The following is a 72,089-nucleotide window of genomic DNA, read 5'->3' on the forward strand; positions in this document are numbered from 1 at the left end:
CAGACTCCGCACTATCAGTGTAGAGCCCAATGCAGGGCTTGAACTCACAAACTGTGAGATCATGACCTGAGCTGAAGTCATGTTTAACTGATAGAGCCACTCAGGCGCCCCTGCTTCTACCCTTCTAACATTAATCTGGGGCAAAGAAGCTGCTTTATGTTGCTGGGAGACAGGGGTGGAGTGGGGCGGTAAAGTGATACACAGGACTCAGTTTTCAAGCCAGCACTTGGTAAAGTGGTAAGACATCAGTAAAATGCTTTGACTAGGAAACAAATCAGAAGCAAAATAATCACAGAAATAATAACAACATAAAATAAAATCGCCACAAATCACAGGACTGAAAGAGATAGGACTCATTTGAGAAGCAAGGACACCTCTTCAAGTGACTAACAGCTTCTGGAGCCTTCCCTTACGCCATATTCTGCTGAGCCCTTTCACCTGGAATGGGCCCACAGAGTGGCCTGCTGGGACAGGAGGCGCTTTGGCTCTCATCCAGAACCACAGCCGTGTCCCAAACCATCCCTCTGGAACAGATGCTGAGGGAGACTAGACACGGTGAGGAATGATCAGGATATTCCTCCTGCGATACCTTCTACCTGGAGAGAAAGGGATTTCAACCAGCAGGATACGCAAGGTGACGTACATCTGACGACAGTAACGAAGATACACTGACCTATAAAAAGTCATTTAATGTACATTCCAGGATGGCCAACACAGGCTGGTTAGGTCATTAGCCCTTGAAGAGTTCTGTTACAGACATATAAAAATGTTTTGCCGTGTTAAAAAAAGAAATCTAGTCTAACAAAAACATATCCACCAACGGGCTCGCGTTGTTTTTTTTTTTGTTTTTTTTTTTTCGCCACGTTCAGGTTTGCAAGAGAATTAAAAATACATACATACGCATCTCTGAGCACAGCACTGTCCATTAGCTAATGAGTTTGGGCAATACACTGCACAGAGGTATACCACCGTTGGATTCTGACATCAAGTTAGCTTTAAGCTTATTGGCTATTCCGACAACTGGAGGCAGCTTGGAACCCAGTCCCTGGAAAGCATTTGCAGGATTTACCACCCGTTTACCCGACACTTTTTCAATGGTCAGAGGTCTGGGCACAGACTTACTAATCCAAGGATGTCTCAATGCTTGAGCCGGGGTCAAACGGGCAGAGGGGTCCCAGTGGAGACACCTTTTCAAAAACTCTATAAACAAGCAGTCATCACACCCCTTCAGTGCTGTCACCCAGTCCTTGCTGCCTGGCGGACCCCGCTTTTTACCCCTACGTGAGCGACCCCCCACAAGCACGACTCTCCCGTCTGCCTGAGTAGTCATAGAACAGTAGCGAGGTAGGCCCTTGGAGTTAATAAAGTACTTGGCACGTTTGGACTGCTCCAGAAGTTTTGGTGGTGGCATCCCTAGCAGCTCCATCATACAGGCCAGCTGGTCCCCCTCATCCTCTCCCGGGAAGAGAGGCTGTCCTGTTAAAAGTTCTGCGAGGATGCAGCCAAAACTCCATATGTCTATAGGCGTGCTGTAGCGGCTTCCTAAGATGATCTCCGGAGCTCTGTAGAACCGAGACTGGATATAGGTGTAAAGCTTCTGGTATTCGAAGCAGCTGGACCCAAAGTCAATGACCTTGGTCGCACTGCGCCCGTGGTGTTTCAGGAGAATGTTTTCTGGCTTCAGGTCACAGTGAATGATCTTATTTTTGTGGAGAGCATCCAAGGATTGCAAGATGGATTGAGCAAACTTGCGAACTAACTGGACGCTAAACCCCTGAAACTTGTTTTTTTTAATTAGCTCATAAAGGTCTATGCTCAGCAATTCGAAGGCCATACAGACATGATTCCGGAATGTGAAACTTTCCAGCATGTGGATGACGTTCATGCTCCCAGTCTTGTCCTGCTTTTTGAGATGCTCCAAAATCCGGATCTCCTCGGCTGCCTGCCGATGGAAGCGCTTTTCGTTGCGCACCATCTTCAGGGCCACGTACTGTCGGAGCTTGTGATCGTAGACCCGGGCGACTTGCCCAAAACTCCCCTTGCCGATAATTTTCAGCACCTCGTATCGATAAGCTAGATGGTCACGAGGTACGTGAATATAGGCCCCATCTGCATCATCGTACCCCCCGTTATTGGGCCCACCAATCACTCCATGTCTCTTTTTGGCATTTGGCCCCACGAAGTAAATTTCTGGATAGTTGATGATTTCCAGCTTCTCATAAGCAGTGAGGTGGTGTTTATACTGCTTCAGCGCTTGCTCTGGAGTCAGTGGCACCACTTTGGATGCTTTGGCTGAACTGCTGGGTTTTACCGCATTCGAGCTATCTGAACTCTTACCCTGAGAAACGGTAGGAGAGCATTTCTCAGAGTCGCTGATGCCATCCGACTGGAGAGTATCGGATCTTCGGTTGCCAAATTCCTGAAACAGCTGTTCCACCTTCACCTCACCTCCATTCAGAAAGCGCTGAGTGTGGTCCCTTGTTACCTGCTCGGCAGTGGTCTATGGAAAAGAAAAATGAATGTAATAGAAAAGTCACTGAAAACAGTGGAAGGATGAAAGAATCCTCCCCCGACTGAACAACAACAAAACTGTCCAGTCACATACGTTACAAAGACCCAAAAGTGAGGTAAGACAAGCAGGAGTCTCTAGAGACTTGGGTTATATTGATCTCGGACTCCCGGAATACTATCACCACCTCAACCCCCTACACATGCCTTGTTTTGTTAGGGAGAGATGGTCTTCTTACCAAGCCCTACACATGCTAGGTTCCTTCTGGTAGGTATGTCTTTCTACTGAGAATCTTCTCACCCCATCCACTCATCCACACTCTTTCAAGGCCCAATTCAAGCCCTCTCTCTTCTATCTAGAACTACTCCAAGCCCATACTAACGAATCGTGACTGTAGCTTTTCCAACCCATACCACATAATCTGGCACTTGATTACATACACACTGTCTCATATTGTTTACTAATTGTTTCAAATATCTTCCCAGATCTTAATGGCATATATAGAATCAAAATATGCACGTTATAGTGTTCTATTAAACAAAACAAAACAAAAAGGCGTTCTATAAATAAAACACCACTGAAGGACAGAGGCAGGATTTGAGCCCAGGTCTTCTGTCAGTCCAGCACCCTTCTCATGAACACAACTTGGTACCAGCTTCTCCCAGTGCCTGCAGTCCTCTCCAACTAGGGCTGAACGAGGACTGTGGCTTGGAATCAAGCAAGGCCTCGTTATTTACTGCCAGGTTCCCCCCAAAATGATTGAATCCTTCTAGCTCAGTGCACTGAATCACAAGAGTTCTAAGCCAAAGAGGGCTCCTGAGATCATCTGGGCCAGTTCTTTAAGTATCTGATGAGTAACGGTGAGAATCCAAGGTCCTGGGGGTAAGGTGGGGGAGGTTCTTGTAAAGCTCTCTCAAAGAGATCAAGAGTCTCTCTCTCTCACTTACACCTACACCCACTCTTCCTCAGCAAGAGCCTAAGTGATAATGGCATACTACTTTTTTTTACTTGCATTTGCTTAACATTCTCCTTCAAGGAACAGTAACTCAGAAGACAGCTTTACTTACTCCTTCAAGAGGAAACACAATTTCTTTGAAATTAGATGGAGGAAAGGAAAAGCAAGAAAGATAAATACTTTAAACAATCACGCGCGCGCGCGCGCACACACACACACGCACACGCACACACAAAGAAAAATTAAGAGGGTGCTAGAAGGAAAGAAGAGATGGAAAGATAATGATCCAAAGTGGCCAAATCTTTAAAAACAAGAATTTTAATCTAGCTCAAGAAAACAGCACATGGCCTATTACCTAAACAACAATATAAAAGATATAAATAGCGGCAAAAAACAAAAGATGAAAACATTTGAGTGTTGGCAAACTTCATATACAGCTATAGTTATGCAAGCAGGACATTAGTTCCTGCCTGCTCCTTTCAGGTCATTTAATCAATTTAAACATTTGTGAAGTCCCACAGTTACAAAAACAGGATATTACATGATTACACACAAAGTGAAGTTGGCAATACAACTGTAGCCACACTTTGGCATGTGGGGTTTCAGTAAAGAGACGACCTATGGACCCAGAAAAATCTCTCTGATACCAAAATGGAGAACTATCGCTGGTCAAGAAAATAAAACAGGCCTGCAGACAGAACCCAAACACCTTGCTAAGATGGAAATATACTACAATGTTTTTCTTAGCAGTAATTAAGTCAAATAACTATTCCTCATTTTAGGTGGTTTTTCTTTTAATGTTTATTTACTTGTGAGAGAGAGGGAGAGGGAGAGAGAGAGGGAGGAGGGGCAGAGAGAGAGGGAGACAGAATCCGAAGCAGGTTCCAGGCTCCGAGCTGTCAGCACAGAGCCTGATGCGGGGTTCAAACTCAGGAACCGCGAGATCCGTGACCTGAGCTGAAGTCGGATGCTTACCTGACTGAGCCACCCATGTGCCCCACTATTGGTGATTTTAAGGATAAAAAAAACAGAAGAGGGTCCCCTTTATCCATCCATCCATGTGACATTCACAGGAACCCTTACTGTTCACTATTACATGTGCAGAAAGAAACAGGTGTTCTCAAGGAACTCCAATCTGTGAGGAGATAGACTGGCCGGACTAGGGAGTTACAATTGTTTGGTTTTAGGTAGATTTGCGTAACAAAAATCAATCTTTGTGTGCATCTCAGCTAGTTTTCCTTAAAATTTTTAATACCTAACTTCAATGCATCTAAAGATTTACCACTAGTGCTTTGGGGACACATGCTGAAGAAAAGCGATGTCAAAAGGCTTGGGTTAGAGTCCTGGCTCTACTGCTTAAAAGCTGTAGGTCCCTAAGCAAGTTGTTAAACTTTAGCTCAGTTTCTTAGCCTCGGTTTCTTTATTTATAAAATGTGGGTCATAATACCTACTTGCAGGATGCAAAGTGTAAATCAAACTATAATGAATAATATATGTGAAAGACCCTTACAAGCTATAAAACATTTTACAAACACTGGTAATAGTAGACAAAATTCTCAACATATTAAGGTTTAAACTCTTATACGCCCTCCCTTTTTCCCCTTTCAGTTTATCTCTTCTCTCTCTGGTACCTCCTTCCACATCTCCAGTCTCCCTCCACAGACATCTGGCACTAAATATCTCTCCTGCAGCATGGTGGCACCCACATTAGGCCTTCTTTTAGGAGGTGTGGAAACAACTCACCCATTTTCTCCCTGATACAAAACATGCTTTTGACTTGCCATACAATTTAAGGTAATTTAATTTACCTCTCCAAGATATCTGAACTTTAACAGCAGATCAATGCCTTAACCCAAAGGAATGACTCTCTAGGAACCGTAGTCATCAGTAACAAGCTGATAGGAAAGGTATTTGGGGTCCGGGGTCCAGGGTCCATCCCTGGGTATTTCACCTACCCTGCCTACATGTAAGGCTGTGTGGGTTCCGGGGTCTTCATTTCTGTCTGTGATAAAGAGGGGGTCTCGGGCACAGAACATGAATTTGAATGGATATGTTACAGAAATTTCATTGCCACAGAGCTATTACAGTAAGATTAAGGATGCCATGGTTTTTCCTTAAAGTGAGCCTAAATCTCTCTCCCTGAAAACTACATCTTATTTTGCCCTCTGGAAGGACACAGAAATGTCCAGATTTCATGTAAAAGTCCTTCAGATACTAAAAAGGGGCTGTCCTGCCCCCCCCCCCCCCCCCCACTTTTCCCTGGGCCCATCATGTCCATTATATCTTCTGCCTCATGCTTACTGCCTTATTCACATTCTCAGCATGGGCTGTTCTCTTAGAGTGTGGCTCCCAGAACAGAACAAGGTACCTCAGGTACAGTCCACTATGGGTTATCAAGGTTTGAATCTCCAGTGAATCTGAAGAATTCCAGGAAGGAATTTTTCCACACAAGGACGGGGTATCTTCTCAGGTCTCTTTCCTTTCCTGTAAATAACTCAAATACTGGCCTGAATCAATTATGTATCAAGACTGTTGTGCTATAAATAAAATCTTCCTTCCATTGTTCTAGCAGAGTCTAGAGTTTGCACACATGTTAAAGTAGAATAGTTATAAACAAAATACTATATGTTTCTAGTCCGTAGTTGTAATCACAGTAACTCAACAATATGTATGATCAATTCTACCAATTATTTTCTTAATTATGTGATTACATCCAGAGAGACCGATTAATTATGTTTTATTTAACAATGCTTCACATACACTGCTAATTTGGAGGACTCTTGACATTTCAAATAGAAGCTGACATTCTCAATTGTGTGAGTCAAGTCTCGAAGATCTTGCTGAGAAATTCCGAAAAGGAATATCCTTCTCATCCAGATATGAAACACTACTCTTTCCCTAGCTCTTGACCCTAAATCTGCAACACAAAGCTTAAGCCAATAAATGCCAAGCAGACGATTTATAGTTTAGAGTGAGAGCGCAAGAACATCTTGGATAAACAAAGCTTAAAGGCTTTGTGACAAAAAGCAATAGGGTCTAGGGACGGAATCTTAATGAATGTCTTAATGAACTATTATAAATGTCAGCAAGAGGTCAAAGAGCACTGCTTTCAGCCAAGTTTGCAAAGACACCGGTTAGGTTAGAATCTAAAACCCCATGTTTCTCAAAAACTGTTACTCTGTATGCTATACAGTAAGAAATTCATTTTAATCTTGAAACATATAGTTTAACTGACCTACTGGGAGGTGATTAGCACTGGCTAACTCTAAACTGAAGTTAAAATGAACTTTAAATCATATGTTAATGCACCAGCCCAACTGCAAAAAGTTTCCTACAGAGATGTGCTAATTGGCAGCCAGTAACCAAAAAGCCCGTGGTCAACCAGAGGAGTATATGGTTCTGGAACTCTGAGAGGTTTTCACATATTAAAGAAATAACCTTGTTGAAAATGGAAAGGAAACTTATTGTACTCCAGGGAACAGGTTAAAAATAGGGAGACCAGCCTTCCAAATATATTTAGCCAATACTTTCTAATATTATTAGCCTTGGAACTAGTGAAAAGATTGATTTTAATAGCAAAAGCTAACAGAAAGTTGGAAAGGGCTATGAAAAATTCAAGTAATTTTTTTTTTAGACTATAGAAACTGGGGCGTCTGGGTAGCTCAGTCAGTTAATTGGGACCTTGATTTCGTCTCAGGTCATGATCTCACAGTTCGTGGTACTGAGCCCTGCCATGGGCTCTGCGCTGACAGAACGGAACTTGCTTGGGATCCTCTCTGTCTCTATCTGTGTCTTTCTCTCTCTCTCTATCTGTGTCTCACTCTCTCTCTATGACCCTCCCCAGCTACAGTGCATGTGTACTCTCTCTCTCAAAATAAATAAATAGACATTAAAAAATATACTAGAATACAGAAACAATTTTAGGTCTTAAATGCAGAAATCTGAAGGAGAAATATTACAAATAAGTCTATTCAGTTATTCAATTTGGTCATCAGGGGACATATGCAGCAAATTTTAAAGTCACAGAATGGCTTCTCCCTGTCATGGAGTTCCTCCAAACCCCGTTCTCCCTACTATCCTGTGCATGCTGATGGAATATGAATTAATTTTTTTATTACCTTAAGTAAAACAGTGTCAAAAGCTAAATGTCTACAAGCTCCAGAATGATTAAATGCATCAGAAACCAAACTGTACTGTTCAAGTTTTATTTATGATCTATAAAGTGATTCTCTTTAGCATACTAATAAGCTAGGACTGCATTTCTATCTTGCAGGGGAAAAAAAAAACTTGCAGATCTATGAATTCAGGGGTATTATCTGTTCCTCATTTTTGTTAAAATGAACCTTTATAATACACTATGCCATCCCATAAAAACAACAACAACAACAAAACATTCCCTAGATAAAAGTAGCATTATTTTTTTCCTAGTGCCATATAATTTATCCCAGTGATTGAAAGGAATACATGGGGCTCCAAATCAAAATCATCTGTAAAGCTAAACTTGGACCACAGAAATTGTTATTCCAAAGTCAAGAGACAGCAAAAGGAAACAAAAGAGTCTGAGTTGCCAGTGAGATGTAATTGTACCTTGGGCATTAAGTAGCGCTTCCTTCTTTCCCAGACATCTAGACAGCAAAGAACAATTTCATTTACTTACATTTAGTCTTCTGGGTAGAGGTGGTTCGGAAGGATTGCAGAGTACATTCGAACAGGGTGGGCATTTGGTTTCATCTATCATCATGAAGGTATCATAGACACCATCCCCCAATCTAGTTGAAAGGATTACAGATAAAATCTGTCAGTAACTGAGGTATATAAACTTGTATTTCCAAAACATTTTGTGTCTTTACTCCTTCACATCTGCCACAAATAACTAATACAAAAAAATGTCTACACTGCATTTTGGCATCGAATACAAACAACTGGGGTATTTGGCAAAAGAAGAGAGAAAACCCAACTTTTCTTCTTTTTCTTTTTTAAAAAAAGGATAGCATTTTAGGTTTGTATTTTGACAGAGTTAAGACAACTCTTACTGTGTAAATGTTGTTAACAATAGGGACTATCGGGGTGCCTGGCTGGCTGATCAGGAGAACATGCAACTCTTGATCTTGGGGTTGTGAGTTCAAGCCCCACATTGGATGTAGAGATTACTTAAAAATAAAATCTTTAAAAAAAAATTTAAAAAATAAGAATAGGGACTATGAGAAGGATCTCACTTAACTTACTACATGAAAATAAAGGCTCGTTTAAATCTGAAGCCTAAAAAGTAACTGGAGCAGGAAAAGAGAGGAAAAAAAAAAAAGGCAGAGGTAACTGTATTTTAAAAGTCAGAGCCTTGGATTCTAGTCTCTGCTTTACCACTGGCTGTACTACCTTCTTTTCTGAGCCTGTTTTCCATGTTATAATGGGAAGAATAGTTCCAGTCTGCACACTTCTCTGTCTTACAGGCAAGAAATAAAAAGCCTTCTTAGAATGTCTTCTTTTTATGATTTATTCACTTACCTACTTAACATCTACCCAACTTGTAGAAATGTCCAGTGAATACTACAACAAATACTAAAGAGATTCTCTAAATTATACAAGGTACTGAATTTCACTTCTTTATCCACTCCATTTTCTAGTGGATGGTGGAAGCTAAATGCTAAATGATTAAGGACCATTTCTCTGTTCCTTCACGCTGTGCCTCTGCCACAAAAGAGGGGGAGGATTTATTTAAACCACAAGATGGTCCTAGATAATGCATTTCATCTGCCACCACGAACATGAATTTCCCAGTCATACACATCAGCCTTTCATCGTATCATTTTTACATAATATACTACAGATACAATGATGATCACGAGGTTGCAGGGGAAGAATTTTTAAAAATCTTTTAAAATATGCTGAAATATTTGTTTTCTTAATTGCAATATTTAAAGTTGCCTTTCAAAACTTTTATAAAATTAGTTCTAGAGTTTTCTTAATTGGTGTGTTATAGAAATACAAAGATAATTAAAAACACAACTACAAATATTTTTGAAAGATTCTTTATAAACACAAGCTCACATTCTGATAGAATTTTATGTATCTTTAATGAACACTGCTTCTCTGACAGCCAAAAATTCTGGATGTGACTGACTCTTTGCCAACAGCATGAATATAATAAAATGGGACAGGCGTCCACAACTACAGAGAAAAAGACAGACCCTGAAGACCTGCAAGTATTCTTATAAACAGGCAGAGGAAATTACCCAAAGGAAGTCTGCATGCAAATGAGCGGGTGTCCCTAGTCTCCCTTTAGGTGTAAAATACAATGCAAGGTGGAGATCTCTCAAAATAGGATCCCCACAAAGCCCTACTCAGCGCAACCCTTCACCTGCATATCCCAAGTCAGACCGCACCCCTCACGGCAAACCCCAAGAGTTCAGCCCTGGGTTATTTGCTCTGAGCAACAGGGCTTCTTGGAAAGGTATTTGCTCTCTGCCTCCCCCAGTTTGTTAAAAAGCCCCACAAAAAGTCCCAGTTTCTTAGAGTTCTTTACATATCCCCGATCTACGGCTTCTTCTCCTAGCTCCGCTCCAGCTTCTCCTCCTCCGCTCACGGGGGGCCGGGGGGGGGGGCGGGGAGGGGAGTTGATGCAGACTAGGAGGGTGGGCCGGTCCCCGGGAGGAGATCAGAAAGAACCCTTCCCTCGTCCCTGCTACCGGGGGTTCACTCCATCAGGCCTTCCCCGCCCCCCACTTCCCCCCACCCCCCACTTCCCCCCACCCCCGGCCTCGCCAGCCTGCGCCAGCCACCCACTCGGGGGCCCCCAGCCCGTTACCCTGCGCCGCCGTTACCTCCGCTGCTGGGGCGGGAGTCCGGCTCCCGGCGGCCCCGCATCCTTCCGCCCGGGCCCGCGAGCTGTGCCTCCCATCCGCTAGCTCGGGAGCCCCCGGGGGAGGGGCGACGGTTGGAGGGTCCGACGCGCAGGGTCCACCTGCGCTGGGGCGGCTGCCTCCGGGACCGCGACGCTTCCCGGGGGACTCTCGTCCAGACACTGCAGCTCCGCGCGCCCTTGCTTGCGACTGGCCGGGCAGGGAGTGGGGAGAGGAGCGCCAGGGGCGGGAGGAGCGCCAGGGGCGGGAGGGGGAGCGGTGTGGTCGCCTAGCAACAGAGGCACGCCCCGGGAGACGCCTCTGCGAGGTTACGCGATGACGCCAGGGGCGGGGCCCGAGGCCTCTCCCCACCGTGCGGCGCTGGCCTCCGCCACTGGCGCCGGCTCCGGGAGGCTCGGGGCGGGGCGTCCATCGCTTGCGCTGCCTGTGCTCTCTGGCAGCGAGTGAGGCTTGGGGTCGCTGCCCCCGGAGGGAGAAAGGCCTGGGGGAGGATTTGTGGAAGTAGCAGTTAGCCCCCGATTTCCGCCTCAGAAATACGGGCGCGCCCCTCAACCGTCTGCTGTCCTTCAGCACGTTGTAGCCTGAACTTCTAAAACCTCCCGTGAATATGAATTAGAACAAAAATGAATGAAAAGTCTAATTTCCTAGGCTTTCCCAAGGAGGGGCTTCTCCCTCCCCCCCCCCCCCCACCACCGAGGGGTAATGAAAGCAATAATAAAAACGTAAGAAGCAATAATAAACTCATTTAGTGACACTGCACCAGCGCTCACGAACATTGTTTTATTTAATCTCCGTGATCATACTATGTGGCATCCGCCTTTTACAGATAGAAGTAGGATCCAGAATTTAAGCTGACATTTGCCAGACTGCCCTGTCACGGGATGCTACGGATGGTAGGGCGCAAAGAGCCATTTTACTGATGAGAAAACTGAGGCCAGAGGAACCGTTCTTTCCCAGGATCTTGTAGTTGGAATTCCCAGCCTTCCTCGGGCTGCACCAGGCACCTTGGAAGACGCTTCTTGTTTTTCTCTCCAGGGGATATTTGGGGGCTTTTTAATTCTTTTTCTGAAAAGTGAAGAAACCTCAATAACCCCAATATTAAGTGGATTTCGATCATTGGGACGAAAAGTGAGAGGGAAGGAGATTAAAATAGAAGAACGCCTAGTGTCTCCTTGAGCGTGGTATCTAATCGGATTTCCCTTAAACCTACAAAGCACGAGGCCGACAGACACTCCAGGAGAGAAACAAACATTCCCAAAATGTCGAACAGGGGCGCCCCCTGGTGGGACTTGGGGGCTCATTGTCCCATACCAGCATAGCATAGTCCATAAATCTGAAAATTTCCATCCAAGGCTCATTTCCGTGTGATTAAAAGTCATATTCCCTGTTCTCTTGCCTCCAAGTAAAAATGTCGTTAAGGATCCAAAGGCTTTTCACTTTGTAAATTAAGGATGTGTCAGTTTGGGGAACTTGATTCTTTGCGACCAAAGTTGCTTTAGCTTCTCTCTGATATAAATAAATAAAACTTCTTGCACGATGATTCTTAAAGTTATTCTAATTTTATAAGTAAGCTTTTGTGGGTTTTGCCCCTCCAGGCCACACCCCCAGCAATCCTGCTTTCCTATGAGTTTGTGTTAGGGCTCCTGTGGAAGCTTTTGTTTGAAGAGAGAGGGTTCCACAGCAACAAAAAGTTGGACTAGATTGTTGCTGAGGTCCTTCCAGCTCTAAGATTGCAAAATCCTATTAAATAATCCCTGTTCTTAGTACTTATGTGGACACCCTAGACCACTTCACTGCTCTGAACATCTGACTGGGACTTGCTCCCACCAGTTTTTTTGCTTCATTCTGAATCACTGCTTTGAGAGGACCACATCTCTGGTTTCAGACATACCTCTGTGAGCCACCCTGAAGCCTTCCTGCTCTCCTTCCTGCTCCTGAGGTGGGAAACAGAAGCATCTTTTATCTTTAGCCATTTGTTCTCACGGTCAAGGAGAGGAGGATTCCTTGGAGGTGTTAGAGCTTCACGGATCTCTGAGCTTAGTGGTTTAAATACTTTCCAATATTTCTTCAGAGTCCCCGTTTCATAACAATCTGGCTGGGTGAAACAGTGGGCTGGGTTCAAGTCCAGTGACGGATCTAGCAGGAGTTTCCACACCCCCTCTGAGCTGGTATCTTGTGCCCTCTAGTTCATGAGCAGCTTTCAGACAATTCATGTCCTTTCTTCTCCTTTCAAAGCCCCACTCAAAAGTAGTTCAACATCGCCATTATCTTTCTCCACATAGTTAAAACCAGATTTAAAACGCTAACATGGATTAGCCAAATATAGAAGATGCCTGCCTGACCTTTGAAACCAGTTCTAATAAATCTGCAAAACCAGAAAACTGTAACGAACAGACAAAAAAAGGGAGCTATTCCGGGAACTTCAGAAATCAATGGGAACATTCGGAATGTGATCACAGCAGTTTCAAATGCATAGAGTAAGAAAATTTCCCTGTGGCCGCCTTCACCTTCAATTGTGTGATGAGATAGTTGTCGGTTAAATTTAAAATCGTTTCATTGCTATGAAGTATTCTTTACAGCGTGATATGCCAATACATAATATGACATATGAATCACAAAATTGGAATGCATTCTTAAAAATCTTTTGGAAAGAAATTCTCCCTTTCCTCCTAATTGACCTCAAATTTACCTAAGCTCCAGAAACATGTACCTGCTATTTTTTCAGAAATACAGAAATCTAGGGGCGCCTGCGTGGCTCAGTCGGTTGAGCATTCGACTTTGGCTCAGGTCATGATCTTGCGGTCCGTGAGTCAGAGCCCTGCGTCGGGCTCTGTGCTGACAGCTCAGAGCCTGGAGCCTGCTTCATGGTTCTATGTCTCCCTTTCTCTCTGCCCCTTCCCCACTTAGACTGTCTCTCTCTCAAAAATAAATAAACATTAAAAAAATTTAAAAAAAAAAGAAATACAGAAATCTAGCTCATTGAAACACTAAAACTATGCCTTATTTTTCTGGAACCCCACCAGTCTGCCTAACCAGACCCTGGAAACTCAGTTCAGTTTTTTCCAACTCTGTATTCAGGGTAAATACGTGCATTTGTGGAGGTTAGGGCTTTGAATTAGGCAAATGCCTTGTACCTTTAACTATCTCCTCCCACTACACAGCCTCCCCTGATACCTGCCCTTTAACAGGTTTCTGACTATCCTGTCCTTCAGGGCCTATGCAAGCACAGCACATCTCGTAAACCACACTTGGGTACTAGAGGCCCCACAGGCCTATAGAGAAATGACCCATCCCCAATCAGTGGCATTGCCTTAAGAGTAAGAGAAAGCCCACTCCCAAGGCCTCTCATGGACCTGTTGCTTATTGGGGTCCCCAGCTGCTGCTGAAATCAAGCCTCCCAAGTGTGTGTTATTGGAAGATACTCTGGCCAAGCTGCCCATCCCTGACTTAGCAAGGCAGTCCATATTCCTCCAGCTTTGCCTTGAGCAGGAATATGCATTGTGTAGGTTAAGGCTTGAAATTAGGTAATGTAGGTATTCCCAATAACTTGCTCTTGTGACCCAGCCTTGCCTGACATGGCCCTTTTCCCCATCCCTCACTACCCTGACCTGTGCCACCAGGGCATATGTGGACCACACCCGTTAGCAGTCCTTTAGCTTATGGTGGACTATGGAACACAGGCCAGATGCAAACCACTGAATAGCCTCCAGGATGGAGGGAGGCCACCACTTGAAAATTGTTCTGAGGCAGTAGCTTTAAGCTGGCAACAGTCTGTCCCCTTGTGGACTCACTCTGCTGGAGTCCTGGGCATCTACAGTAATCTGTAATAGGTCAACTTATAAGATATCAGAAAGCTTATTGTATATAAGTTTGCCTTAAACTCACCTTTCATGAATAGTGGAGATAAAAGGCTTATGTAGTTCCCTATTAGGGTTGTCAGTAATTACTAACCGCCCTATCTCACTTCTGTGACCTCGCCTGCTTGCTAAACAGATACCTTAGGATGCAAAACGTTCCCCCACCCCCTCTACCAAGATCTGGCCTAGGCCAGACCAACATGTAAAAAGTCACGTACTCACTGCCCTAAAGCATCTCAGGTGTCTAACTATGATTGGTCATTTTAAACCCTCTTAGGACAAAGACCTTCAAAATTTATAGGTTCCCGCCAAAACTAACGTCTTTGTGTCACAATATAATTGGCTACCATGAAACGCTGTAGATTGTAATTGGTTAACCAAATAATGATGTATTCTGACTTGCTAAAATCCATATAAGCCCACTGCTGCCTTTGTTCGGGGCCATTCTCTGCGCTTTTCTCCTTAACATCAGGAGGTCAGGTTTGGCCCGGCCGTGAATAAAATCTTGCCTCGCTTCTATTCGGTGTCTGGTGGTTTTTTTCGATATCACCCTGTTTCAATCAAAGATCCCATGTGTCCCCATTTGGACTAGCTGCCTGATGTGGTGCCTGCTGACAGGGTGTAAACTAAGCATGTGCAGGCATACAGGGACCTGGCCCAGGGCAAGTGTTGGGAAAAACTGGATGACGGGAGCGAGCTCTAGGGGGTACAGAAAACATCAGCCCAATTCAAGGCGTACCTTCCATTGGGGAATACTCACCCTGTAAGGGTAGGACTAACCTGTAGCTTTAAGAAATAACAGCTTTGTTTTAACACTATAGGTTAAGAGATTAACAGCCTTATCCTATCAACCAAGGGATGGATTAGCGCTTGATTGGATTGGGGCAAGGGCCTGTTTCAACTGTTTCCACCTGGGAGCTATTCCTTTGTTCTGTTCCCAGGTGATAATAAGACAGTGTGGTCGGCTATAAAAACTCTGTATCCCGGGCTGTTGGAGACTGCACTCTGGTCAAGAGTGTCGGTCTCGATCGGTCCGTTTGCCTTACCTCTCATTGCAATAAACTTTGTTGCGACTGTCACTGGTGCCCGTAGCATTCTGTTCAGGAGTCGTGTGGATGCAACAACCCCAAGGCAGAGCTGGAGGTTTTCGACTCCCTTGACAGGGTGGGGACAGGTGGCAGGCAGGACAGGGTATTCTTTATTAGGAGACACCTGGGAGTCATTGTCTCTCGTGAAGTCCAGAACCCTATTAGACACCAGGTCCACATGAGGACTGACTGTTGCCATTAGCAGCTGCCACTTCAGAGCAATTATAGGAAGGCTCCCCCGACATCGCCAGGGGCTATACTACTAGGCTAGTAACTCTGCTGGTAGCTGGGGCCTGGCCAGAGTTCCATAGGCCTGAGGGCCAGGCCTGCTCAATTCCGACTTAGGGATGTGTACCGCACATGTGCAGGCAGCGCAGGTCAAGGTGGAGAAGCACCTGACCAGGGTAAGTGTTTGGAGAGGACTGGTTACTGGAGCAGGCTATTGGGATTACAAGGCATCTGCCTGATTCAAGCCCTAACCTACACAATTGCACATGTCCCTGCTCAAGGCAGAGCTGGGGTATCTGGATGGCCTTTCCAGGACACGATCATGCAGGCCAGTCAGGGTCTTTTCCAAGAAAAGACACCTGGGAGCCCAGTAAGTCTACATGGGGACTGATGGTTGTTCTTTTTAGGGGTTAACTCAGACCAGTTTTAGGGAGGGTGGGCTCCCTCTATCCTTGAGGCTATGCAGATAAAGAGGGGCCCTAGCTCCACAGGCTCTGTAAGCCCCAGCTGCCCAAAGGGATATGAACTGTGTATGCGCAGCTTGAGCAGATAAGGGTAGCCAGGGGCCTGAACAGGGCAAGTGTGGGAGGGGCTGGGTCACAAAAACAGGTTATTGGAAGTACCTGGCTGGCATCTCCCTCGTTCCAAGCCTTAACGTGCATAAAGGCGCATATTCCTGCTGAAGGCCGAGCTGGAGGAATCTGGACTACTTTGCTAGATCGGGCCAATCGCAGACACCTGGGAGCCTTGATTGCTGGAGAAGCCCAGGACTTTGTTAGGCAGCCAGTCCATGGGGACTGTGGCCAGTTTAAAGTGCCACCTTAGAAAGATTTTTTAGGTAGTGAATTCCCTCTGGCCTAGAGAAGATTACCGTGGTTGGCTTCCCCCCCCCCCAGTTTCCAGAGGCCTGGAGGGCCCTGGTAGCCAAAGGACTGTTGCTAGGGCAAGGGCTAGGCATGCACCAGCAGCAATGGTCAGAGTAGTCAGACACCTGGAGCAGGGCAACGTGGGGTGAGGCGGGTCACAGGGGGCAGCGACACGGGGGTGCCTTGCCTCCGCCTAATTCTAAGCCTTGACCTATGCAAATGTTCATATTCCCACTGCAGGCAGAGTTGGGGTAGATGGATGGGGCAGGCTGGCTGGCTGGGGTACCCTCCAATAAGAGACACCTGTGAGCCTTAATTACTGGGAAATCCTGACCCGGTCAGGCAGCCAGTCCAAAAGTGGCAGACTGTCACCAGTATCAAAGCTGCCACCTCAAAAGGATTTTCGAGGTGTGGGGTCCCATTACCCCGAGGCCATTCAGCTTGTTGGGTTCATGCTGGAGTTCTGGAGGCCGGGAGTGCCCCCTGCAGCCCCTGGGGAAGCTGTCTGGGCAAAGACCCGAGTGTGTGTGGCTTGGCACAGGTCAAGATAGCTAGATTCCTGCACCAGGGCAATGTTGGGGGATGCTGGGTCACAGGGAGGAGGCTTTGGGGGTATAAGGTGTCAGCCTAAAGTACCAAGGCTTTATTTTCCCCATTTTTGTGAACCTTTCCCCCAAAGGCAGAGCTAGAGGCTTTTCAACTGCCTTGGCAGATGGGGCCAGCAGTACAGGCTTTCCCCCATTCGGAGACACGTGGGGGTCCTGGTTTCTGGAGAAGGCAGTAAGTTCATAGGGGGACTGGCCCTTGCCCACTTGTGGCTTTCAGCTCAGCTCAGGGTGATTTTTCAGAAGGTGGGCTCCCTCCACAATGTTGGCTATGCAAGTGCCTGGCTGGAGTTTCACCAGACTGGAAGGCTAGGTCTGCCCATGTGGGATGAGTACTGCTCATGTGTGGGCTGCACAGGTCAGGGTGGCCTGGGACCTGGAACCATTGGGTGTACCCAGCATCTGCTTAATTTCAAGCCTTAAACTCTGGGCCTGGCCAGAGTTCCGTGGGCTTGGAGGGCCTGCTGGGTCTTCAGATATGAACTGTGCACACACAGGGCACGTCAGAAGAACCAACGATCTGATCAGGGCAAGTGTTGGGAGAGGTCACTGGACAGGGCTCTGGGGGTTACAGAACGTTTGCAGAATTCCAAGACCTAGTCCACACAAATGCACATATTGCTATAGAAGGCCTAACTGGAGTCATCTGGGCTGCCTTGCTGGGGCTGGATTGTGTGGGGCTAGGGTAGCCTCCGACATGAGCTTTGATGGCTGCAGAAGCCTGGAATCCCAAGAAAGGGTGAGTACCTAGGGGAACTGGCTGTGGCCAGTTAAAAGCTGCCACCTTAGAAAGATTTTCATGGGGGAGGTGCCTGGGTGGTTCAGTTGGTTAAGGGTCCTACTTTGGCTCAGGTCATGATCTCATGGTTCGTGAGTTGGAGCCCCGTCTGCGCTGACAGCACAGAGCCTGCTTCAGACTCTCTGTCTCCCTCTCTCTGCCCTTCTTCCTCCCTACCCCCATGCTCACTCTCTCTCAATAAACATTAAAAAAAAAAAAAAAAAAAAAAAAAAAAAGGAGATTTTCACCGGAAGGAGCTCTACAGGCCTAGAGTGCCCCCTGCAGGCCAAGGCCAGCTGATACAAGGCAGGCTGCGCATGTGCGAACGGCGCAGGTCAGGAGAGCCAGGCACCTGGAGCAGGACAGTATCAGGAGAGGCCTGATGACTGGAGAGGGCTGTTGGGAGTATCTGGTGTCTGCCTAATTTCAAGCCTTAACCTACACAAGTGTGCACGTTCCCCCCCGAAGGCAGAGCTGGAAGAATCTGGACTGATTCAGGGTTGGATTGTGCAAGCTGGCCGGAGTATCCTGCAATAAGAAACACCTGGGAGTTTGAGTGTTGCTGAAGCCTTGGACCCCAGCAAACAGTAAGTGCATGTGGGCACTGGCTGTCACCCATTCGGCATCCCCCTCGGACCCATGTCCGGAGGGTGGGCACCCTCCATTTCGAGGCTACGCAGGTAGTTCAAGATGGGCACTAGCTTTGTAGGGCTCAGGGACCCACTGCCCAGTTGTGACTGATGGGGTTCGAATTGCGCATGCCCATGGGATGCCCATGGCAGGGTTGCCAAGGACCTGAAACAGGGCAAGCGTCTGGAGAGGCTGGGTCACCAGAGCAGTGTTTGGAAGTACCTGGAGTCTGCCAAATTCCAAGCCTTAGCCTGCACAAAGGTGTCAATTCATGCTGAAGGCAGAGCTGGAGGAATCCAGACTGCCTTGCCAGAGTGAGGCAGGCTCAATGCTGGAGTACCTTCCTGTTACAGACACCTGGAGGCCCTGATAGCTGGAGAAGCCCGGGACCCCACCAGGCAGCCAGTCCAAATGGTCTGTCGTCAGGTTATAGCTGCTGCCTCAGGTTGATTATCTGGGGGTGGACTCTCTCCACCCTGCAGTCTAGCAGGTGGGTGGGGAACAGCCCGGGCTCCACAGGCCTGGAGGGCACCATCTGCCGAGGGTCAGCTGAAGGGTGCTTGGACTGCCCGTGCTAGGGCCATGCGGGTCAACATAGCCAGGGATCTGAATAAGGGCCAGCTTCCGGAGAGTCTGAGTCAAACAGCAGGCTGTTGGGGATATGTGACATCTGCCTAATTTCAAGGCTTAACCCACACAAATGTGCATATTTCTACTGAAAGCAATGTTGGAGTAAGATGCAAGGGGCTGGCTCGCGGGGGTATCCTCCAGTAAGAGACGCCTGGGAGCACTAAAGCCTGAAATGCCAGCAGCCTCCGATCAATTTTGGGGGAATGGACTCCTGTACTTGAAGCTGTGCAGGTGATTGGGAATGGGCCCTAGCTCTATAGGGACGGATGGCCCTGTTCACCCACAGGTGGCTTTCGAGGTGTGCACTGTGCATACGTGGGCCGCGCAGGTGAGGGTAGCCAAGACTTTGTACTCGGAAAGACAGAGCGAGTGTGTGGAGAAGCCACATCACAGGTTGGGGCTATTAAGGGTATCTAGCATCTGCCTAATTCCCAGGCTCAACCTACACAAAGATGTATGTTCCTGCTGAGGCCGTTTGGAAAAATCTGGATTGCCCTGCCAGCATGGGGCCAGGTGGGATGGCCAGACTACCCTCAGATAAGAGACACCTGGGGGGGGGGGGGGGGGCTTTGATTCCTGAAGAAGACCAGGACTTCATTAGTAAGCCAGTCTAAATGGGGACTGGCAGTTACCAGGTTAGGCAGAAACCTCAGAAAGATTTTCAGGGGGTGAGCTCTCTCCACATTGGAAGCTAGCCATAGTTCAGGATGGGTTTGAGTTCCAAGGGCTTGTAGGCGGGGTCTGCCTAGGGTTGGCTTATAGGGTGTGAATTACACATGTGTGGGACTCCCAGATCAGGGTAGCCAAGACCCAGAACTGAGCAAGCATCTGGAGAAGCTGGGTCACTGGAGCAGGCTCTTGGGGTTACAAGGTATCTACCTTGTTCCAAGCTCTAATTTATACAAATGAGTATATTCACACGGAAGGCAAAGTTGGAGTATGATGGAAGGGATGGTCTGGCTGAGTGGGGTACCCTCCGGCAAGAGACATTTGGGAGGCTTGATTACTGCTAAAGTCCAAAAGGGTAGCATACGTGGGAACTGACTACTGCCAGTTTAAAGCTGCTGCCTCAAAGATTTTTGAGGTGGGGAGGATGGGCCCCCTCCACACTGAGGCCATTCAGGTGGTTGGGTTCAGGTTGGAGTTCCGCAGGCCTGAGTGCCCCCCTGCAGCCCAGGACGGGCTGACAGGAGCAGTCTGCGCATGCGCAGTGTCTGCAGCTCAGTGTGTCCGGGGACCTGTTAAGCGACATCAGGCAAGGCTGAGCCTCAGGAGGGAGCTATTAATGTTAAAAAGTGATGGCCAGGGTCCCTGGGTGGCTCAGTGGGTTAAGTGTCCGACTCTTGGTTTCGGCTCAGGTCACGATCTCCCGGTTCGTGAGTTGGAGCCCCACATCGGGCTCTGCACTGACAGTTTTCTCTCCAAAGGCAGAGCTGGAGGTTTTCCAACTGCTTTGCCAGGAGGGGCTGGGCCGGCAGGAGTCAGGATATCCTCCGTTAGATACATGGGGGGTCCTGGTTCAGTTCACATGGTGACTAGTTATGGCCCATTTGCAGCTTTCAGCTCAGAGCAGTTTTCAGAAGGTGGGCTCCCTTCCTGCTGGCGGCTGTGCCGGTGATTGGCGTCCGGCCAAAATTTCACAAGCTTGGTGGACTGGCTTAGGGGTGTGAACTGCGCATGCGCAGGCTGCACGGTTCGGGGCAGCTGGGAACCTGGAACGGGACAGGTGACCTGTGAGGCTGGCTCATACGTGGAGGCTATTGAAGGCACCTGGTGTCTGCCTGATTCCAAACCTTAGGCTATGCAAATGTACATATTCCCCGTGAAAGTAGAGCTGGAAAAATCTGGACTGCCCTGCCAGGACAGAGCAGGTGCAATAGCTAAGGTACTCTCCAGTAAGTGACAGCTCAAAGCCGTGATTGCTAGAGACTCCATTAGGCAACCAGTCCAAACAGGGACAGTCTTTTATCGGTTTAAAGTTGACAGGGTGGGTACTAATATACCTGTGTGAGCTGTGCAGCCCCAGGTAGACATGGACAAAGTCGGGTAAGTCTGGGTCACAGGGGGAGGCTTTTGGGTATAACTGGAATATTCCTAATTCCAAGCCCTAACCTACACATAATCCATATTCCGCCTGAAGGCAGAGCTGGAGGAATCTGGAATGCCTGATCAGGGTTGGATGGGGCAGACCGGCTGAGGTAGCTTCCGATAAGAGATCCCTGAGATCCTTGATTGCTGCAGAAATCTAGGACCCCAGCAAACAGTAAGTACACATGAGGACTGTCACCTCTTCCTATGGCTGCCTCAGAACAATTTTGGGGGGTGTTTTCCTTCCACCCTTGAGGCAATGCAGGAAGTTGGGTGTGAGCCCTAGCTCCACGGGCCTGGGGGGACCTGAGTAGCCAAGGGTGGCTGACAGGGGGCAGACTGTTGATGCTTGGAAGCCCAGGTCAGAGTAGCCAGGGACCTAGAACAGGCAGTGTCAGCAAGGCTGGGTCACAGGAACAGCTATTGGGGGCACCTAGCGTCTGTCTAATTCCCATCTTGAATCTACACAAATGCACATATTCCCCATGAAGGCTGTTTTGGGGAGGCAAATAACACTCAGAAACTGATTTGGTCTTTGCCAACAATGTATTTAACAATGGTTCGCTCTATGAATTTCACAAGCCAATAGCATACAAGAGAATGTCTTTTCATTAGATAATACAGAAATAACATACTCCAAACCAGTGTTAGATTAATCACACTATTGTTCCAGGTAAGGAGAGATGAAAGGAGTAAAATCCAAATATGGCTCAGGTGTATCTTTACAGGAATTGGTACCCAGGAGAGACAGCTTAGCGAACTGTAGCTGACATCCAGCTGCCAGTGCTAAAGTAAAAGTTCCATGTTGCTAGGGTACCTTGCCAGGGAATGAGGACTAGGTGTTGGTGGGCAATATGATTTTTGTAGGGACACTATATGGCTTTTACCACTGCCTGTAAAAGAGTCATGTTTATGGAGGCAGGAGCTATGGAGTCAGGAGCTAAGTGCCCCAAGGTCTCCAAGAGTCCATTTAGTTAGTTATTTAGAGAGCATGAGAGAGAGCATGCACATGTGGGAGAGGGGCGGAGAGGGAAAGAGAGAGAGAGAGAGAGAATGTATGAGAGAATCTCAAGCAGGCTCTAAGCCCAGCCCAGCGCAGAGCAGAGCCAGACATGGGGCTCGATCTCACAACCATGACATTATGACCTGAGCTGAAATCAAGAGTTGGACGTTTAACCAACTGAGCCACCCAGGCACCCCTCGAGAGTCCTTTTAGATCAGTGAAGTATTATTGCCTTGCCCAAACCAAACCCTCTCAGATAGTCCTCACGATCCCTCAGCAAATATAGTTTAATGTCCCCTTGTCATAGTTGCTTCTTCATATCTTTTCCATGGTAAGGTCCCTGGGGGCCCCTCAGCGGCTGAGCTACTAAGTTCTCATGAGTACAACTTCATTGTTCTATCAAAGCAACTTCACTTCTAAGCACAACCTTATTTTTGTCTCTGTTGTAAACCAGTGGATTTGAAATCCTTCCAAACCAGTACACAACAGTCTACCCCGTGACTCAAATCACTCACACACTAATACTAAGTGTCTAATGTCCTGTACAAATCTAAATGAACAAAAGTATCAATCCATCCCGTGATTCTACATGACTTACAGTATTAATCACAGTCACAAGTGGAGAGTATTATTCTTTGACACCATAGTTTAATGACCAGTTTAAACAACTGTATTCCTAATATTTTTAACATAAGGATAACAAAGCACTCTTTAATGTGTTACCATATTTAATCTCCAAACAACCCAGAGGTAAGCTTCTTGAACCACTCAGTTTATTGTCCTTGACAAATACGTTTCCAAGTGAAGATCATCTTTATAACGCTGCAGGGGTACAGGCTTGCACAGGACTATCAAGCACGTGTTCCACTGCCATAACCCTAGCAGTTTTTAAAATTTTAACCCTAGATAATAATTTTATTTTAACCCCAGCTGTCATTATTTTAGGGAATGTATGTGTTGGTTTTCTTTTCAATTCCTTCAGTGATTTTGATTTTATTAATCTTCTAAATGGGCCTTTACTTAGGTTTTCTCATGTATGATTTACATTTATTAGATTAATTTGAGGAAATTCGATGTGAAACGTTTTTCTGATTACTTTCATAGCTCTTTATCTTTTATTGACCACGAATAATATTTTTTTTGTTCTCTTGACACATTCATTACCTGTTGTATGTTTATATATCACGTCATGTTGTAGTTTCCCCTTGACCCCATTAGGTTCGGGTGGACTTTGGCTTACAGCACGCTATCCTGGTCCAATTTCCCATGTTAAATATAAGTGGTGGGGGAGGCATCAAAGCCATAGTCATAGGCACCTGTATGGTACTTATGCCATAGATATATCCAGAAGTCCAGCAATAATAAAGGTATTTTGGTTCTATTCCAATAATGTATCCTTAGGAACACATTTTCCTTCTATTATAAGGGGTCCTCCTGTGGCCTTCACTCTCCCTTTTGATATTGAGAAACAGCAAATGTAGGGAACGCAATGTCATGTTTCCTTCTTTAAATGCCAATATTCTAATTTGACAGCTGCCCAAGGAATTAGAGCCATTAGGATGTGTGATATCTACTTTCCTTCTGGTGGGGCTGTTATCTCAGGCAGCCAGTACTGTCTTGAGATTATAATTGTCCGAAGACGACTACATATATCAACCATTCCTAACTATAACACTGACAATTAACAGTTAAAGAAACATGTTCTATGTTGTTTTTTAGTATTATTGTTAGTGTTTTCTCCAGCTGCTCTATGTCAAATTTCCATTGCTTTATTTAGTGTGAAATTTATTTGTCGTATGTTGCAAATGTTTTCATCTACGTACCCAATAACGACAAAGGTGCCATTGCATGCGTGTTAACTTGAGATTGATTACAAAAATTGAAAAAAAATTTTTTTAAATATTTTTTTTCAATGTTTTTTTTAAATTTATTTTTGGGACAGAGAGAGACAGAGCATGAACGGGGGAGGGGCATAGAGAGAGGGAGACACAGAATCGGAAACAGGCTCCAGGCTCCGAGCCATCAGCCCAGAGCCTGACGCGGGGCTCGAACTCACGGACCGTGAGATCGTGACCTGGCTGAAGTCGGACGCTTAACCGACTGCGCCACCCAGGCGCCCCACAGAAATTGAAAATTTAATGTGGTTTGATGGATTTGGAATTGAGAAAAAGTGACTGCCACTGTTGCTTCAGTTAAACCTGCCAGTCCAACAAGGAACTAAATGGGCTTCCTTCCTTTGAGTGAATCTGTTGTTGGCATCCATTGCACATTGAGCATAAATGAAGATGAATAAAATTGAACACAATTAGGGTATCTGTTCCTGGCTAGAAACTCCTACATGTTAAATTTCAAGGTATAGGCTATTATTGTAGGGTGCGACTGGGAGAGGTTTTATTAACATAGATTCCTATATTCTTGGAGTAGAAATCCATAGTGAGAGAAAGAAATCCATAGTGTGATAATATATGTTACATGCTAAGTTTTCTGTTTCTTATATGTCCCTGCTTTTGTTTTTAATGTTTATTTTTGAGAGAGAGAGAAAGAGAGCGCGAGTGGGGGAGGGGCAGAGAGAAAGAGACTGACTGAAGCAGACTCCAGGCTCCCAGCTGTCAGCACAGAGCCAGACACGGGGCTCAAACCCGTGAACTGTGAGATCGTGACCAGAGCTCAAGTCAGATGCTTGACTGACTGAGCCACCCAGGTGCCCCCTTTTTAAAGTCTGGATATAATATCCACAGATCTATTGTTCACATTGTTCATTCATATCTATTGTTTTCTAACAGGTGAATATGGGTTAAAGAGTATAAATTGTGAGTGTAATGATTAATTTTTGGCCTATTTCTATTTAAGGATATAATTACCCATTCTGTGTATTCAGTGGCTGCTCTTCTACAATAAAGTGCTAGCACACAAATCAGGAACTAAATCCAGGTTATTTTCAGACTCTCTGTGATGTGTCCAATGCTGCCTCAATTCAATAAGATAAAAGTAAAAAATTCAGTACCTGGTTGCCTTAGTATGTATGCTGGGTTATATAACCAAAAGCCAGTTAGTAGTTCAGGCCAGTCTTCATCCTCCAAGTCAATGTCTAATAGGTTGTTGTTCAGAATCCTTGATGGTTCTTGTGGAGATTAAAATGGAGGTCGCCACTGCTTCATCAGCTTCCCTAAGTATTTGGTGTCTCTACTGATTGAAGCTTTCCCGGTGAGTAGATAGTGCTGACAGCGAGGGATGGGGTGCAGAGGCTGGGTTGGTTGATGCCGCTGATGTTGATGAGTCCTCGCTGCAATAAGGTGACTAGACTAGTGATCTCTGGAGAATGCGGAGGATGTCATAGGCAGTGGAGTTGTGCCGGACCAGAAAGTGGCATTCCAGTTCAGAACACTGGCACAGCTCCTACTGCTGGAGCCATCAGAGGAGTATCCATAGCTGTAATGACTATGGTATCCAACAGGGAGCGATAGGCAACGGAGTATGGGCAGCAGGCAGCATGCTGCACTGACCCGTTAGTAATCTTGGTAGGGTTAAAGAGGCATCGTGGATTCATGCCTGCAAAATAAAGATAGTTTCCTTGGCACTTTTAATTCCTTCTCGTTGTTCTTGCCACCCAAGGATATCTACCATTATGACGTCCGTTATTGCCTATATTCCCTCTAGCATAGTCGCCCTCCATCTTGCGAGGCTAAATATCAGGCATCTGGTGTCAATACAGTAAAGGTGGTGTTCTTATGCCTGCCATTTTCAGAGTCATCATATTATTTTCTTTAATGTGATGTAATGTAGTTTTTTCTTCAGTCATCCAGTAGGTTGTATTGATGGCAGGTACCATAATTTCTCTAGTACTATATATATACCATTATGTTTTTTTTAAATGTTTTCCTTCTAGTTTAGATTCTGGAGTTTGTTAGTGGTCTCATCTGTAGAGGTGCTTGCAATATTAATGCGATAGGAGTTTTTCCATTCTTTCCATATTTATGGTTTAGAGATCTTGCCACCTCCCAGACTGGTTTCGTCCAAGCTTTTATATCAGGCTTATTAGTCAGCTTCTGCTTGAGTAAGCCATTGCACCTTTCATTTGACCCAGACATGGTTGGGCTTGTAGGTGTAAGTCCTTTGTATCTTACTATGCTTTGTTCTTAGCCCATTCTTGTACTTGCTTTCCTTTGCAGTGGGGCCCCTGATTTAATTGGGATACCATAGCAAGCAATCCTGATTTCTAATGCTCTGATGGTAGATTTCTGATCATTTTTCCTGCAAGGATAGAGTAATCCTATTCCTGACCATGTGTCTACAAAGTGCATGCATAATTTGTTCCCTGGTACAGATAAGGGTCCTATACAATCATTTGTATAATCTGGAAGGGTCTGTCTGCTTCTTTGACCTTACAGAGTATTCATTAGTGACCTTCACACTTTAAACTTTCAGCAATTCCCACATTTCTTAATTTGAAAGTGGAGGTATTTGGTGGGTATATACATGTTTATTTTCCTAATCATGTCCTAGTGCTTTGTGTCCCAGCATGATTTGTTTGGTGATATGTGCCCATGCAATGACCCAATCAATTGGCATATTTGTGTGCTCAGGTTTTATGTTCCATTGTTCTGCTTGTTTATATATGGTTGTGTTTTGAATTGGTTTCCTCCTTAGTCGTGAATCATTGTGTTTTTGTTAAATTTTGGGAATTTGGGCCTCTTAGTTTTCCTAGTGAGTTTGTCTACCTGGTCATTAAGTTTTGGTACTTGAGCCTTGTCTTTCTGATATGCTGAGACATGTGTGATGAACATGAAGACGTCAGCCAGTGCTATTTTCTGCCATATCCTTACTCCATATGTTCATATTTCCTATTTTCCAGTCATTTCCCCACCATGTTCCTGACCAAAGAGCTATTCCAACAGCTATTTCCCATGGGTCTGAGAAAGATATAGGTCATTCTGATTTTCTTTAACAGATTGTTCATCAGTTAGTTTTATGGCCATTAATTCAGCATATTGTGCTGATTTCTCAAGCCTGAATCTGTCAGGGTTAGACCATCATTAGTCCTCAAGGCTACTGGCTGCCAGCATTCTCCAGATGGTGTCATGGAGGCTGATGTGTGTATAAACCAGGCATTACTGGGTGCCAGGGACCAGGGCAGTCCCCATTGCCCAACTGCTGGAGCGTGGATAGGCTTGCCCTCAGGAATTCTGGCAAGTCCACTATTGGCATAGTGGAGATTTTCTCAGTTCACACAAAGCTGACCCTCAATCTATTTGTCCCACTTGGAAATATACCGTTTCCATGTTAGGACTTTATGGTCAGGAGTAGCTTCTCTCTGTCAGGGGTCTGTTTTACCCATTCCAGAATAGGCTGTTGTAGCTTAGGTGTAATTAGTTTACTTTCTGTCAGTGGTTCTGAATTTTGTAGGGCTCATAGAGTACCTGGGTGAGCCCTTAATTGGTTGGTGTCTGTTTTTGGACCACAGGAACTTCTTAGTCCAAAATACAGTTGGGTAATATTTGGGGGTCCTGTGGTGTTTTAGTCCACAGAGATAGTGTTGTAAACCCTTGTGAGTATAGGCACTCTAGTTTATATCCAGAGCCCTCATGAGATGGTATTATAAGTTCTGACAGCATTTTTGAAATAAAGACTGCCTCATGGGTCTCCATCTAAATTCTCTACTCTTCCTATTTATTTCATAAATGTGTTTTAATATTCTCATATGTGATATGTGCTGTTTCCAATATCCAGTCATTATCAGTTTCTGAGTTGCTGCTTTTGTGGTAAGAATGGAATGCAATCTAGCTTGTCTGTGACTGGTTCTGGTATTTTCCAGGGCTCAATCTCACAACTGTGAGATCATGATCTGAGCCAAAATCAAGAGTTGGTTGCTTAACCGACTGAGCCACTCAGGCACCCCTGTTTTTATTTTATTTTTTAATTGAACTATAGTTGAAACACTACATTAGTTTCAGGTGTACAACACAATGATTTGACAACTCTATGTGTCATGTCCTGCTCACCACAACTGTAGCTACCATCTGTCACCATACAATGCTATTACCATACCACTGACTATATTCTCTATGCTGTACCCTTTATCCCCTTTTATCCTCATGACTGATTCATTTCATAACTAGTAGCCTGTACCTCCTACTTCCCTTCATCCGTTTTGTGCATCCCTCCACCTCCTCCCCTCTGGAAACCGTCAGTTTGTTCTCTGTATTTATGAGTCTATTTCTGCTTTTGTTTGTTTTTTAGAGTGGACATATCAGTGAAATCATACAGTATTTTTCTGTCTGACTTCTTTCACTTAGTATAATATTCTCTAGGTCCATTCATGTTGTCAAAAATGGTTAAGATCTTACTCTTCTTTGTGGCTATGTATATTCGTTATCTAGCTATCTATGATATATCTATCTACCTATCTATATATATACCTTTGCTTAATAGGCTCAATACCTACATTTATTCTCCTGGCAAGAATCTTGCCCTTACCTTGTTTACAACAATGCCAGCAGCATGCTGGGTAACATTGTAGACTCTTCCAGTTTTGCCACAGTCACATTTGTGGGGCATTCGTTTTGAATAGTGCCCATTCCCTTTATATCTACAATATCACATTTCTTATAGATTTGCATGTATGTGGCCAAAGGCACAACTCTATGTTTTCTAAAAGGCCTAAAGAACATACAGCGGGTGCCTCTCCTTTTTCCTTTTGTGTTGGTCATTTTGGCAAATTACTGGAAGTTGGCCAAAAGGAAGCCAAATTAGTGTTTTTGTTTTTGTCTTTTGGTAAATACCCAATAGCAGAACTATTGGATCATATGGTATTTCTATTTTTAATGTTCAAGGAACCTTTATACTGTTTTCTCCAGTGGTTGAACCAATTTATATTCCCACCAACAGCGCACAAGGGCTCCTTTTTCTCCATATCCTCTTAAACAGTTTTTTTTTCTTGTCTTTTTGATTTTAGCCATTCTAACAGGTAAGAAGTGATATCTTATTGTGGTTCATTTGTATTTCCCTGATGGTGAGTGGTGTTGAGCATTTTTAGTGTGTGCTGGACATCTATATGTCTTCTTTGGATAAATAGCTATTCATATCTTCTGCCCATTTTTAACTGGATTATTTGACCTTTGGTGTTGAGTTGTATAAATTCTTTATATTTTGGATATAAATCCCTTATCAAATATATTGTTTGCAAATGTCTTCTCCCATTCAGTAGGTTGTCTTTCTATTTTCTTGATGGTTTCTTGGCTGTGCAAAACCTTTTTGGTTTGATGTAGTCCCAATAGTTTATTTTTACTTTTGTGTCCCTTGCCTAAAGAGACACGTCTAGAACAATGTTGCTGTGACTAATGTCAGAAAAATTACTGCCCGTGTTCTTTTCTAGGATTTTTATGGTTTCAGTTTTTATGTTTAGGTGTTTAATCAATTTTGAGTGTATTTTGGCGTATGGTGTAGGAGAGTGGTCCAGTTCATTCTTCTGCATGTAGCTGTCCCATTTTCCCAGCACCATTTATTGAAGAGACTGTCTTTTCCCCTTTGTATATTCTTGCCTCCCTTGTTGTAGATTAATTGACCATATAAATGTGGGTTTATATGTACTATTGATCTGTGTTCTATTTTAGTGCCAGCACCATAACATTTTGATTACTACAGCTTTGTAGTATGTCTTGAAATTGTGACACCTCCAGCTTTGTTCTTCTTTCTCAGGATTCCTTTGGCTATTCGGGGTCTTTTGTGGTTCCCTACATATTTTAGGATTATTTGTTCTATTTTGTGAAAAATGTTGTTGGTATTCTAATAGGAATTGCATCTCCAGAATAAATTCCACTTGATCATGGTGAATGATCTTTACAGTGTGTTGTTGTATGCAGTTTGTTAATATTTTGTTGAGGATTTTTGCATCTGTGTTTATGAGGGATACTGGCCTGTAATTCTCTCTTTTGGTGGTGTCTTTGTCTGGTTTTGGTATCAGGGTAATGCTGGCCTGATAGCATGTATTTGGAAACTTTCCTTCCTTTTCTATTTTTTGCAATGGTTTGAGAATAGGTATTAACTGTTCTTTAAATGTCTGGTGGAACTCCCCTGTGAATCTATCTGGTCCTGGACTTTTTGAGTAGTTTTTTTGATTATCAGTTCAATTTCATTACTTGTAATTGGTCTGTTCAGATTTTCTGTTTCTCCTTGGTTCAGTTTTGGAAGATTGTGTTTCTAGGAATTTATTCTAGCTTGTCTAGTTTGTTGCCATATATATTTTTTGTAGTATTCCCTTATAATCCTTTTGTATTTCTGTGCTGTCAGTTGTTACATCTCCTCTCTCATTTCTGATTCTATTTAAGTTTGCCCTTTCTCTTTTTTCCTTGTTGAGTCTGGCTAAGGGTTTGTCAATTGTGTTTATCTTTTCAAGAACCAGCTCTTGGTTTCATTGATTTCTTTCTCTCTCTCTCTCTTTTTTTTAGTCTCCATGTCATTTATTTCTTCTCTGATACTTATTATTTCCTTTCTTCTACTCACCTTGGGCTTTGTTGTTCTTGTTTTATTTCCTTTAGGTGTAAGGTTAGATTGTTTGAGGTTTTCCTTGTTTCTTGAGGTAGACCCGTATTGCTATATGCTTCCTCTAAGAACTGCTTTTGCTGTGTCCCAGAGATGTTGGACCATTGTGTTTCCATTTTTATTTTTCTCCATGTATTTTTAAATTTCTTCTTTGATTGTTTCATTGACCCATTGGTTGTTTAGTATCATGTTGTTCACATGTTTGTGTTTTTCCAGGTTTTTTTCTTGTGATTTATTTCTATTTTCATACTGTTGTGGTTGTAAAAAGTGTATGATATGTATGATTCCAATCTTCTTCAATTTTTTGAGGCTTGTTTTATGGGCTAATATGTGATCTATTCTGGAGAATGATTTTCATGCACTCCAAAAGAATGTGTATTCTGTTGTGTATATATCTGTTATGTCCATCTGGTCTAATGTGTCATTCAAAGACCTTGCTTCCTCATTGATTATCTGGATGATCTATCCATTAATCTAAGTAGGGGTGTTAAGGTCCCCTACTAGTATTGTATTAACACCAATTTCTCTCTTTATATCCATTAACATTTGCTTTATGTATTTAGGTGCGTTAGTGTTATGTGCATGGATATTTACAATTTTTACATCCTCTTGTTTGGTTTATCCTTTTATCATTATGTAGTACTCTTTTATATCTGTCATTACAGTCTTTGTTTTAAAGACTATTTTTCTGATATAAGTATTGCCACCTGGGTTTTTTTTTTTTTTCTCTTCCATTTGCATGGCGAATGTTTTTCCATCTCTTCATTTTCTGTCTGTATGTGTCCTTAGGTCTGAGGTGAATATCTTTTAGGAAGCATATAGTGGGTTTTTTTTTTTTTAAATCCATTCCACTATCTTGTGTCTTTTAATTGGGGCATTTAGGCCATTTATATTTAAGGTAAATATTGTAGATATGTATTTATTACCATATAAAAATTTTGTTTTCTGATTGTTTTTGCACCTCTTTGTTTCTTCTTGTTCTCTTTGTGATCCATGAGTATCTGAAATGTTTGTTTGGGATTCTTTCACTTTATTTTTCATATATCTGTCATAGGTTCTGGGTTGTGCTTACCATGAGGTTCATATATAAAATCCTAAGTAAATAGGTCTCCATATTAATTTGATGGTCATTTAAGTTCAAACATGTTCTGAAAAAAATAAAACAGAAAAAAATCTTTTTTTCCTCTTTTACTCTTCTCTTTTTATTCCCTTCTCCATGTTTTATGTTTATGTTGTCATATTTTTATACATATTTTTCTAATATCTGTATGACCATTTCTTTTCCACTTAATGAAGTCTCTTTAAGTCCCTTTAATATTTCTTATAAGGCTGGTTTAGTGATGATGAGCTCCTTTATCTTTTCTTTGGGAAACTCTTGATCTATCCTCTTTAAATCTTGAGGATAACCTCACTGGGTAGAGTATTCTTGGTTGTAGGTTTTTTTTTTCCTTACAGCACTTTGAATATATTATGCCATTTCCTTCTGGCTTGCCATGTTTGTGCTAAAAAATCTCTGATAGTCTTAGAGATTTTACCCTGTAGGTAACTTCTTTTTTTCTCTCTCTTGCTGTATTTAAGTTTCTCTCTTTATCTTTAACTTTACATTTTAATTATGTGCTGTGTGTGGTGTGGACATCCTTTGGTTCATCTTGTTTGAGACTCTGATTCTTGAAATTGGATGTCAAGATTTCAGTTATTCTTCAAAAAATGTTTTTAAAGTTTATATTGAGAGAGAGGGAGCACATGCACAAGCAGGGAAGGGGAAAAGAGAGAGGAAGAGAGCGAGAGTGAGAGCTAGAGAGAGCAAGAGAGAGAGAATCCCAAGTGGGCTCCGCACTGTCAGTGCAGAGCGCAAAGTGGGGCTCAAATTAATGAACCATGAGATCATGACCTGGGCTGAAATCAAGAGTCAGATGTTTAGCTATCTGAGCTTCCCAGGGACCACTCTTCAAATTTTCTGCACCTTTCTCTCTCTTCTTCTTCTAGGACCCCTATAATGTGAATGTTTGTTCACTTGATGTTGTCCAAGAGATCTCTTAATCTATCCTTATTGTTTCAAATTCTTTTCCCTCTTTGTTGCTGTCTTTCAGATCACTGATACATTCTTTTAAATCCTCCAATCTACTATCAATTCCCTGAAGTGTGTTTTTGATTTCAGTTATTCTATTCTTTAGCTCTGATTGGTTCTTTTAAATATTTTCTAACTCTTTACTGAAGGTCTCATTGAGTACTTCCATTCTTTTTTTCTTGCAAAGTGCATATCTTTATAATCATTACTTTAAAGTCTTTATCAGCCATATTGCTTATCTCTGTTTTACTTATTTTTCTGAGTTTTTTTTTCCTTTTGGAGCATATTCTTCTGTCTCCCTATTTTGCTTGACTTTATGTGTTTGTTTTGTTTTGTTTTTTCCTGTGTATTAGACAAAACAACAACTCCTAAAGTTGATGGAGTGGTCTTGTATATGGTGAGCCCTGTGCAGATTGTGTGTGCTTGGTGACTTTTGCTGGCTGCCTGGAGCTGTGTCTGTAGTGCAAGTTACTCTTTTAAACCATGGCTTTTTACAGAGATAATAAAGAGGAAAAAATAATTACATAAAAAAGTGAAAAATAGAGAAGAAAAAGAGGAAGAAAAGAAAGAACAAAAAAGAAAAAAAAATACAGAAAAAGACAAATTTTAAAGAGTAAAAAAATAAAATAGTAAAAATTAAACCCAAAACCACAGCTTGGTTTTTTTTGTTTGTTTGTTTGTTTGTTTGTTTGTTTGTTTTTTTTGCCTCACTGTGAGCTGGACCTTGTTCAGGTATGGCTTTTTTTTTTTTTTAAATATGAAATTTATTGTTCAAATTGGTTTCTATACAACACCCAGTGCTCATCCCAAAAGGTGCCCTCCTCAATACCCATCACCCACCCTTCCCTCCCTCTCACCCCCCATCAACCCTCAGTTTGTTCTCAGTTTTTAAGAGTCTCTTATGTTTTGGCTCCCTCCCTCTCTAACTTTTTTTTTCCCCTTCCCCTCCCCCATGGTCTTCTGTTAAGTTTCTCAGGATCCACATAAGAGTGAAAAGATATGGTATCTGTCTTTCTCTGTATGACTTCTTTCACTTAGCATAACACTCTCCACTTCCATCCATGTTGCTACAAAAGGCCAGATTTCATTCTTTCTCATTGCCACGTAGTACTCCATTGTGTATATAAACCACAATTTTTTTATCCATTCATCTGTTGATGGACATTTAGGCTCTTTCCATAATTTGGCTATTGTTGAGAGTGCTGCTACAGACATTGGGGTACACGTGCCCCTATGCATCAGCACTCCTGTATCCCTTGGGTAAATTCCTAGCGGTGCTATTGCTGGGTCATAGGGTAGGTCTATTTTTAATTTTTTGAGGAACCTCCACACTGTTTTCCAGAGCAGCTGCACCAGTTTGCATTCCCACCAAAAGTGCAAGAGGGTTCCCGTTTCTCCACAATCTTGCCAGCATCTATAGTCTCCCGATTTGTTCATTTTAGCCACTCTGACTGGCGTGAGGTGGTATCTGAGTGTCGTTTTGATGTGTATTTCCCTGATGAGGAGCGGCGTTGAGCATCTTTTCATGTGCCTGTTGGCCATCTGGATGTCTTTAGAGAAGTGTCTATTCATGTTTTCTGCCCATTTCTTCACTGGGTTATTTGTTTTTCGAGTGTGGAGTTTGGTGAGCTCTTTATAGATTTTGGATACTAGCCCTTTGTCCAATATGTTATCTGCAAATATCTTTTCCCATTCCATTGGTTGCCTTTTAGTTGTGTTGATTGTTTCCTTTGCTGTGCAGAAGCTTTTTATCTTCATGAGGTCCCAATAGTTCACGTTTGCTTTTAATTCCCTTGCCTTTGGGGATGTGTCAAGTAAGAAATTGCTGCAGCTGAGGTCAGAGAGATTTTTTCCTGCTTTCTCCTCTAGGGTTTTGGTGGTTTCGTGTCTCAATTCGGGTCCTTTATCCATTTTGAGTTTATTTTTGTGAATGGTGTGAGAACGTGGTCTAGTTTCAATCTTCTGCATGTTGCTGTCCAGTTCTTCCAGCACCATTTGTTAAAGAGACTGTCTTTTTTCCATTGGATATTCTTCCCTGCTTTGTCAAAGATTAGTTGGCCATACGTTTGTGTGTCTAGTACTGGGGTTTCTATTCTATTCCATTGGTCTATGTGTCTGTTTTTGTGGCAATACCATGCTGTCTTGATGATTACAGCTTTGTAGTAGAGGCTAAAGTCTGGGATTGTGATGCCTCCTGCTTTCGTCTTCTTCAAAATTACTTTGGCTATTTGGGGTCTTTTGTGGTTCCATACAAATTTTAGGATTGTTTGTTCTAACTTCGAGAAGAATGCTGGTGAAATTTTGATTGGGATTGCATTGAATGTGTGGATTGCTTTGGGTAGCATTGACATTTTAACAATATTTATTCTTCCAATCCATGAGCATGGAATGTTTTTCCATTTCTTTATATCTTCTTCAATTTCTTTCATAAGCTTTCTATTGTTTTCAGCATACAGATCTTTTACATCTTTGGTTAGGTTTATTCCTAGGTATTTTATGGTTCTTGGTGCAATTGTGAATGGGATCAGTTTCTTCATTTGTCTTTCTGTTGCTTCATTATTAGTGTATAAGAATGCGACTGATTTCTGTACATTGATTTTGTATCCTGTGACTTTGCTGAATTCATGTATCAGTTCTAGCAGACTTTTGGTGGAGTCTATCGGGTTTTCCATGTATAATATCATGTCATCTGCAAAAAGTGAAAGCTTGACTTCATCTTTGCCAATTTTGATGCCTTTGATTTCCTTTTGGTGTCTGATTGCTCATGCTAGCACTTCCAACACTATGTTAAACAACAGCGGTGAGAGTGGACATCCCTGTCGTGTTCCTGATCTCAGGGAAAAAGCTCTCAGTTTTTCCCCACTGAGGATGATATCAGCTGTGGGCTTTTCATAAATGGCTTTATGATCTTTAAGTATGTTCCTTCTATCCCGACTTTCTCGAGGGTTTTTATTAAAAAAGGATGCTGAATTTTATCAAATGCTTTTTCTGCATCGATTGACAGGATCTTATGGTTCTTACCTTTTCTTAAATCCCACTTGATCATGGTGAATAATTCTTTTTATATGCTGTTGAATTCGTTTTGCTAGTATCTTACTGAGAATTTTTGCATCCATATTCATCAGGGATATTGGCCTGTAGTTCTCTTTTTTTACTGGGTCTCTGTCTGGTTTAGGAATCAAAGTAATGCTGGCTTCATAGAATGAGCCTGGAAGTTTTCCTTACATTTCTATTTTTTGGAACAGTTTGAGAAGGATAGGTATTATCTCTGCTTTAAATGTCTGGTAGAATTCCCCTGGGAAGCCATCTGGTCCTGACTTACTTGTTGGGAGATTTTTGATAACTGATTCAATTTCTTTGCTGGTTATGGATCTGTTCAAGCTTTCTATTTCTTCCTGATTGAGTTTTGGAAGTGTGTGGGTTCTTAGGAATTTGTCCATTTCTTCCAGGTTGTCCAGTTTGTTGCCATATAATTTTTCATAGTATTCCCTGATAATTGCTTATATTTTGAGGGATTGGTTGTAATAATTCCATTTTCATTCATGATTTTACCTATTTGGGTCATCAACCTTTTCTTTTTGAGAGGCCTGGCTAGAGGTTTATCAATTTTGTTTATTTTTTCAAAAAACCAACTCTTGGTTTCATTGATCTGCTCTACAGTTTTTTTAGATTCTATATTGTTTATTTCTGCTCTGATATTTATTATTTCCCTTCTTTGGCTGGGTTTGGGGTGTCTTTGCTGTTATGCTTCTATTTCCTTTAGGTGTGCTGTTAGATTTTGTATTTGGGATCTTTCTTGTTTTTGGAGATAGGCCTGGATTGCAATGCATTTTCCTCTCAGGACTGACTTCACTGTATCCCAAAGCATTTGGATTGTTGTATTTTCATTTTCATTTGTTTCCACATATTGTTAAATTTCTTCTCTAATTGCCTGGTTGACTCATTCATTCTTTAGTAGGGTGTTTTTTAACCTCCATGCTTTTGAAGGTTTTCCAGACGTTTTCCTGTGGTTGCTTTCAAGCTTCATAGCACTGTGGTCTGAAAGAGTGCATGGTATGATCTCAATTCTTGTATACTTATGAAGGGCTGTTTTGTGACCCAGTATGTGATCTATCTTAGAGAATGTTCCATGTACACTCGAGAAGAAAGTATATTCTGTTGCTTTGGGATGCAGAGTTCTAAATATATCTTTCAAGTCCATCTGTTCCAATGTATCACTCAGGGCCCTTGTTTCTTTATTGACCGTGTGTCTAGATGATCTATCCATGTTTGTAAGTGGAGTATTAAAGTCCCCTGAAATTACCACATTCTTATCAATAAGGTTGCATATGTTTGTGATGAATTGTTTTATATATTTGGGGGCTCCCGTATTCGGCACATAGACATTTATAATTGTTAGCTCTTCTGATGGATAGACCCTGTAATTATTATATAATGCCCTTCTTCATCTCTTGTTGCAGCCTTTAAGTTAAAGTCTAGTTTGTCTGATATAAGAATGGCTATTCCAGGGGCGCCTGGGTGGCTCCGTCGGTTAAGCAGCCAACTTTGGCTCAGGTCATGATCTCGTGGTCCGTGAGTTCGAGCCCCGCGTCGGGCTCTGTGCTGACAGCTCAGAGCCTGGAGCCTGTTTCAGATTCGGTGTCTCCCTCTCTCTGATCCTCCCCCGTTCATGCTCTGTCTCTCTCTGTCTCAAAAATAAATAAACGTTAAAAAAAAAAAAAACTTAAAAAAAAAAAAGAATGGCTACTCCAGATTTCTTTTGAGTTCCAGTAGCATGATAGATAGTTCTCCATCCCCTCACTTTCAATCTGAAGGTGTCCTCAGGTCTAAAATGAGTCTCTTGTAGACAGCAAATAGATGGGTCTTGTTTCTATCCACTCTGATACCCTATGTCTTTTGGTTGGAGCATTTAGTCCATTTACATTCAGTGTTATTATTGAAAGATATGGGTTTAGAGTGATTGCGATGTCTGTAGGTTTCATGCTTGTAGTGATGTCTCTGGTACTTTGTGGTCCCTGCAACATTTCACTCACAGAATCCCCCTTAGGATCTCTTGTAGGGCTGGTTTAGTGGTGATGAATTCCTTCAGTTTTTGTTTGTTTGGGAAGACCTTTATCTCTCCTATTCTGAATGACAGAGTTGCGGGGTAAAGGATTCTCGGCTGCATATTTTTTTCTGTTCATCACATTGAAGATTTCCTGCCATCCCTTTCTGGCCTGCCAAGTTTCAGTAGATAGGTCTGTCCCTAGTCTTATCGGTCTCCCTTTATATGTTAGAGCGTGTTTATCCCTAGGTGCTTTCAGAATTTTCTCTTTATCCTTGTATTTTGCCAGTTTCACTATGATATGTCATGCAGAAGATCGATTCAAGTTATGTCTGAAGGGAGTTCTCTGTGCCTCTTGGATTTCAGTGCCTTTTTCCTTCCCCAGATCAGGGAAGTTCTGAGGACACCTTCAGCCCCTTTCTCTCTCTCTTCCTATTCTGGAATTCCTATTATATGGATATTGTTGCATTTGATTGCATCACTTAGTTCTCTAATTCTCCCCTCATACTCCTGGATTTTTTTATCTCTCTTTTTCTTAGCTTCCTCTTTTTCCATAATTTTATCTTCTATTTCACCTATTCTCTCCTCTGCCTCTTCAATCTGAGCTGTGGTCGCCTCAATTTTATTGTGCACCTCATTGATAGCATTTTTTAGCTCCTCATGACTATTTCTTAGTCCCTTGATCTCTGTAGCAATAGATTCTCTGCCGTCCTCTATTCGTTTTTCAAGCCCAGCAGTTAATTTTAGGACTATTATTCTAAATTCTTGTTCCATTATATTGCTTAAATCAGTTTTGATCAGTTCGTTAGCTGTCTCTACTTCCTGGAGTGTCTTTTGAGGAGAATTCTTCCATTTCGTCATTTTGGGTAGTGCCTGGGGTGGCTCCAAACTGCAGGGCACTTCCCCTGTGCTGTCCGGAGTAACTTGTGTTGGTGGGTGGGGCCACAGTTAGACCTGATGTCTGCCCCCCCAGCCCACCGCTGGGGCCACAGACTGGTGTGTACCTTATCTTCCCCTCCCCCAGGGGCAGGACTCACTGTGGAGTGGTGTGGCCCCTGTCTGGGCTACTTGCACACTGCCAGGTGTGGTGCTGCTTTGATGGGATCTGGCATATTAGCCAGGGTGGATCCGAGAGGTACACAGGGGTGGGAGGGGCAGGCTCAGTTCTCTTTGCCGCAGGTGGTCCCCTGCGGGAGGGGCCCTGCAGCACCGGGAGGGAGGCCGACCCATTGGAGAGATGGATCCACAGAAGCACAGCGTTGGGTGTTTGCGCGGTGCAGCAAGTTAGGTGACCTGGTTCCCTTTGGGGTTTTGGCTGTGGGATGGGAGAGGGAGATGCTCACGAGCGCCTTTGTTCCCTGCCGAGCTGAGCCCTGTCTTCTGGGGCTCGACACCTCTTCCTCCCGATGTCCTCTCACCCTCCCGCTCTCCAAGCAGAGCTGTCAACTTATAACATTCCACATGTTAGGTCCCGCTGGTTGTCAGAACTCACTCCGTCTGGCCCCTCCGCTTTTGCAAGTCAGACTCAGGGGCTCTGCCTTACTGGGCAGGCTGCCCCTCCACCGCCCCGGCTCCCTCCTGCCAGTCCATGTAGCACGCACTGCCTCTCTGACCTTCCTACCGTCTTCCATGGGCCTCTTGTCTATGCTTGGCTCCAGAGAGTCCGTTCTGCTAGTCGTCTGGTGGTTTTCTGGGTTATTTAGGCAGGTGTGGGTGGAATCTAAGTGATCAGCAGGACACGGTGAGCCTCCGTCTTGGATGCCACCATCTTCCAAAGTTCTGTCTCCTTAGCCCTTTTAAACCATAGTTCTCTTTTCAGTGTCCCAGTGCATCTATGGCTCAAGTGAGCTTATGGACCCTGGGCCTCCAAAAGGCTTTTTATTGGCTCAATAGGGTCAATTTTAGTTCCTGAAAGGTGTCTGGTCGTTTCTGAGTCTATGTGTTTTTCTTTCAAATATGACATTCTAGTCAAAGCCTTGGTAATATAACCAATGTTTGCAGTGGTGTCCTGTTACAAGAACAGATTCTTATGAACTTATGCAAATAAATATGTTGCCATGAAAACATAAGAATACTCACTGAGAGTTTCTTAATTCTGGAGGGGTCAGGTAGGGAGAAAAAGATAAATATTTCAATTCTGTTTATATAGGTATTACTTACCAAATTGCTATAAGTCATAGTTAGCTTAGGAGGAAAGGTCTTCTAATATTTGGAAAATAAAATTTAAGGAACCAGCAATATTTCAAACAAAAAGTCATGATAATTATAATCATCTTCATTAGTTTGTTCAGCCCCATGTAATTAATATTTATTGATTTTAGCTTCATAAAGCTGCTTTAAGAAGATATCAGTTTCTCCTTTAGAGATCTGTAAATTCTTACCTAGTTCAGTAGTATGATGTTAAAGGTAATAGAGAACTTTATTCTAGAGTACTTGTCAGAGCCTTTTCCCTGAATCTCCTTGAAGATGAAACACTGTTGCAAAAGCATCAGAGTAAAACAATAACTGTCAATGACAGAAATAAAAATGGCAGTGGCTAAAGATCTAATTAGTTTATTACCATGAAGTTGACAAGGAAATTTGATTATTTCTGTGACCTACTACACTTCAAGATAACAACTGAAATTATAACTGATAACATACCAGGACATAACAGATTTCTAGGAGTTTTGTATAATTTCTAGAACACTTGCCTTAATGTATATTTACACAAATATTATCTAAGAAGGTATAGCAACACTTGTTTGACAATCTTTCTCATGTAATTTAACATAACAAATATGTTTGACATATTTAACATCCCTCTTTTATCAGAAGAAAGTCTTTGAGATTTTCCAGGGACCTTCTAGAAATTTCAAAATTTAGTTTGGGGTCAAAAGATTTCATTTTAAATTCTGTTTTTGGGAAGTTCATAAAAAAAGTGGACATTTGATTAAGTAGCTTTGCAGATCATTAGAAAACAATATTTAGTTATCCATTTAACCAAAGTGGCAATTAAAGACTTTAGAGGCGGGGTTCTTGGGTGGCTCAGTCGGTTTCGCAGCCGACTTTGGCTCAGTTCATGATCTCGCGGTTGTGAGTTCCAGCCCGCTGACAGCTCAGAGCCTGGAGTCCGTTTCAGATTCTGTGTCTCCCTCTCTCTGCCCCTCCCTAGCTCACAAGTGTAGCTGCCATCTGTCACTATACAACACTATTACCATATCTTCCACATTTGTTTCATCTTCTCTATGTTATGCAATTTTATCCCCATGACTTATTTATTTCAATACTGGACACCTGTACAACCCACTCTGCTTCACTCATGCTGCCCATCCTAGGGCTCCTTTGGCAACCATCAGTTTGTTCTTTGTATTTATGGGTCTGTTTCTGCTTTTGTTTGTTCTTTTGTTTTTTTAGATTTCACAGATAAGTGAAATCATATGGCTTTTGTCTTTCTTTGACTTATTTCACTTAGCATAATACCCTCTAGGTTCATCCATGGTTCTGCAATGGCAAGATCTCATTGTTTCTTATGGCTGAGTAATGTTCCATGGTATGTATATATGCCATTCCTTTATTCATTCATCTATCCATAGATAGTAGAGCTGCTTCCAATCTTTGGCTATTGCAAATAATGCTGCAGTAAACATAGGGGTGCATATATATTTTTTTGAATTAGTATTTTTGTATTCCTTGGGTAAATACCCAGGAATTACTAGATCATGATTTTTAATTTTTTGAGGAATCTGCATACTGTTTATCATATTGGCTGCACCAGTTTGCATTCCCATCAACAGTGCACTTTTTCTCCACATCCTCAATACCACTTATTTCTTGTGCTTTTGATTCTAGCCATTTTGACAGGTGGAAGGTGAGAGCTCATTGTGGCTTTGATTTGCATTTCCCTGGTGACTAGAGATGATGAACGTCTTTTCATGTACCTGTTTGTGATCTTTGGGTCTTTGGAAAAACGTCTATTTGGGTCTGCTGCCCATTTTAAAATCAGATTTTTTTTCTTCATTGGCATTATGTAAGTTCTTTATATACTTTAGATGGTAACCCTTATTGGATATATCATTTGCAAACATCTTCTCCCATTCAGTAGGTTGCTTCTTCGTTTTGTTGATGGTTTCTTTTGCTATGCACAAAGCCTTTTATTTTGGTGTAGTCCCAAGGGTTTAATTTTCCTTTTTTTGCCCTTGCTTTAGAAGACTTATCTAAAAAAAAAAAAAAATGTTGCTAAGACCCAAGTCAAGGGGATTAATTCTTAAGTTTTCTTCTAGGAGTTTTGGTTTCAGGTCTCACATTTAGGTCTTTAATCCATTTACATTATTGTGTATAGTGTAAGAAAGCAGTTCAGTTTCATTCTTTTGCATGTAGCTGCCCAGTTTTCCCAGCACCATATATTAAAGAAACTGTCTTTTCTCTATTGTATATTCTTGCCTCTTTTGTTGTAGGTTAATTGACCATATAAATGTGGGTTTATTTCTGGGCTCTCTGTCATCTGTGTCTATATTTGTTTCAGTACTATATTGTTTTGATTACTACAGCTTTGTAGTATATCTTAAAATATGGGATTTTGATACCTCCTGCTTAGTTCTTCTTTCTCAAGATTGCTTTGGCTATTTGGGGTCTTTGTGGTTTCATACACAATTTAGCATTATTTGTTCTAGTCCTGTGAAAAATGTTATTGATATTTTGATAGAGATTACATTGAATCTGTAGATTTCTTTGGGTAATATGGACATTTTGACCATATTGTTTCCTCTAGTCCATGAGTATAGAATATCTTTCCATTTGTCTCATCTTCAATTTCTTTCACCATTGTTGTATAGTTTTCAAAATACAGTTCTTTCACCATCTTTGTTATGTTTATTCCTAGGTATTTTCTTTTTGGTGCATTTGTAAATGGAATTATTTTCTTAATTTCTCCTTCTACTTCTTTCTAAGTGTATAGAAACAACTAATTTCTGTGTATAATTGTGTATCTTTCACCTTTATTGAATTTATTACTTTTAATAGGTTTTGATGGAGTCTTTAGGGTTTTTTATGTGTAATATATATCATCTGCAGGTAGTGACCATATAACATCTTTCTTCCCAATTTGGATGCTTTTTATTTCTTTTCTGATTACTGTGGCTCAGACAGTACTATGTTTAATAAAATTGGTGAGCTTGACCTCCTTATCTTTTCCTGATCTTAGATGACAATTTGTTTATCACCATTGAGCATGATGTTGGCTGTGGTGTTCTCATATATGGCCTTTATTCATATTCAGGTATATTCCCTTTAAACCCACTTTAACAGTTTTTTATCATGAAATGATGTTGAATTTTGTCAAATGATTTTTCTGCATCTGTTGATATGATCCTATGTGTTTTATTCTTTTTTTTTTTGTCAAGTGGTGTATCACATCAATTGCATTTGTGAATATTGAACCATCCCTGAAAGAAATCCTACTTGCCTGTGGTGAATGATCCTTTTAATGGATTCTTGAACGTACATTGCTAATAATTTGTTGAGGGTTTTTTGCATCTTTGCTCATCAGGGATATTGGCTTGTGGTTTTCTTTTTTTGTGGTGTTTTTGTCTAGTTTTGGTATCAGGATAATGCTGACCTTGTAGAATGTATTTGGAAGCTTTTCTTCCTCTTCTATTTTTTGAAATAGGTTGAGGAGAATAGGTATTAACTCTTCTTTAAATGTTTAATAGATTTCATCTGTGAATCCATATGGTCCTGGACTTCTGTTTGTTGGGAGTTTTTGATTATGAATTCAGTTTTGTTACTAGTAATTAGTCTGTTCAGATTTTCTATTTTGTCTTGATTCAGTTTTAGAAGATTAGATGTTTTTGTGAATTTGCCTATTCTCTATTCTAGTTTGTCAAATTTGCTGGCATATAATTTTTCACAGTATTCTTTTATAATCATTTGTATTTCTGTGGTATTCGTTCTTTTGTTTCAGATTTTGTGTTCTCTATTTTGTAATGAGTCAAAGAACAAGCTCTTGATTTCATTGATCTTTGTGTGTGTGTGTGTGTGTGTGTGTGTGTGTGTGTGTGTGTTTTATTCTCTATTTAATTTGTACTGATATTATTTCCCTCCTTCTACTAACTTGGGCTTTGTTTGTTGTTCTTTTTCTAGTTCCTATGTATAGTGTTCAATTGTTTATTTGAAACTTTTCTTGTTTCTTGAGGGAGGCCTGTATTGCTATACATTTCTTTCTTAGACTGGGTTTTCTGTGTCCCATTTTCATTTTCACTTGTCTCCATGTATTTTTTGGTTTCTTCTTGGATTTCCTCGTTGACCTATTGGCTCTTTAGTAGCATGTTGTTTAGCCTACAGGTGTGTGTGTGTGTTTTTCCAATTTTTTTTTGTTATTGATTTGTAGTTTCATATTGTTGTAGTTGGAAACGATCCATGATATGCTTTCTGCCTTTTAAAAATTATTGAGACTTGTTGTTTAACATGTGGTCTATCCTGGAGAATGTCCATGTGCACTTGAAAAGCATATGTATTCTGTTGTTTTTGGATGGAGTGTTTTGTATATATCTGTTAAGTTCATCTGGTCTAATGTATCCTTAAAAGACACCATTTCTTTATTGATTTTCTGCCTGGATGATCTGTCCATTGGTGTAAGTGGGATGTTAAAATCCCCTATTTTTCTACTATTACTGTCAATTTCTCCCTTTATATCTATTAATATTAATATATATTTTTCAAATTTTCATTTAAATTCTAGTTAACAGCTAGTGTAACATTATTTTTAGTAGTAGAATTTAGTGATTTTTCACTTATGTATAATACCCAGTGTTCAACACAAGTGCCCTCCCTAATACCCTTTATCCATTTAGCCCATCCCCCACTCACCTCCCTCCATCAACCCTTTGTTTTTTCTCCATAATAGTCCCTTATAGTTTGTTTCCCTCTCTCTTTTCCCCCTTTCCATATGTTCATCTGTTTTAAATTCTATATATGAGTGAAATCATATGATATTTGTCTTTCTCTGCCTGACTTATTTCCCTTAGCATAATACATTCCAGCCCCATCCCATCCATGTCCTTACAAATGGCAAGATTTCATTCCTTTAGATGGCTGAGTAATACTCCATTACACACACACACACACACACACACACACACACACACACACACACACCACTTCTTTATCTGTTCATCAGTTGATGAAAATTTTGGCTCTCTCCATAGTTTGGCTATTGTTGATAATGCTGCAGTAAACATTGATATGCATGTACCTCTTTGAATCTGTATATTTGTATCCTTTGGGTAAATACCTAGTAGTGCAATTGCTGAGTCAATACTCTAAAAATAGAATATTTCCATTTTTAACTTTTTGAGGAACCTCTGTACCATTCTCAAGAGTGGTTGCAACAGTTACATTACCACCAACAGTACACAAAGATTCCCCTTTCTCTGCATCTTCTCCAACATCTGTTGTTTTCTGTGTTAATTTTAACCATCATGACAGGTGTGAGGTGGTATCTCATTGTGGTCTTGATTTGTATTTCTCTGATGATGAGTGATGTTGAGCATCTTTTCACGTATTAGCCATCTGGATGCCTTAAGAAAAGTGTCTCTTCATGTCTTCTTCCCTTTCTTCACTGGATTATTTGGTTTTGGGTGTTGAGTTTGATAAGTTCTTTATAGATTTTGTATACTAACCTTTATCAGATATGTCATTTGCAAATATCTTCATCTATTCCATAGACTTCCTCCTAATTTTGTTGATTGCTTCCTTCACTGTGCAGAGGTTTTTATCTTGATGAAATCCCGATAGTTCATTTTTGCTTTTGTTTTCCTTTCCCCTGGAACATGTCTAGTAAGATGTTGCTACAGCAGAGGCGGGAGAGGTTGCTACCTGTGTTCTCCAGGATTTTGATGGTTTCATGTCTAACATTTAGGTCTTTCATCCATTTGAATTTATTTTTGTGTATGGTGTAAGAAAATGGTACAGTTTCATTCTTCTGCATGGTGCTGTCCTGTTTTCCCGACACCATTTGCTGAAGAGATGGTCTTTTTTTTTTTTTTAATTTTTTTTTAACATTTATTTATTTTTGAGACAGAGAGAGACAGAGCATGAGCAGGGGAGGGTCAGAGAGAGAGGGAGACACAGAATCTGAAACGGGCCCCAGGCTCTGAGCTGTCAGCACAGAGCCCGACGCGGGGCTCAAAATCACGGACCGCGAGATCATGACCTGAGCCGAAGCTGGCCGCTTAACCGACTGAGCCACCCAGGTGCCCCGAGATGGTCTTTTTTTAATTGGATATTCTTTCCTGCTTTGTCAAAGATTAGTTGACCATATAGTTGTGGGTATAGTTATGGGTTTTCTATTCTGTTCCATTGATTTGTGAGACTGTTCTTGTGCCAGTACCATAATATCTTGATGACTACAGCTTTGTAATGTAGCTTGAAATCCAGAATCATGATGCATCCAGTTTTGTTTTTCAGGATTGCTTTAGCTATTCAGGGTCTTTTATGGTTCCGTACAAATTTTAGGATTGTTTTTTCTAGCTCTGCCAAAAATGCTGGTGCTATTTTGATAGGGATTGCATTAAATGTGTAGATTGCTTTGAGTAGTATAGGTATTTTAATAATGTTTGTTTTTCTAACCCATAAGCATGGAATGCTTTTCTGTTTCTTTGTGTCCTCTTCCATTTCTTTCAAAAGTTTTGTATAGTTGTCAGAGTACAGATCTTTTACCTCTTTGGTTAGATTTATTCCTAGGTATATAATTGTTTTGGGGGAAATTGCAAATTGGATCAATTCCTTGATTAATTTTGTTGCTGATTCATTATTGGTGTATAGAAATGCAACAGATTTCTGCACATTGATTTTATATCCTGCGACTTTGCTGAATTCACATATCCTAACAATTTTTTGTTGGAGTCTTTTGGGTTTTCTACACAGAGTATCATAGCATCTGCAAATAGTGAAAGTTTGACTTCTTCCTTGCCTTCACTGGATGCCAACTTAGATGCCTTTTATTTCTTTTCATTGTCTGATTGCTGAGGCTAAGACTTCCAGTATTATGTTAAATAGTAATAGTGAGAGTGGACATCACTGTCTTGTTGCTGACCGTAGAGGAAAAGCCCTCAGTTTTTCCCCATCAAGGATGACATTAGTGGTGGGTCTTTCATATACAGCCTTTATGATATTGAGGTACATTCCATCTATCCCTACTTTCTTGAGGGTTTTTATCAAGAATGGATGCTGTTTTGGGGAACCTGGGTGGCTCAGTTGGTTAAGCTTCTGATTTTGGCTCAAGTCATGATCTCATGGTCTGTGAGTTTGAGCCCTGCGTTGGACTCTGTGCTGACAGCTCAGAGCCTGGAGCCTGCTTCAGATTCTGTGTCCCCCTCTCTCTCTTCCCCTCCCCTGCTTATGCTTTGTCTTCCTCTCTCTCTCAAAAATAAATAAATATTTAAAAAAATGGATGCTGTATTTTGTCAAATACCTTTTCTGCATCTATTGAGAGGATCATATGTTTCTTTCTCTTATTAATGTAGTGTATCATGTTGATTGATTTGCACATATTGAGCCAGTCCTGTAGCAGCCAGGAATAAATACCACTTGATCATGGTGAATAATTCTTTTAATGTACTGTTGAATTCAATTTGGTAGTATCTTATTGAGAATTGTTGCATCCATGTTCATCAGGGACATTGGCCTATAATTCTCCTTTGCTGGTTATGGGTCTGTTCAAAATGTGTATTTCTTCCTGTTTCAGTTTTGGTGGTTTGTGTGTTTCTAGGAATTTATCATTTCTTCCAGATTTCCCAGGTTGTTGACATGTAATTTTTGATAATATTTCTTATAATTGCTTGTATTTCTGTGGTGTTGGTTGTGATCTCTCCTCTTTCATAATTTTATTTATTTGGATACTTTCTCTTTTCTTTTTGGTAAGTCTGGCTAGGGGTTTATCAGTTTTATTGCTTCTTTCAAAGAAGCAATGTTTAGTTTCATTATCTGTTCTATTGGGTTTTTGTTTGTTTCTTTGTTTCTATATCATTTATTTCTGCTCTCATCTTCATTATTTCCCTTCTTCTGCTGGCTTTAGACTTTATTTGCTGTTCCTTTTCTAGCTCCTTTAGGTGTAAGGTTAGGTTGTGTATTTGAGACCTTTCTTGCTTCTTGAGATAGGCACAAATTGCCATATACTTGCCTCTTTGGACTGCCTCTGCTACATCCCAAAGGTTTTGCCCTGTCATATTTTCATTTTTCTTTGATTCCATGTACTTTTTAATTTACTCTTTAATTTCCTGGTTAACCCATTCATTCTTTAGTAGAATGTTCTTTAACCTCCAAGTGTTTGTGGTCTTTCCATCTTTTTACTTGTGGTTGACTTCAAGTATCATAGCGTTGTGGTCTGAAAATAGGCATGGCATGATCTCAATCTTTCTGTACTTGTTGAAGGCTGATTTGTGACGCAGTGTTATCTGTTCTGGAGAATGTTCTGTGTGCATCAAAAAGAATGTGTATTTTGTTGTTTTAGGATGGAATGTTCTGAATATATCTGTTAAGTCCCTCTAGTCTAGTGTGTCATTGAAAGTCATTGTTTCCTTGTTGATTTTCTCCTTAGATGATCTGTCCATGGCTGTAAGTGGGGTGTTAAAGTCCACTACTATTTTTGTATTATTGTCAATGAGTTTCTTTATGTTTGTTATTAATTGATTTATATATTTGTTTTCTTTCAAGTTGGGGACATAAATATTTACAATTGTTAGATTTTTCTTGAGGGATGGACCCCTTAATTATGATGTAATCCATTCTTCATCTATTACAGTCTTGGGTTTAAAATCTAGTTTTTCTAACATATGTATGGCTACTCTGGCTTTCTTTTAGTGTCTGTTAGCACGATAGGTGGTTCTCCATCCCCTCATTTTCAATCTGCTGATGTCTTTAGGTCTAAAATGAATCTCTTTAGGCAGTGTATAGATTGGTCTTGTTTTTATCCATTCTGATACCTGATGTCTTTTGAGTGGATCACTGAGTCCATTTACATTCAAGGTGTTTATAGAAAGATACAGTTTAGTGCCATTGTGTTACGTGTTAAGTTGGTGTTTCTCTTGATGTTCTCTCTTCTTTTCCAGTCTTTGTTGCTTTTGATTTTTTTTTTTTTTCACCCAGAGAGTCTCCTTTAAAATTTCTTGCAGGGCTGGTTTAGTGGTCATGAACTCCTTTAGTTTTTGTTTGTCTGGGAAACTCTTTATCTCTCCTTCTGTTCTGAACAACAGTCTTGTTGAATACAGTATTCTTGGCTGTATATTTTTCCCATTCAGCATGTTGAATATATCCTGCCATTCATTCCCTTCTGGACTGCCAAGTTTCTGTGGACAAATCTGCAAATCTGATCTGTCTTTCCTTGTAGGTGAAGGACTTCTAGGATTCTTTCCTTGTCTGTGTATTTTGTGAATTTACCATGATTTTGTTGAATTTAATGGGAGTTCTCTGTGCTTCTTGGATTTTGATTTCTGTGTCCTTTCCCAGATTAGAGAAGTTTTCAGCTATAATTTCCTCAAGCAAATCTTCTTCCTGTTTTTATCTCTCTTTCTCTTCTGGGACTCCTATGATATGAATGTTGTTATGCTTTAAGGAGTTGCTGAGTTCCCTAAGTCTACATTCATGATCTAATACTTTTGTTTCCTCCTTCTTTTCAGTTTCATTATTTCCCACAATTTTATCTTCTATATCACTATTTAATTCCTCTACTTCATCCATCCTGTTTTCATGGAATCCAGTTGAGTTTGCATCTCAGTTATGGTATTTTTAATTTTGGCCTAACTAGATTTTAGTTCTTTTATCTTGCAGTAAGGGATTCCCTAGTTTCTTCTATGCTTAGCCCAGCTGGCAGCCTTATAATTGTTTTCAATTCTAGTTCATACATCTTACTTTTATCTGTATTGATTAATTCCCTGACCATTACTGCTTCCTGTTCTTTCTTTTTGAGTGAATTCCTCCACCTTTTCATATTGTCAAGGTAAAAAAAAAACAAAAAAGGAAGCTAGATCTTAGGTGTGTCTTGTTTTGCTTGTTAAAAGAAGCTATATATATATATACATATATATACATATATGTACATATATATACATATGTACATGTATATGTATGTATGTATGTATATGTATGTATGTATATACATATATGTACATATATACATAAATATACATATATATGTATATATGTACATATATATATATGAAAAATTTAAAAAATCAAAAATAAAAAAAATTGTTTTCTGTATCCCAAGGGAGGGTGGGGTAAAAGACAACGCAACAAAGGAAGCTGGATTCTATTTCCCCTAGAGCTGAGCTTTGTATCACTCTATGATCAGTAGATTTGGTGTGTGGGGGGCGTTTATGCTAGTCTTCTGGTGGTGGGGCATGCTGCGTTGATTCTCAGGTGGACTTGCCCTAGTGGAGATGCACCTTTAGGGCATGGGGAGCAAGGCTTGGTGTGACAGCTCCAGCCTCCACTTGGTGGCACTGTTTTGCTCACTGATGTTGGTGGGTGCTGATGGGTGGGGTGAAAATTGTGTCACCCTGCTCTCTCATGCCTAGAGCGGGGAGATCTCACCCACTGCTCTTCAGGAAGCTCTCACAAAAGAGCAATCAATCAACTCTTTTGTGTCCCCAGCTTCTACCAGATCCCCACCTTCACCCTGCCTGCGTCTGAGCTGTCTGCCTATCAGGCAGCATGGGAGGGCACTCCTGTGTTTTATCTCTGGTGCAAGGCAGGGTGTCAGAACTCCAAATTTTAGAGATTCATGTGGTATGGACCATACTGATCCTCTGGGGGAGGGTCTTGCTCACTGTGGCCAATGCCAGCTGGTCCCAGAAATCTGTAACATGACCATTCAGTGGTTCAGAGTTTATGGTAAAGCACAGCAGAAACCTGGCACCAAAGCTTGCTGCCCTCAGCCAGCATCCCCATTCCTATTTTAGTGAACAGAGTAGCTTAATGGCACCCACCAGTTCTTTTGGCCCTGGAGAGGCCACACCACCTCTCCCAAATGCACTCTAAGCAGGGGAACTGTTTCTCATGTGACCTAGGGGATCCTCAGACTACACTACCTGCTCCTGGGTGTCTGTTCTCCTTCCCCACAGCAGCATAGCTAAGCCCACCAGACACAACCCTGGTGAATGGCACAGACCTCTGAAACTTCAAAGTCTGCACTTGGCTGTTTATAAAATCTTATAGTATTTAGCCTCCCTCCCTTTCCCAGTCAATGGTTCCAAGGAAGAGTTTTTCTCATGCAATTCCATGTATGTGCTTTCACTATTTCTCTCTCACTTCTCTCTGTGATCAGGGCTCCTCCTCTATCACAGCACACAGAGTTCTTCTCTTCACCAAATCAACTCTCTGCACCTCCTGCTTTCCACAATGTGGTGTTTTGTTTTGTTTTGTTTTTTCACCTCTAGTGCATTTTTGCTTTTAGTCCTCAGATCGATTTCTTGAGTGTTAAGAATGATTTGTTATTTATCTAGCTGTGTTCAAGGGATGAGGCAAGCCTAGGCTCTCCTTACTCCTCTGCCATCTTAACTCCTCCTCCCTGTTAATATTCACTTTATGTATTTAGATGCTCCAATGTTGAGTTCATAGATATTTACAATGGTTATATCTTGTTGGATGGACCCTTTCATCATTATGTAATGTACTTCTTTGTCTTTTTTTTTTTTTTTTAGCATTTGTTTTAAAGTCTGTTTTGTCTAATATAAGTATCCCTACCATGTTTTTTTTTCCCCCTCTGCTTCTATTTGCATGGAATGTCTTTTTCCATTCTTTCACTTTCAGTCTGTATGTGTCTTTAGGTCTGAAATGAATCTCTTCTAGGAAGCATATAGATGGGTCAATAGGTCTTATTTTCTTATACATTCTGCTAAGCTATGTTTTTTGATAGAAGCATTAAAATAACTTATATTTAATAATTATCAATACATATGTACTTATTTCCATTTTGTTCATTGTTTTCTTGTTTTTGTAGTTCTTCTCTGTTCCCTTCTTTCTTATGACTGATGACTTTCTGTAGTGTTGTTGTTGGCTTTCTTTGTGTGTGTATCTATTAAAGGTTTTATATTTGTGGTTACCATGAGGTTCATATAAAACTTCCTAAGTATATAGCAATCTATATTAAGTTGATGGTTACTTAAGTTTGAATACATTCTAAAAGAATTTTTTACTTTCCCTCTCCACATTTTATGTATCTGTTATCATATTTTACATTTTTTATTCATAATTTTCTTCTAATTATGGACTTTTATTTTCCACCTAAAGAAGTACATTTAACATTTATTGTAAGGCCAGTTTTGTGGTGATGAACTCCTTTAACTATCGCTTGGGAAACTCTATCTCACCTTTCATTGTGAATTATAACCTTTCCATTTAGAGTGTTCTTGGTTATTGGTTTTTTTTTCCTTTCAGCTCCTTGAATATTTCCTGCTATTTCCATCTGGTCTGTTAAGTTTCTGCTGTAAAGTCAGCTGATACCCTTATGGGGTTTCCCTTGTATGTAACTTTTTGCTTCTGTCTTGCTGCTTTTTAAATGGTCTCTTTATATTTAATTATTATATGTCATGGGTTGGACTTCTTTGAGTTGTCTTTTAGGAACTCTGTGCTTCCTGACCTTGATGTATGTTTCCTTTCCCATGTTAAGAAAGTTTTCAGCTGTTATTTCTTCTAATACCTTTTCTTCCTCTTTCTCTCTCTTCTCCTCTGGAACCCCTATAATACAAATATTTTCTACTTGATGTTGTCCAAGATATCTTTTAATCTATCCTCATTAATTTTTTGTTTGTTTCACTATTCAGCTTGGATGCTTTCCATTACCTTGTCTTCCAGATTTGATCTGTTCTTCTGCATCTATTAGTGTACTTTTGATTCCCTCTATTGCACTTTTCATTTCAAGTATTGTATTCTTTTAAAACAATTTTTTGATGTTTATTTTTGAGATAAAGCATGAGCAGGGGGAGGGGCAGAGGGAGAGGGGGACACAAGATCCAAAGTGGGCTCCATGCTGACAGCAGTGAGCCCGACATGGGGCTCAAATCCACAAACTGTGAGACCATGACCCAAGCTGAAGTCAGATGCTCAACTGACTGAGCCACCCAGGCACCTCATCTTTTTCTTTCTTTCTTTTTCTTTCCTTCTTTTCTTTTCTTTTCTTTTCTTTTCTTTTCTTTTCTTTTCTTTTCTTTTCTTTTCTTTTCTTTTCTTTTCTTTTCTTTTCTTTTCTTTTCTTTTCTTTTCTTTTCTTTTCTTTCTGAGAGCATGGGCAGGTGAGAGGGGCAGAGGGAGAGAGAATCCCAAGCAGGCTTTATGCTCAGTGTGGGGCCTGAAACTGGACTCAATCCCACAACCTGGGGGATCATGTCACGGGCCGAAATTAAGAGTTGGATATTCAACCAACTGAGACACCCAGGTGAGCCTCAGTTATTGTATTCTTTATGTCTTATTGGTTATTTTTTATAGTTTCTCTTTTTTATTTAGTTCTTGTTTCTGAGTTTTTTTCTTGTTATTTTGTTGGAAGCATGTTCCTGTATCTCCCCATTTTGACTTTTTTTTTCTCTGTGAATTACATGGAACAACTACTTCTCCTAAACTTGAAGGAATAGTGTTGTGTATGGTTGTCTCCTGTGTAGACTTTGTGTGCCTGGTGACTGGCTGGCTAGGGCTGTGGTTGACATGAGCTGCAGTTCAGGGCACTCCATGCTGGGGCTGCCGTGGTAGGATGGCTGGAGCTGAAGGAACTGTGGTCTAGGGTGGTTCAAAGGCTCTGTGTGTGAAGGGTACCCTGGCAGAACAACTGAACTAAAGTGGGTGGAGGCCAGTGTGGTCCTTGTGCTCTCCCTGCAAAGGGCTCCCTGGTAATATAGCTGAAGTGGGTATGGGCTGTGGGATTCTGGGTTACTTCACACAGTGGGTACCCTGGAAGGATAGCTGTATGAAGTAGGAATGGGCTGAGGTACTACCGGGTTCTCACTTCTCTGAGGTGCCACTGGGCACTTTGGCAGGGTGACTGGAGCCAAAGCCAACACGGGCCAGCACATCCCAGGGCACTCTCCATAGGGACACCCCAGTTGGGTGGCTAAAGCTGAAGCAGGCACAATCCAGGAGGTCCCAGGGAACTGTACACTAATGGTGCTCTAGGGGCCACCTGGAGCCTAAGTTTTGTGGGCCTGGAGTGTTTTGGAGTGCTTTGTGCCTGTGTCACCTTAGTGTGATAGCTGGAGCTGTAGTGAGCACTGCCCCAGGTGTCCTGGTAAGCACTGTTCTGGGGCTAGTGTGGGCTACAGGCTGAGGCTCACTGAAGCTCAAGGTACTCTGGCAAGAGCACCTGGAACCTGGTCTTGTCTCTGCTATCAAGGTGGAGAGGAAACATAAATTGGGCTCACCAACTCCTTTGACCTGGAGAGAGTTCCAGCAAGTCTCCCACCATTTGGTAAGGTTCTAGGGCTAGTTCCTTTATGCTCTAATTCCTGTTTTAACCTGTGGATTTTATTCTGTGCCCCAAGGTGTCTGGAGCTGGTATGGGCTAGAGGCTTGGTATCATTGAGCTATGGTGCCTGGAATTCTGTTCTCATCTGCACTGTCACAGTGGAGGGGGAGTGTAATCAGTGTTCACTACCCCCCTCACCATTTGGTGGGGTTCTAGGGCTGGCTCTTTTATAAACTAGGTGTTCTTTCACTTGTTCTTTTAAACAACTCCTTTTTTTTTTCTGTGTCCCCAGATAGACAAATCTACTCACAGTCCATCAGTGCTATCCTTCCCCACTGTAGCTTGCAGCACGGGGAGGGGACATTCCCCTCATTACCTTGTTTCTGTTTCTCTTGCCATTATCTAGGTGGTCTATTAGTTTTTTTTTTTTAATAAGTAATCAAAGATGTGATAAAGGCAGAACATAGAATCTTTGTTTTTCTAGATAGACTAAAGGTAAAGAAAAACTTTTGTTTATAATTTCTTGTTAAAACCAGACCAGTAATGCAAGAAAACTGTTTTAACAGAGAGAAACTGAAAAATTTAATTTTACATCACCTTACTTTTGACATTAAAACTCATTTTTAAAATATAATTTATTGTCAAATTGGCTTTCACACAACACTCAGTGCTCATCCCAATAAGTGCCCTCCTCAATACCCATCACCCACTTTTCTCTCTCCCCCACCCCCCATTAACCCTCAGCTTGTTCTCTGCATTTAAGAGTCTCTTATGGTTTGCCTCTCTCCCTCTGTGTAACTTCCCCCCACCGTCCCCCCTGGTCTTCCGTTAAGTTTCTCAAGATCCACATATGAGTGAAAACGTATGGTATCTGTCTTTCTCTGAGTGATTTATTTCACTTAACATAATACCCTCCAGTTCTATCCATGTTGCTGCAAATGGCAAGATTTCATTCTTTCTCATTGCCAAGAAATATTCCATTGTATATAGACCGCATCTTCTTTATCCATTCATCAGTTGATGGACATTTAGGCTTTTTCCATAATTTGGCTATTGTTGAAAGTGCTGCTATAAACATTGGGGTACAAGTGCCCCTATGCATCAGCACTCCTGTATCTCTTGGGTAAATTCCTAGCAGTGCTATTGCTGGGTCATAGGGTAGTTCTATTTTCAATTTTTTGAGGAACCTCCACACTGTTTTCCAGAGTGGCTGCACCAGTTTGTGTTCCCACCAACAGTGCAAGAAGGTTCCCCTTTCTCCACATCCTCGCCAGCATCTATAGTCTCCTGATTTGTTCGTTTTAGCCACTCTGACAGTGTGAGGTAGTATCTCAGTGTGGCTTTGATTTGTATTTCCCTGATAATGAGTGACATTAAGCATCATTTCATGTGTCTGTTGGCTATCTGGCTGTCTTCTTTGGAAGAGTGTCTATTCATGTCTTCTGCCTGTTTCTTCACTGGATTATTTGTTTTCCAGGTGTGGAGTTTGGCGAGTTCTTTATAGATTTTGGATATTAGCCCTTTGTCCGATATGTCATTTGCAAATATCTTTTCCCATTCCATTGGTTGCCTTTTAGTTTTGTTGATTGCTTCCTTTGCAGTGCAGAAGCTTTTTAACTTGATGAGGTCTCAATAGTTCATTTTTCCTTTTAATTCCCTTTCCTTTGGAGATGTGTCGAGTAAGAAATTGCTGCAGCTGAGGTCAAAGAGGTTGTTGCCTGCTTTCTCCTCTAGGGTTTTGATGATTTCCTGTCTCACATTCAGGTCTTTCATCCATTTTGAGTTTATTTTTGTATATGGTGTAATAAAGTGGTCTAGTTTTATTTTTCTGCAGGTTGCTGTCCAGTTCTCTCATCACCATTTGTTAAAGAGATTGTATTTTTTCCATTGGATACTCTTTCCTGCTTTGTCAAAGATTAGTTGGCCATACATTTGTGGGTCCATTTCTGGGTTCTCTGTTCCACTGGTCTGTGTGTCTGTTTTTGTGTCAATACCCATACTCTCTTGATGATTACAGCTTTGTAGTAGAGGGTAAAGTCTGGGATTGTGATGCCTCCTGCTTTGGTTTTCTTCTTCAATATTACTTTGGTTTCAGGGTCTTTTGTGGTTCCATACAAATTTTAGGATTATATGTTCTAGTTTTGAGAAGAATACTAGTGCAATTTGATTGGGATTGCATTAAATGTGTAGATTGCTTTGGGCAGTATCAACATTTTAACAATATTTATTCTTCCAATCCATGAGCGTGGAATGTTTTTCCATTTCTTTATATCTTCTTCAATTTCCTTCATAAGCTTTCTATAGTTTTCAGCATACAGATCTTTTACATCTTTGGTTAGGTTTATTCCTAGGTATTTTATGGTTCTTGGTGCAATTGTAAATGGGATCAGTTTCTTTATTTCCCTTTCTGTTGCTTCATTATTGGTGTATAAAAATGCAACCGCTTTCTGTACATTGATTTTGTACCCTGTGACTTCGCTGAATTCATGTATCAGTTCTAGCAGACTTTTGGAGTCTGTCAGGTTTTCCATGTCATGTATCATGTCATCTGGGAAAAGTGAAAGTTTGACTTCTTTGCCCATTTTAAATCTTTTATTTCATTTTGTTGTCTGATGGCTGATGCTAGGACTTCTAACACTATGTTAAACAACAGTCATGAGAGTGGACATCTCTGTCGAGGATGATATTAGCTGTGGGCTTTTCATTATGGCTTTTATGATGTTTAGGTATGTTCCTTCTATCCTGACGTTCTTGAGGGTTTTTATTAAAGGATGTTTTATTTTGTCAAATGCTTTTTCTGCATCGATTGACAGGATCATATGGTTCTTATCCTTTCTTTTATTAATGTGATGTATCACATTGATTGATTTGTGAATATTGAACCAGCCCTGCAGCCCAGGAATGAATCCCACTTGTTCATGGTGACTAATCCCTTTTATATATTATTGAATTAGATTTGCTAGTATTTTGTTGAGAATTTTTGCATGTTCACCAGGATATTGGCTTGTAGTTCCCCTTTTTTGTTGAGTCTCTGTCTGGTTTGGGAATCAAGGTTAATGCTGGCTTCATGGAATGAGTCTGGAAGTTTTCCTTACATTTCTTTTTTTTGGAACAGCTTGAGAAGGATAGGTATTATCTCTGCTTTAAATGTCTGGTAGAATTCCCCAGGGAAGCCATCTGGTCCAGGACTCTTATTTGTTGGGAGATTTTTGGTAACTGATTCAATTTCTTCACTAGTTATGGGTTTGTTCAAATTTCCTATTTCTTCCTGTTTCAGTTTTAGTAGTACGTGGGATTTAGGAATTTGTCCATTTCTCCCAGATTGTCCAGTTTGTTGGCATATAATTTTTCATAGTATTCCCTGATAATTGCTTGTATTTCTGAGGGATTGGTTGTAATAAATCCATTTTCATTCGTGATTTTGTCTATTTGGGTCCTCTCTCTTTTCGAGAAGCCTGACTAGGGTTTATCAATTTTGTTTATTTTTTGAAAAAAACAACTTTTAGTTTCATTGATCTGTTCTGTTTGTTTTTCGTTGTTGTTGTTTTTTGGATTCTATATTGTTTATTTCTGATCTGATCTTTATTATTTCTCTTCTGCTGCTGGTTTGGGGTGTCTTTGCTGTTCTGCTTCTAGTTCCTTTAGGTGTGCTGTTAGATTTTGTATTTGGGATTTTTCTTGTTTCTGGAGATAGGCCTGGATTGCAATGTATTTTCCACTTAGGACTGCCTTTGCTGCATCCCAAAGGGTTTGGATTGTTGCATTTTCATTTTCATTTGTTTCCATATATTTTTAAATTTCTTCTCTAATTGTCTGGTTGACCCATTCATTCTTTAACCTCCATGCTTTTGGAGGTTTTCCAGACTTTTTCCTGTGGCTGATTTCAAGTTTCATAGCATTGTGGTCTGAAAGTGTGCATGGTGTGATCTCAATTCTTTCATATTTATTGAGGGCTGTTTTGTTTCCCAGTATGTGATCTATCTTGGAGAATGTTCCATGTGCACTCGAGAAGAAAGTATATTCTGCTGCTTTAGGATGTAGAGTTCTAAATATATTTGTCAAGACCATCTGGTCCAGTGTATCATTCAGGGCAATTGTTTCTTTACTGATTTTCTATCTAGATGATCTGTCCATTGTTGTAAGTGCAGTATTAAAGTCCCATGAAATTACCACATTCTTACCAGTAAGATTGCTTATGTTTGTGATTAATTGTTTTATATATTTGGGTGCTTTCAAATTTGGTGCATAGACATTTATAATTGAGCTTTATAAAAGCTCTTTCTGATGGATATACCCTGTAACTATTATATAATGCCCTTCTTTATCTCTTGTTACAACCTTTAAACTCTAGTTTGTCTGATATAAATATGGCTACTTCAGCTTTCTTTTGACTTCCAGTAGCATGATAGATAGTTCTCCATCCCCTCACTTTCAATCTGAAGGTGTCCTCAGGTCTAAAATGGGTCTCCTGTAGACAGCAAATAGATGGGTCTTATTTTTTTTTTTTAATTTTTTTATCCATTCTGATACCCTGTGTCTTTTGGTTGGAGCATTTAGTCCATTTACATTCAGTGTTATTATTGAAAGATATGGGTTTAGAGTCATTGTGTTATCTGTGGGTTTCAGGATTAAAACTCATTTTTAAATAAATTTATTTTTATCTTGACCACATATTCACATTCCTTTTAAAAATTCCTTTTTCACAAAACTTTTGTAACTTTTTTTAAAATTCAGATTTTGTCCTAAGTTTTTCCTATATAAATAACCAGGCTCACTGTAGGACAAAGTTACTTTTTTCCCCTCATTCCTTCTTTTACTGAAAGCATACATCTTATTTTTCTTGCATATGGAGACATTTTATTTCTCAGTTTTCACTGGATCTTAAAATTCTTGAGGGTTAAAAGTTTTAATATGTGTGGCTAAAGATATAAAAACAAGTAGTAAGCAATCGTGAACTGTTGTACTAGCATTCTTTACATTATAAAATGTATTCATAAATTTGCCAATTTCTAGAAATGTGCTTTTTTACAGTGCAATCTTTCAATAAAGCACAAAAGTTTACTTACAAGACCCAAATTTTATCTTTAGTTTCTCTGTAATAAGTAAGCAAAAAGTAGATAAAATAACAGAATGTTAATTTCTAGACATAGGTTTATCTTATTTGGAAACAATCTAGATACTCAATGTATTTAACAACTCACCACTTAACCTAGCAAGACTTTAAAGTTTTAGATTATCAAAAAATAGTTTGGAGAAACTTCAAAAAGTTTCCCTAAAATGCTCTTATCTTGCTTACATCTATTTAATTTATTTCTTCTTAACAATTATGTCATGAAGTTTTTGTGGGTAATCTAAACATATCAGACAAACCCAGTCATTCTCCCAAGCTATTTTTTTTGTTGTTTCTTGAAAAATTTTGAAATATAGATAAGATGAATTTATTTGACTTTTAGAAAAGCAAGGCAGTTTTTATTGCTGATAACTATAAAGCATGTGTATTTTATTAAACCAGTTGTTATTTTCCCAAATCACATGAACCTGAAATTCAGTTTCTATTTGAGAATTTTATGAACGCTTAATTTTTATAAGGTCTTAATTTTCTTTGAGCCCAATGAAATAGAGCTCTTTTATAAATTAATTTTGACAATAGAAAATACTGTTAAAGAAACATAGAAAATACTATATCTATAATGTACATACATTCATATACATATAGAAAAATAGAAAATGCTATATAAAGGTAAGATATAGTATTTCTGTCTTTTTCTATATAATATACATACATTCACATACGTATAGACAAACACAGAGATCTTACAGCTTCTATATTAAAACAATACGAAACTCATTGGTTCATACAAAATAGTTGGAATAAATTAAGTTTACTTGCTTACATAGCTAAAATCTTTTACTGTTTTTAGAGAAGGCTTTATATTTGTCCTTGGAAGTAGAGTTTGGGCACAAGAGCTCTTTTAGTGTTTTAAAAAGGCCTCTTCCCTCTTTTTTCTTTTTTCCCTTTAGTCTTAGGTGATTGTGGGCTGTGTTTACATTTCAAAGACACCATATGCTATAGAATTTTAAGGGACTGAGAAAGACTACAAGTTTTTATTTCTAAGAGTTTTGGGGTAATTGTTATCGGGACAAAATTGTCCCGTACTTTAAAAAGGCAAATATTCTGATCTTTTATACTATCTATAAGCATTTTGAGGGGAAAAAGTGAGGTTTGGGGATTGGTAAAGATAGATGGGCTTTGATTTGTTTGTAGAGTTGCATTTCTGGTTGTGTAGAGATTTTAAGACAGAGACCATTGTTTTTCATTCTCCGGAAGAAACTGAATTACAGTCTGAATATTAAGGGACTGACCTGCTTTTTAAGTTAAAGTTTTATTGGGGACTTTCTCAAAGCCTTTATTAAGCATTTTAACAAAGGCCTTCTTTCTGAGTACACGATTCAGTGCTGGCTTCTGTTAGTCCCTGAACATTAGCCTTCTGCTAATCATTTGTAGGAGGGCCTAGAAGAAATTTTGGTCATTGTTTTCTCTGTGAGAGGGGTGTTGTACATGGCTACTAATCTTTCTAATTCCTCCCTAAATTTGGTAGAATCTTCTGAAAGAGGAGATAAAAGGGCATTATAATTTAAAAGGTATGTTGTTCAGGAAACAAACACAAAAAACCCCTTTTTTTTTCTTGGTGGAGGCAGGGTCTAGGATACATCTGCAAAGGACGTTGTGTAAGAATGCCTGAAACAGTCAGAGCCTGATTACAAAGCCACATAAAGTAGGAGGAAAGTGAGCCTTAATGCTAGTTTTGGGAACTTGCATTAAATTCTTTTCTAGCTTTTAGCATTTATGTTAGTGACCTGACACTTTGAACCAAGAGATTAGGCCAGAGTGCTTTCTGTAAATCATGTAAGGAAAGGAAAGTTAAAACAGGCAGATGGGGCCAGATTTTGATAAGAGGAATTTAGCTTGGAGGTGGACATTAATTTTTGCCTTAAATCTAATGTTTGTTCTTTCATCTTCTAAAGAGAGTGCCCAAGGCTAGCCGTTACACTAATAAGACAACTGGGAACTCCATACAAGGAATTTTTTTTTTTCAAACATAGCCAATATAAAGCATCCATTATCTGGCCTCTGATGATTAGGATCTTCTTAATCTTAATAGTGACTCAAAACAATAAGCCTTTTTATGGAAAGACTGGGGACAACTTTCCAGGTTTAGACCATGGATACAAGTGTCCCTGGAGAGGGCGTAGATGATGCAGCCCCCATGATCCAAACGTTTACTCCCAAAAATAGTCTAAGAAGGCAAAAGCCTTTGTTCTACAGGTGGTAAGAATGGTGTAGTGAAAACAAGTCTCTGGTCTCCCACGAAAACATGCCCCCGGTCTGCACCACTGATCTGTATCACCAGGCAGGTGCTACTGGAATGGGATTTTTCCAGTGTCAACAAGCAAGAAGGTTAAGAAAAAGCCCATAAGGGGTTTTTGTTATGACAACCTCCCATGACAGCTGCCATAGCTGGACAAGGAGAGTGCTTCCCATATCTGTGGATCATGGAACCCCAGTCTGTTTGGCCACCAGGGTGCACTCAGGTGAGTACACCTTCTAGATGGCAGAGATGAGAGAAGATTCTCACTGGTCATAAAATCAAAAGAACATAGAACGGAACAAAAAGAAAAAACCTTATTTGGATTTTATGTAGGGGATCTACAGCAAAGTTTGTCCGAACAGATGTCAGCGTGAGGAAAACTGGGAACTCACCAGTCTGCGAGGCTGGCTTGGACAGCAGGCTTAGAAGAGTTTATGTTCGCATTATGTCCTACGTAATTCCTTTTTAAGACAACTGACCAAAAAAAAAGAGATGAAGGTAAACAGTGACCGTCTCTGGGAGGAAATGAATCTGTCAAACCAAGAGTGCTCTGCCAAGTTTTCCAGAGTCACTAAGCTCACGAGAATAGTTCCACAAATATTTCCTCCTGCTGATCAAATTGAAAAGGGACGGAAAAAGGCCTCTCACCATTGTCACATACATTAGACCGTGTAGGCAGAGACTGGGGGTTGGTGTGGTTAAGATTCTTACCTTCTGACAGCTATTTGTCAGATGTCTCAGGATTTCTCAGCTGTAGCAGTGTCCAGCTAGTTACCATTTGCCCCAGACTATGCTTGGGCAGCAAAAATTTTAATTTATCCTTCAAAGGTCCTTCTAGCTGGCCTGAGAATTAAGTTGAAGAAGTTTAATTATGTATGCACAAAAACCCAATATTAAAATAGAGCCCCCCCCCCCCCCCCCCCCCAATACATGCAGCTTTTATACAAAGAACTTGGGCTGGAGTAGATTAGTAAAAGTAACAAGGTTTTGTTACTATAGGTTTCTTCAGGTTGGAATTCCTTGTCTCTGACCACAAGGATGTCTCTCTACCTCTTGGTACAAGAAGTGTATCTTTCATACGGAAGATTTATTTACTATTTTCTGGAGACGAAGGAGGGTCAGTATGTCCTTCCTGCACTGGACCTTTCTTAATTATTTTGAATTGAAGTTACTTAATATGCTATTATGGAACATTTTGGGTGGCCCTGGTCCACCCCACACTGTTAAACCCAGGACCCCATCAGGCAAGCCAGGCCAAATGGGTATTGTCACCATTTTAAAAGCAGCTGCCCCAGAAAGATTTTCAGTGGGATTCCTTCATCCTAGAGGCTGTGTTAGTCACCCACACCTGGCTAATGGGGTGCCTACTGCACATGCTCCCACCATACAGATCAGAGAAGCAAATGATCTGGACTATGTTGAGACAGTCCAGGTCTCAAGAGCGGGCTCCTGGGGGGTCCATGGCATCTGCCTCATTCCAAGCCCCAGTGTAAACAAAAGTACATATTTCCCCTGAAGTCATCACTGGAGGAAACTAGACTGTCTTGCCCCGACAGGGACCAGTAATCAAGGCTCCCAGTTGTTTCTTTTTGGCCAGGCCCCACCTTGACAAGGCCATCCAGTTTCCTGCAGCTCTGCCTTCAGGGAAAATGTGCACATTTATGTAGGTTAGACCTTGGAATTAGGCAGATACTTTGTACCCCCAACAGGCCTTCCCAGCGACCTAGTCTCTCAAGAACTTGCCCTGTTCAAGTTACCTGTGTACCCTGAACGGAGCCTCTCATTCATGCTCAGTAAACACCTTGTATCTGTTGGGTAGGAGAAATTTCAATTTATCCTTCAAGGTTCTTCTAGCTGGCCTGAGAATTAAATTAGCATTGAACAGATTAATGGAGAAAACAAAACAAAACAAACAAACTCTGGCCTCGGGAAGCTGAGGCCCTCCAAGCCTGTGGTGTTGGGGCTGGTTCCTAGCCACGTGCGAGGCCTCCAGAATGAAGAAAGCCCACTCCCTGTAAATCTTTCTGAGGTGGCAATAGTTTTTAAACTGGTAACAGTCCCCATTTTAGGCTGGTTGCCTGCTGGCGTCCCGGGTTTACCGAGAGTCCAGGCTACCCTGGCCAGCGAGCCTGTCCCTTCCTGGCAAGGCAGTCCAGATTCCTTCAGCTTTACAGTTGTGTATTAGTTTGATGTGATTTCAAAGCCACTTATGACAAAGACAAAAATGTTTTCAGGGGTTGTTTTGATAAGATGATGACATCCTTCATTCTTCTATTTGTTCTTGCCCATAAGAAGTCAGTCGCTCAGCTGCTGAAGGCCCTGCTGGGGGCTTATCATTAAAGACATATAGAGAAGCAACTAAGGCAAGGGGAAATCTGACCATAAATACTAAGAGCTTGCAAGAACTAAGGGTGTTTGGTCTGGGCAAGGCAACATTTGCTCATCTAAAATAGTTCTTGAAGAACTTGGGGCACTTAGCTCCTGCCCTGGTAAAGACCACTCTTTTACCGGCAGTGGCAAAAGCCCTGCAGCATTTCTGCAAAGATCATCTTTGTCCCTCGACACCAGTGCCCTCGTTCCCTAGCAACATGCTCCAGGCAATGACACAGGACTTTTGTGCTGGCAGCTGGACTTCAGCTCCAGGTTGGTTAAACTGTCTCTCCTCAGTACCAATTCCTGTAAAGTGTCAGAGAAACAAGTCCCAAACGGAGTCCTTTGCTCCTCACATGAACAAAACAAGACTTACAGTTTCAACCTACTCCATGGATGTGACCTTTTAAAAATCAATCTGAAACTACTGATCAGCAGTAGTGAGGTGATCTTCATGATTAAAAAAAACCCCACTCATCCCTTCACACCTAAAAAAAAAAAAAAAAAAAAAAAAAAGGATGTCCTGGCCTGAAACAATTCTTATTTCTGCTAACAGCTTCATCGCCCCATGCTCCTTCCTATAAAAACTTTCCTTTTTGTATAACTTCTCAGGGCATCTCTCTACTTGCTTGATGGGATGTTGCCAGATTCATTAATCACTTAATAAGCCAAATAGATCTTCACACTTAGTCAAGTTTTTTTTTTTTTTTTTTTTTTTTTTTAACAAAAGGTATACCTTAACTAAATCTGGACTTTATCCTTTCACCTCCCCTTGCCTGGAAGAATAGTATGATTAAGAGAAGATGGAATAAGCATCACTGAAAGGGTTGTTAAAAATAGAGCCAGGGGGACATCGAGGAAGTAAGACTGTGTCTTTGGTCTCAAATTCTCAGCTACAAGTCAAAATTTGTTGCATGTTTAAATGGACTTCCTACTTAATACTAGCTCTAGCAACCCATCACCTATAGATAACTGGAATTGTAGCTATACCGGCACCGATCAATTAAGCCTATCCTTAAGGATTACTTACGAAAAGGCTTAATTTGTCCCCTGTATTAGTTGCTGTAACACCCCTATCCTCCCTGTCTATAGACCACATGGGAGACGATGGAGGTTTGTATGAGACCTCAGAGAAATCAATATTATTATCCCTTGGCACCCTGTAGTACCGAGTCCTCACACCTTGCTCATAGCCACTCCTTTAATAGCAATACCTTTACTATTACAGACATTTGCAGTGCCTTCTTTAGCATACCTGTTGATCCTGAAAGTCAATTCTTGTTTACCTTCACCTGGGAAGGACAACAATATGCATGGACTGTCATGCCACAGGGATAAACTGAAAGCCCTGCTTATTTTTCTCAAATGCTAAAAGTAGACATTTCATAGAAATCTCTGAAGGCTCTCCCCTGTTACAATATGTCCTCTTATGTTCTCCTTCCCAAGAGGCCTATACTAAATACAACCTTCATCACTGGCTAAAAAGGGACATAAGGTGTCTAAAGAATAATTACAATTTTGTTTTGCCCTGGGTTAAATACTTGGGACACCTTATTTCAAATCAAGTGTTGCTCCTTGATCCAGCTGGAGTCCAGGGAATATTGTCCTTCCCCCCGCCGCCCTCAAAAACCAAATACCAACTACAGGGTTTTGGGGGCTTAGCTGGATACTGTAGAAACTGGGAACCCAACTTTTCAGGCTTGGCTTAACCACTTTATTCCCTCAACTCCAACCAACCTGATGCCCTTACGTGGAACAAAGAAAGTCAAGAAGTCCTCATAAAAATAAAAGCCCCTCGAATCCACCAGTTTTGGAATGCCTTTGCCATTCTAACCCAGTGACATGGGGACAAACACAGGCCTGTTGGCTATTATAGCCAACAGTTGGATCCTGTAGCCAATGGACTGCCACCCTGCAGAAAGCCAAAGCTGTAGGTGCTGAATTACTTGGAGAAGAAGTCACCAAGGGTTCCCCATTATGTTCCCCCTTTCTCAATTCTTATCATACTCAACATTTATCTTCTAGCAGATTAAACTCTTATAAAGTTCTCTATCACCCCCAAATGTTACTGTCACATGCTATAATTCCTTAAATCCTGCTACCCGGCTGCCTTTACCCTCTGCTGAAACTCCTAGGACTGTATCTAACAGACTTCTCATACCACAATCAGATTTACAGGAAATGCCATTTGAAAATGCAGACAGTCTAGTTTACTGATGGCTCTTAAAAAACTATCAAGCTGGCTTTGAGGTTGTCTCCTTCACTGAAAACACTGAAGCAGACCTATCACAGTCTGCTTAGCTCATCAGCTAAGTCATCTTAGCTCAACAAGCTGAATCATTTGCCTTAATCCAAGCCTGCCTTTTGGCAGAAGGACAGACCATTAACATTTACACCAATTGTTGCTGTGCTGTTGGTGTAGCACATGTTTTGGTATGTTCTGGGAACAAAGAGGGTTTTAACTTCTATTGGGCAACAGATTAAAAATAGCTCTTATGTCTTAGAACTGTTATATTGCTATTTCAAGGACCTACATCTTTGGCTATTATGAAAATCCTGGCTATTCAATGGCAAACACCAAGGGAACAAAAGGGAATCATTTGGCTGGTGCAGCTGCCAAACAGGCTGCCTTTAAAAAATTTAAGCCATTTTTTGAATTCCCACTTGCTACTGACTTTAACAAAAAATCTTAAATACTTATAACACCCAAGAATTTGCCTCAGGAAGGGATCAAAAAAACTTGGTCTGATCAAGGCTACCAATCTGACTCTCAATGAAATATTTGGTATGGGTCGAATGATAGACCAGTCCTCTCTGATTATGTCCAGAAACAAATTTTTAATTATATTTATGAATTTAACTCATTGGAATATCTTTGGGGAAAGCCATACTTTTGGAAACCATTTTCAAAAGTATCCTCTCAAATTTATGAAAAATGTCAGATTTGCCCTAAACATACCCCTGGAAAACATCTTCATAGTTCAAAAGGACATTTTCCCTCCTGGTCTCTTTGAGATATGGCAATTGGATCTTATCTAGCTGCCACCATCTCAGCAATACAAATATGTTTTCATAATGGTTTGTATATTTTCTCACTGGGTAGAAGCCTCTCCTTGCCACAGAGCTATAGCCTTAGCAGTAGGAAAACTGTCATTAGGAAAGATTATTCCAAATTGGGTAATGCCCCCAGAACTTCATAGTGGCTGAGGAATCCATTTCACTGGACAGATCTTATAGGTCATTTGCCACATTTGGCCACTTATGCAACATTTTGAGTGTGCCCATCATCCTCAATCATCCGGCCTTGTAGAATGTATCAAGGGCATTATAAAAATTCAGTTGGCAAAACTTATGGAATCTTTCCACCTGCCACGGCCAAGAGCTCTTCCCTTGGGACTATCGACTCTTAGATCCATTCCTTATGGGTGACATAACTCTCTCCCTTTGAAATAATATTTGGAAGAGCAATGAGAATAGATCAAGGTGTATGTGAACCCAGATTACCTAAAGGTAAGATGATGACTTACTGTAAGGGATTAATTCAGACCCTATAAGGAAATGAAAAATTAGTAGAACAGTCTTTCTGCAGCATGCTCCAGGAGATGAAGACCTCAAACATCATGGCCTTCAACCCAGAGACATGGTTTATTGGAAAAGACACCTCCATAAAGATTCCCTCCAGCAAGATGTGGAGGATCATACCAGCTATTATTGACTAATCCTTGTGCTGCTAAATTAGAAGACATAGACTCATGGATATATGTTTCCTATTTTAAAAAGTCTTCAACATCTAACTGGGCTACCAACCAGAGACCTTAAACTAACCCTTTCTTGGAAAAAGAAGATGATGTCTGTGTAGACTGCTCTCCGAAGACTAAGGACCAGGCCACTATTATGTTAACAAGGTCCATCACACCAATTCTCATGAGGCTTATGAGTTTATTAATATTTCTCTTCCTTCTCATCACCATTTTCAATTGGAAGAACAATGCTATAATTCATATGTCTCAATCCCTTGCTACTTCTGAAACCTTTACCTACAGGGTCCTTTACTGATAATGATGATCTCATAATGTTACCTATACACAGTTTCTCCATGGTCCCAAATATTTCCATTAGTTGCTACAAAACACTGCCTCTAACACTTATTTTGTCAGGATATTCTTGCCTCAAGGAAACCCTCCATGTTTCATGCTTATTCTCCCAAATTAGAGACAACCTTGAATGTAAACTTGGTACAGCCAATGTGGAAAACAGTATGGAGGTTCCTTAAAAGTTAAAAATAGAACTACCTCTGATCCCGTAATCGCACTACTGGGTATTTACCCAAAGACTACGAAAGCATTAATTCAAAGGGATATATGCACCCCTCTGTTTATTGCAGCATTATTTACAATAGCCAAACTATGGAGGCAGCCTGTGTCCATGGATTGATGAATGGGTAAAGAAAATATGGTATATATACACAATGGAATATTACTCAGCCATAAAAAGAATGAAATCTTGCCATTTGCAATGACATGGATGTAGCTAGAGAGTATAATCCTAAGTGAAATAAGTCAGAGAAAGACGAACACCATATGGTTTCACTCATATATGGAATTTAAGAAAAAAAGGGAGGGAAAAAAGATAAACCAAGAAACAGATTTATCTATAAAGAACACTGATGGTTACCAGAGGGGAGGTGGTTGGGGGAATGGGTGAAATAGGTGATGAGGATTAAAGAAGACACTTGATGAACACTGAGTAATGTATAGAATTGTTGAATCACTGAACTGTACACCTGAAACTATTAAAACACTGTATGTTAAAGCCCACCTCCTGCATTAATAGAACTTTCATTAGCAAAAGATGGGAACCTACTCCACTCTTTTCCTAGAATTACCTCTATACAAATTATATATCTTCTACCTGTCCAATACAATTTTTTTTCAACTATCCATCTCCATTAGGCCAAGCCCTTTGGATGTCTCCATTTGAGACATTAACCCATTATGCACCAAGCCTTCTGATACCTTTGATAACTTAGTATTACCCTTTTATGAATAATATGTTTAACCAAACCATTGGAATCCCAAGGCTGTCTAATCCTGGGCTGGTTTCTAAAATGAAAGCTTAAACAATCAAACACTATCTGGAATTCTGGGCACCCCTGAATATCTTTGCACACATATTACCACACCTTAGGCATTTGGTTGTTTAGATATTACCACACTGGGCAATGCCTTTTGGACCACCTTATTTCCCTCTGACCATTCTTAGATCCCAATTAATCTCCCATCACATGAAGATAAGGGTCTTGTTCATAATAATTATCCTGATGAAAATCTTTCTGTTTGTGAATAGCTGTGGAAATGCCCAGGGATGTGATCTTCAGGCTTTTCTGGTGATATCCATAATTATCTCTTTTGAGGTTTATATTCCCGGCTAGGGGTTGGTACCTTCTAACATAACATCATGTTACAAAATTTAACCAGAACAATTAATAATAGAATTACTAGCTCAATGGCCTGAGCTATTAGTTCTGAAGAAAAATCTTTAGATTCCCTAGCCCGAGTGGTTCTTGATAATAGAATAGCATTAGATTACAAAGTAGGGGGTTTGTGCAATAGCTAAAACCTCATGCTGTATTATTCAAATTAGCTAAATTCTTAAAGGGACATTCAAGCTAAATTCCCTCATATTTTTAACTGGCTTCTCTTGGGATTTGGGACTCTGGTGTTCAAGTCTACAAATTGTATTATTAATTGCTGTTTTATTCTGTATATTATTCATTGTTTTGCTCAAAATAATGGTTGCTTAAAGTCTTAAAAACATTCATCAAACTTACCCACTGACCATCAACAAGTGAAACTTGAACTGACATAGCCTAAGGTCCACTTCCTTGAACCTCCTTGTTTCTCAGATGTACCCTTAAAACTCTTGCACAGCAAGCTTATTAAACATGATGAATATTGACCAACCATGAGACTCTCCCCTCCTGGAGAGTCGATAGACCTGGAGCAGGTTGTTGGCCACTCCAGCATCACAATGGGACTACAAAACCAAAGGTTTATCATTGATGCTTACTATATAGAAATACCTCAGTCAAAAGGGGGAAATGATAATGGAGAAAATAAAGCATTGCTAAGAGAGAGGGTTATTTAAAATGGATATTGGAGGACACTGAGGAAGTGGGGCTTAGGCACATCTCATCTCAAACCCTCAGAATTATTGCTGAACTCCACTAAAAGTCAAAACATCTGCATATTAAAATGGGCATAAATGGACTTTCCATCTAACACTTTCTAGCAATTGATCACATATAGATTAGTCTTACGGTACCTATACCAGCACCAATCACATCTCATCCAAAATAACTTAAGTAAATTCCTTCTTTAAAAACTCTAACATCCATTATTTCTCCCCCAGAGTACACTTTTGATTTTGGTTGAATCTGTGTCTCTCAGACTGCAATCCCTAAGACCCCAACTAAATACATGTATTTTATTTTGCAACTTGCAAAACAAACTGAGTTGGATAATCAGGACATCTGGAATTTCCTTAGTTTTAACTTTTATCCAGACTAAGTCTTCAATAGGTCTCCAGAGATCCTCAGAAGTTAATATATAATCTATTTTTACCCCTAAACCACCTCTTGAGTATTTTTGGTAGGGTTAGTGAGTCATATTTGCTATTGTCCTCCTGTCTTTCATAATTGTGTTCAAAATATATTTGATCAGAGAGACACTTAATACAGAATTCCAAATGGCTGTATAATATGGTAAAGCAGTATTAAGATAATTATTGTAGCCAGTGTAGCACCAAATTATAACAGCTGTCAATTTTTGTCCATTCAAAGGCTGTTTATAATTTCAGTAGGATGCTATAGATGTAAATAGTATATTAAGTTTAAAATGTGTCAATCTGAAAACGGGCTTAACCAGATTTTGGTCAGTTATAAATTTAGTATAATGTATCAACCTGTATTTCAAATTTGGCATGTAGTATGATATATATCCCAGAGTACCGACCAACATTATTTATTATTATTTTCGTTTAGGTTGTAGACTACTGAATTATTTTAGTGGGGGAAGACAAAAACTCAAAGGCAGTCTTTGGCAACAGAGAGATGCCTCCAGGAACAAAGGAACTGTCAGTGCCATTTCCATCCCCTCCCCCTCAGCATAAGCATGGGGCTAGGTGCACTCACCAGCACACCACCAACACCTGCTAATAACTTACACCAAGCCCCAACCCCCATGCTCCTAGTCATGCTTGTTTCAGTCCCAGTGCTGTGGGCCTTCTCCCTCAGTAGACTGGCATAAACTCCTGCCAACACCACATATCCCAATTTGAGAGTTTTGCAGGGTCTCCATTCTGGTGGAGACCTAGAGACAGGTCTCAATTCACAAGCAGACTAGAGCACACCTAGTTAAAATTTGCCACATTCAGGCCAGGGGTCAAACATGGCCCACAACAGGAGAAGACAGCCTTTGCATATGACCGGCCTGAAGGATAAAGTGGCCAGGACACAACAGCAGCATGCAGAATACATTCAAGACACTCTCTGAAGTGCCAGTCCCTGGGAAACAAGGGACACAACCCTGTAGGGCACTAAACAACCTCTTCTTCATAAGGCCATTACATTTAAGAACAGGACATGTAGCTGACTTTCCTAACACAGAAATAGGCACAGAAACTTAGACAAAATAAGACAGAGGAATTTGCCCTAAATGAAACAGAACAAGGCCATGGCCGGAGATCTAAGTGAAACAGATATAAGTGACATGTCTGATGGAGAATTTAAAGTAATGATCATTGGGGCGCCTGGGTGGCTCAGTTGTTTCAGAGTCCAACTCTTGGTTTTGGCTCAGGTCATGATCTCATGGTTAGGGTCAATCCCTGTGTTTGGCTCTGAGCTGACAGTGTGGAGCCTGCTTAGGATTCTGTCTCTCCCTCTCTCTTTGCCCTCCCCTGGTTACACACACTCTGTCTCAAAAATAAATCAACATAAAAAAAAATGATCATAAAGATACTCATTGGGCTTGAGTGGAAGAAAGACCAATGGAATGGAAGACATCAGTGAGACCCTTAAAACAGAGATAAGGAATAACAAAAGGCATCCAGACTGGCAAGGAGGAAGACAAACTTTCACTCTTCACAGATGACATGATACTCTATGTGGAAAATCCAA

The 72,089-nt window shown here is 41.0% G+C and overlaps 1 protein-coding gene across 4 annotated transcripts; it reads right to left on the reverse strand.

Annotated features, from left to right (window-relative positions):
• Nucleotides 1–669: 669 nt before the first annotated feature.
• Nucleotides 670–25,643, reverse strand: DYRK3 (dual specificity tyrosine phosphorylation regulated kinase 3). Of its 4 annotated transcripts, none has more exons than XM_058701476.1 (3): nucleotides 25,099–25,643; nucleotides 8,122–8,233; nucleotides 670–2,500 (listed from the first exon to the last, which is right to left on the reverse strand). In XM_058701476.1, the coding sequence occupies exons 2-3, from the start codon at nucleotides 8,203–8,205 to the stop codon at nucleotides 926–928; spliced, it is 1,659 nt and encodes a 552-aa protein (XP_058557459.1). In that variant the 5' UTR covers nucleotides 8,206–8,233; nucleotides 25,099–25,643; the 3' UTR covers nucleotides 670–925. The 4 variants fall into 4 exon arrangements, with proteins under 4 accessions (XP_058557459.1, XP_058557457.1, XP_058557458.1 ...); XM_058701474.1 differs by lacking the exon at nucleotides 25,099–25,643 and adding an exon at nucleotides 10,283–10,541; XM_058701475.1 differs by lacking the exon at nucleotides 25,099–25,643 and adding an exon at nucleotides 9,695–9,836.
• Between the last annotated feature and the right edge of the window lie 46,446 nt (nucleotides 25,644–72,089).

This window comes from Neofelis nebulosa, chromosome 15, assembly GCF_028018385.1.
Source record: "Neofelis nebulosa isolate mNeoNeb1 chromosome 15, mNeoNeb1.pri, whole genome shotgun sequence".
Taxonomy (NCBI): domain Eukaryota; kingdom Metazoa; phylum Chordata; class Mammalia; order Carnivora; family Felidae; genus Neofelis; species Neofelis nebulosa.

What these genes read in the sequence shown, in the direction of transcription:
- DYRK3 (XM_058701474.1), bottom strand. Translation starts at nt 10,359, where the DNA reads ATGGGAGGCACAGCTCGCGGGCCCGGGCGGAAGGATGCGGGGCCGCCG. An exon ending in CTCCCGCCCCAGCAGCGGAG is followed by an intron (nt 8,234 to 10,282) that starts GTAACGGCGGCG and finishes CCTTTCAACTAG; the next exon opens with ATTGGGGGATGGTGTCTATG. An exon ending in CTCTACCCAGAAGACTAAAT is followed by an intron (nt 2,501 to 8,121) that starts GTAAGTAAATGA and finishes TCTTTTCCATAG; the next exon opens with ACCACTGCCGAGCAGGTAAC.